Source organism: Brassica napus, chromosome A6, assembly GCF_020379485.1.
Source record: "Brassica napus cultivar Da-Ae chromosome A6, Da-Ae, whole genome shotgun sequence".
NCBI classification, from domain to species: Eukaryota; Viridiplantae; Streptophyta; class Magnoliopsida; order Brassicales; family Brassicaceae; genus Brassica; species Brassica napus.
Genome location: NC_063439.1, coordinates 7941196 through 8006411, shown reverse-complemented (window position 1 = coordinate 8006411; position 65216 = coordinate 7941196). Strand labels below are relative to the sequence as shown.

General features: G+C 35.4%; 12 protein-coding genes across 20 annotated transcripts; 7 read left to right on the top strand and 5 right to left on the bottom strand.

Annotated features, from left to right (window-relative positions):
• The first annotated feature begins 4583 nt into the window (after window positions 1-4583).
• On the top strand, window positions 4584-7663 carry BNAA06G13640D (uncharacterized membrane protein At1g75140). Its single transcript, XM_022687296.2, has one exon. It carries the CDS (start codon window positions 5705-5707, stop codon window positions 7511-7513), a length of 1809 nt encoding a protein of 602 aa, XP_022543017.2. The 5' UTR covers window positions 4584-5704; the 3' UTR covers window positions 7514-7663.
• Window positions 7664-13045: 5382 nt separating this feature from the next.
• Window positions 13046-14959, top strand: LOC106346964 (arabinosyltransferase RRA3). The gene is made up of 2 exons (XM_013786440.3): window positions 13046-13442; window positions 13660-14959. The coding sequence occupies exons 1-2, from the start codon at window positions 13287-13289 to the stop codon at window positions 14773-14775; spliced, it is 1272 nt and encodes a 423-aa protein (XP_013641894.1). The 5' UTR covers window positions 13046-13286; the 3' UTR covers window positions 14776-14959.
• A 66-nt stretch (window positions 14960-15025) lies between these two features.
• On the bottom strand, window positions 15026-16654 carry LOC106346965 (protein BRASSINAZOLE-RESISTANT 2). Of its 2 annotated transcripts, none has more exons than XM_013786441.3 (3): window positions 16569-16654; window positions 16110-16444; window positions 15026-16002 (listed from the first exon to the last, which is right to left on the bottom strand). In XM_013786441.3, the coding sequence occupies exons 2-3, from the start codon at window positions 16368-16370 to the stop codon at window positions 15268-15270; spliced, it is 996 nt and encodes a 331-aa protein (XP_013641895.1). In that variant the 5' UTR covers window positions 16371-16444; window positions 16569-16654; the 3' UTR covers window positions 15026-15267. The 2 variants fall into 2 exon arrangements, with proteins under 2 accessions (XP_013641895.1, XP_048638446.1); XM_048782489.1 differs by having other exon boundaries at window positions 16589-16637.
• Window positions 16655-17630: 976 nt separating this feature from the next.
• On the bottom strand, window positions 17631-19904 carry LOC106346966 (methyltransferase-like protein 2). The gene is made up of 8 exons (XM_013786442.3): window positions 19305-19904; window positions 19100-19227; window positions 18967-19000; window positions 18768-18843; window positions 18476-18653; window positions 18300-18389; window positions 18130-18229; window positions 17631-18012 (listed from the first exon to the last, which is right to left on the bottom strand). Exons 1-8 carry the CDS (start codon window positions 19792-19794, stop codon window positions 17873-17875), a joined length of 1236 nt encoding a protein of 411 aa, XP_013641896.2. The 5' UTR covers window positions 19795-19904; the 3' UTR covers window positions 17631-17872.
• Window positions 19905-21474: 1570 nt separating this feature from the next.
• BNAA06G13440D lies at window positions 21475-24362 on the top strand. 2 transcript variants are annotated; one of them, XM_013786444.3, is made up of 6 exons: window positions 21475-21890; window positions 22990-23116; window positions 23358-23500; window positions 23642-23704; window positions 23797-23865; window positions 23968-24362. In XM_013786444.3, exons 1-6 carry the CDS (start codon window positions 21678-21680, stop codon window positions 24082-24084), a joined length of 732 nt encoding a protein of 243 aa, XP_013641898.2. In that variant the 5' UTR covers window positions 21475-21677; the 3' UTR covers window positions 24085-24362. The 2 variants fall into 2 exon arrangements, with proteins under 2 accessions (XP_013641898.2, XP_013641897.2); XM_013786443.3 differs by having other exon boundaries at window positions 23343-23500.
• A 988-nt stretch (window positions 24363-25350) lies between these two features.
• Window positions 25351-26527, bottom strand: LOC106346968 (pathogenesis-related protein 5). 2 transcript variants are annotated; one of them, XM_013786445.3, is made up of 2 exons: window positions 26390-26527; window positions 25351-26191 (listed from the first exon to the last, which is right to left on the bottom strand). In XM_013786445.3, the coding sequence occupies exons 1-2, from the start codon at window positions 26442-26444 to the stop codon at window positions 25500-25502; spliced, it is 747 nt and encodes a 248-aa protein (XP_013641899.1). In that variant the 5' UTR covers window positions 26445-26527; the 3' UTR covers window positions 25351-25499. The 2 variants fall into 2 exon arrangements, with proteins under 2 accessions (XP_013641899.1, XP_013641900.1); XM_013786446.3 differs by having other exon boundaries at window positions 25351-26185; window positions 26390-26510.
• Window positions 26528-27332: 805 nt separating this feature from the next.
• Window positions 27333-30084, top strand: LOC106373928. Of its 2 annotated transcripts, none has more exons than XM_048782488.1 (5): window positions 27333-27980; window positions 28218-28372; window positions 28460-28522; window positions 28621-28689; window positions 28790-30084. In XM_048782488.1, exons 1-5 carry the CDS (start codon window positions 27977-27979, stop codon window positions 28904-28906), a joined length of 408 nt encoding a protein of 135 aa, XP_048638445.1. In that variant the 5' UTR covers window positions 27333-27976; the 3' UTR covers window positions 28907-30084. The 2 variants fall into 2 exon arrangements, with proteins under 2 accessions (XP_048638445.1, XP_022549986.1); XM_022694265.2 differs by having other exon boundaries at window positions 27337-27980; window positions 28233-28372.
• A 233-nt stretch (window positions 30085-30317) lies between these two features.
• LOC106346969 (pathogenesis-related protein 5-like) lies at window positions 30318-31471 on the bottom strand. Its single transcript, XM_013786448.3, has 2 exons — window positions 31336-31471; window positions 30318-31172 (listed from the first exon to the last, which is right to left on the bottom strand). Exons 1-2 carry the CDS (start codon window positions 31388-31390, stop codon window positions 30487-30489), a joined length of 741 nt encoding a protein of 246 aa, XP_013641902.2. The 5' UTR covers window positions 31391-31471; the 3' UTR covers window positions 30318-30486.
• Window positions 31472-41575: 10104 nt separating this feature from the next.
• LOC106346970 (E3 ubiquitin-protein ligase RNF185) lies at window positions 41576-43232 on the top strand. Its single transcript, XM_013786449.3, has 2 exons — window positions 41576-41749; window positions 42353-43232. The coding sequence occupies exon 2, from the start codon at window positions 42386-42388 to the stop codon at window positions 43067-43069; it is 684 nt and encodes a 227-aa protein (XP_013641903.1). The 5' UTR covers window positions 41576-41749; window positions 42353-42385; the 3' UTR covers window positions 43070-43232.
• A 3907-nt stretch (window positions 43233-47139) lies between these two features.
• Window positions 47140-50237, top strand: LOC106346971 (probable galacturonosyltransferase-like 1). 2 transcript variants are annotated; one of them, XM_048782487.1, is made up of 2 exons: window positions 47140-48344; window positions 49694-50237. In XM_048782487.1, exon 1 carries the CDS (start codon window positions 47260-47262, stop codon window positions 48316-48318), a length of 1059 nt encoding a protein of 352 aa, XP_048638444.1. In that variant the 5' UTR covers window positions 47140-47259; the 3' UTR covers window positions 48319-48344; window positions 49694-50237. The 2 variants fall into 2 exon arrangements, with proteins under 2 accessions (XP_048638444.1, XP_048638443.1); XM_048782486.1 differs by having other exon boundaries at window positions 49688-50237.
• Window positions 50238-53660: 3423 nt separating this feature from the next.
• On the bottom strand, window positions 53661-57000 carry LOC106346972 (protein DA1). 4 transcript variants are annotated; one of them, XM_013786451.3, is made up of 10 exons: window positions 56355-57000; window positions 55910-56135; window positions 55741-55837; window positions 55435-55669; window positions 55224-55344; window positions 55065-55148; window positions 54833-54952; window positions 54537-54749; window positions 54190-54430; window positions 53661-54120 (listed from the first exon to the last, which is right to left on the bottom strand). In XM_013786451.3, the coding sequence occupies exons 2-10, from the start codon at window positions 56078-56080 to the stop codon at window positions 53810-53812; spliced, it is 1593 nt and encodes a 530-aa protein (XP_013641905.2). In that variant the 5' UTR covers window positions 56081-56135; window positions 56355-57000; the 3' UTR covers window positions 53661-53809. The 4 variants fall into 4 exon arrangements, with proteins under 4 accessions (XP_013641905.2, XP_013641907.2, XP_013641906.2 ...); XM_013786453.3 differs by having other exon boundaries at window positions 55435-55660; window positions 56355-56980; XM_013786452.3 differs by having other exon boundaries at window positions 55910-56110; window positions 56355-56976.
• An 811-nt stretch (window positions 57001-57811) lies between these two features.
• LOC106346974 (3-oxoacyl-[acyl-carrier-protein] synthase II, chloroplastic) lies at window positions 57812-62940 on the top strand. The gene is made up of 15 exons (XM_013786454.3): window positions 57812-57857; window positions 58791-59249; window positions 59531-59730; window positions 59819-60022; window positions 60124-60234; window positions 60325-60420; window positions 60509-60554; window positions 60643-60722; window positions 61030-61098; window positions 61287-61371; window positions 61613-61767; window positions 61855-61935; window positions 62074-62133; window positions 62206-62369; window positions 62649-62940. The coding sequence occupies exons 1-14, from the start codon at window positions 57812-57814 to the stop codon at window positions 62320-62322; spliced, it is 1809 nt and encodes a 602-aa protein (XP_013641908.2). The 3' UTR covers window positions 62323-62369; window positions 62649-62940.
• Window positions 62941-65216: the final 2276 nt, after the last annotated feature.

The following is a 65216-nucleotide window of genomic DNA, read 5'->3' as shown; positions in this document are numbered from 1 at the left end:
AATTCTAAGAATTCGCATAAACTACAAAATCTCAAAATAAATCAAAAGCACAAGAATGTTAAACCAAACTCAGCTTTACATATTATATTAGTCAAAGTAAATAAGAATATTGATATATGTATAATTAATTAATTATATTGTTACTTCCTATAATAACTGAATTAACACTCAAGCAGACCAACTATGTTGAGAAACAAAACATTAATATGTAATGTATAAGATAAGAACATTTTTTATCTATTGTTGTTTTTATTTCTAAATGCTATAATAGAGAACAATAAGCTATAGTCAATCCATAGTTTTTACTTTAAAATAGAGATTACTATTTTCCTATAAAATAATATTTTTAATTGTAAATCATAGTTTGTTATTTTCAAATCGTCTTTTAACTTTCAAACTTTAATAATTATAACTAAGACAAATATTTTGGAAAATACATTTTTTATAAAAAAAATAATAGAATCAGATTTTTATTTACATAATGGTCTTTTAAGGAAATTTTAATTTAAACAAAATTATAATTCTTTGAAACTCTTGAAAAATTAAAAGTAAATTTTAAATTTTCATAAATATAAGGTACTTGTTGTAAAAATATACATATATTTTGAAAATATTCTTTTTTGAAAGTTATTCTTGCAACTGGATGATAATTGATCACAATAAATATTTAATAAATACAAAAAAAAAGAAATATTAAATTTTCAACTTAAATAACAAATACAAGTTATTCTTGCAAATTAGTGATAAGAATAAAAATGAAAATATCCCAAAAATCAGGTTAACAAACAGCAATAAATCAAATTTATTGCTATTGTTTATATATTTCTTTTTAATATTTTAATACTAAAATAAATTTAATAATTTTTAAAAATATCCCATGACATATTATGTTTACAAACATTAATTTTTGTATATAAATGAAAAATGATATGTGTATATATAATACTAATTATAAAAATATATATATAAGAAATAAAGATGTAGATAAACACAAAATAAATACATGGAATTATCTTCTTTTTTAAAAACGTTTTCCATTTATTTTTGAGATATTTTTATAATATTAGTTTGTAATCAGTTAAATAATTAATTATATAATTTATTTATTAGATATTAAAACTTTAATTAGTCAAATTAAAATTGTTTAATAACTCAGCCTAAAATCATGGAGAACATGACAAATAAGCAAATTCACTTTTCAAATAATAGTATATATATCGTTTGCATATGGATTTACTATAGCCAATCCAGACGGTGGATAAAGAGGTCTTCGTGTCCAAACAGTCCTCAAAAAGAATTAATGAAACTGAGCGAGCCTGATATTCTATACCGTACTACCGTCTGACTGGAACATCAACTTGATCGGTGTTTTGTTGTAAAATGGCTCTAATGGGGTATTAAGTCAAATAAGTCTCAGTCCATTCATGGTGTGATTCTAGCAGTATCAACGTATGTACAAGTTTTTGTTTGTACAATGCAAAGAATTTTGATATACATACAAAAGTTCATTCCACGTCTCCAATGTTATTTTGGAGATGCTTCACATTGTTAAACATCTCAAACAAAACATAAAGTTCGTCTAAACGACTTATCAAAAAAAAAAAAAGTTCGTCTAAACGCAAGCGTATCAAATAAGATGTGATATAACGAGAAAGAGATGTAATTAAAATAACCAAGGAAAACAGTCCTACTATTTTACCAAAAAAAAAAAAAAAGTCCTACTGATCATCACTGCAATCTCACAATAGAAAACTAAAATCATCAAGAAAGATGGATTGATATATATTGGGTTTGTTTATATACATGTATGTACATATGTGCACTCTAAACTTCATGTGCTTTCTTTTCTTTCGATTTTTTTTTTGGTCTAAAAAAATGTGTTTTGACCTCTTTGCCGGAAACCCAAGCACTGTAAAGGTGTTTTCTTTCGATTTTACTTCTCATATGATTGCCTTTCGTTTGGACCGGTAACTTGTTTGTGATCCATGCACGGCTCTATAAGAAATATGTAGGCAGATATAGAAATTTGTAGAGTCCAACATGTTTGATTATATATGCCCATGTTCGAATATTATTATTATATTACATGCATGCAAGTGGAAACCAACAATAACATATCCATAAAGAATCGTCCATATGTAAAATTTACGCCGGGAATGAGTCCACGAAATATTCGATTGATATCAAGTGTATATCATCGACCATTTTGGTTTTATTACTTTTTTCTGGAATACTTTAGACCATCGTTTTTTGATAATTATATTTCATAGGAACAATATATGCTTTTCACCTATGTTGTGAACAGCCACAAATTAAGTAAGAAGACAATAGAGAAAAAAAAATGCTTTTCACCGATGTTATGAACAGTCACAAATTAAGTAAGAAGACAATAGAGAACAAAACGTATTGAGACAAATACACGTTTAAGGTTTTTTATTATTGTGTGAATTAATAATCTTACAAACCTTTAGACTCATATTTATAACAGGCTTAAAACCCGATTTCTTTTATCCTTTAGGAATACATACTTATCTAGAAAAAAATAAATTTTTCTAAACTTAAAAGGCATACCGTATCCACGAATGCTGGATTTTTACTGGTGCACAGATATTTAAGACATACAGATGCAACAACCTATATAACTTTTACGTCTAATTGACTTCGCCTTGATCATCCAGATTACGCGTACAAATATAATCGTTTGATGATCTGGATCTCGATCAGTGCTGTACAAAAAGTAAAAGCTGCATAATTCGTGATAATATAAACGTATAGCAGGCCTGGCCTATAAAATCTAAAAACCACAAATACAATGTTCTATAAGTTAACTAAACATACCAACGATTTGTGCAAATATCACTAACACTGGAATATATATTATTAATACACTAATTTATAGATTAGCTGTCCCATGTGTTAAGTTGGTAATATAATATGAGTTTCATATACAAGGCTGACTGGTGATTACTATTCTAATAGCTACATTCTTGATTATGTGTCTTTTCTCAGATCATTCATACAAGTCCTACATACCAAAATATTGTAAAAGGAAAATAAAGCAATTTCCTATATATATGGGCGACAGCTTTCGTTTCCCAACATCTCTCATGATGGTACATTCCTTATTGCTAGCTCTGAATAGAAATGAGAATAATACTATAATTTATATTTCAATATAGCTAGTATTCACAGAAATCTCCATATATTCCATGTTTACTACACAAATTCATATGCCACCATGACTTTTATAAATGTTCTTATCTGTATGGTCCCAGTTACACTAGTAGTCAACTAGTGAAAAAAAAGGGTATTGACCCGGTAGAGAAGATTAGGCTTCAAAGCATATTTCATGCTATTTAAGCATTTAGAAAACATATGTAATAAGAAGAGTAGAAAAAAACACACATAGAGGCGACCATCAGTATATTTGTGATATGCGGGTATGTTGATATTAACCAACAACTCTGTTATGTAAACAAGTTTTTTTTTTGGAAGAAGGATATGGGTTAGTTCGAGTTTATTGGGACAAAAAAAAACTATATCCCCGTGTTATGTTAAACACACATATTTAGTAGAATTTGTATACAGATTTTGTTTGAAGTATTTTATATATTCCAGTAATTAGTCTGTATATACAAAAAATAACCATATTTATGATACGGACAGATTTTGGAGAATAAGTCAAGGTGGTCCACGAACGAACAAAAGAATTTTTTTTTTTTGCAAAGAATGTTAATTATCATAAAAGATAGAGATTGTTTCTTACAAAAGAGACTAATCTATACAACAACAACACCCTGGCAAAAAGAAAGTAATAAAACAGGGTAATTGGTAGAGTGAAACAACAAAATGGAGTCCAAAGGAGTCCCTTGAAGATGCAAAAGGCCGAAAGCTATTTAGCAAATAATTAAATCAACTAAAAAGTCATGAGGTTCCTGAATTTCTTCCTGTTTCTCAGAGCGTTGTTGGAGTTGATGACCTGTCTATTGATGTCTTTAAACACAACCGTAGGAGGAGTGATAGATTGGTTGATGACCTGTCTATTGATGTCGCTTGTTTACTCTGTCTGGCAGAAGAAATATAAACTTAGACAAGGATAACAAATCGTTCACATGTCGTCCATCTATCTAGATGAATAAACACAGTTATAAACTGAGAAAATCAAGTGGTTGTGTCTATAATGGATTATCAATCGTCATATTATAATGATATTATTTTGGTAGCTAGACTGTTTGATAGTTATCATAGTGAAAATATCACTTTGAATTGCTTTTGTTCTTCTAAACACTATATATCACATGTGAATATAGACCTCCAACACTTAAACAACGTTCTTCAAAGTTCTAATATTTAATTATGGTTAGCCAACTTGTTATACTTATCAGACCATTCCAGTACCAAATCTTTAAGAACATATTCCAACACCGCCATGCACACAAGTTGAGTCAAACATTTTGTGTCCACTAGATGTTCATGCCGTCAGGCCTATATATATACATAGTAGTAGAGTGTAAACACATCAACAACTTCACAACAAAGGGAAAAACAAATAAAGAGAAACGGTGACATGAAGAATGAGAAGTTGTGTGGTAGCCAAGGATGACTTGCCTGCGTCTTAACACCATATCACAGACTTTATCGATAGTCTCTGAGTTGGTTAGGCTGTAGGCAGTCTCCTCGGCTATTCAGACACTCCTCTTTCTCCTCATTTCACATTTCTCTTTTTCAATGACCGAACACAGAAAGCGTTTTGATACATTCGATTTTGGTTGGTCTTTAAATTGAAAACAAGTTTACGAGATCTCGTATGAGATTGGGTGGAATATTGTCTATGTATGAGCATTGGGACAATGTGTTGTGGAAAGATCGAGGGCTTTGCTTCACTGTGACCAATAAACTTCACGTGGAGAGTCTGTGGATCTTGTCGCCTATCAGCATGTGAGCTTTTCTCTAATTCTATTTCTAAATGTGGCCATGTAAAAGGGTCGGCGGCGAAAAACTTAATGATATCTGTGATATTATTGTTTAGTTCGTGAAGTAAATTGATTTAACCTGAAACAAGCAAAAAAGTTTTAAATCCAAAAACCAATTTATGCGTTTTAGAGTCAATTGAATATGCGTTTTTACATTAATTAATTTATAACTTCTATTTCTGTAAGAGATAACGTCTTACGATGCCTTTTCTCTAATATGGCTATCTATCTATCAATTCACAAGCCAGGCATTCGTTGATATACTTTACGAGTTAGATTTCCGTGAAGGTAGTTTCAATTTTTGATCCAAAAGATAATAATAATTACTGATTTAGTCATATACCTTAAAGACAAAATTAACATATACAACCAACCACAAATTTAACCAATTAAATTTGTGATTGTTGAATGCTGATGATGCCAAAACTCAAAAAAAAAGTCTCAAAAATATCTTAAAAGACATGTATCAGATCTTTTCCGCTTTTCGTAGCTCCAAGCTTCACCGTGACTGAAGACGACCGGATCAAATCTCGGACATAAAAGTCTCCTTCTTTCGGACAATTATTTTTCTTATTAAACAAACCCAAAGCCAAAATCTCAGTTCAAACTCCAACCAGTTCTCCTTCCAGATCCTAAACCACTCATCATCTCCTCCTACAGATCTACATATATGGCGGTTACTCACTGATTCAGACACGCCGAAAAAGGACTTCACTTTTTCATCACTTCCAATGGCAGATCCTCGAAACGGCAAGTCCTTCTTTCTCACCTTCTACTTTATAATCACCCTCACTCTGCTTTTCATCTCGCCGTCGGACGCCAACGAGTCTCCGGCCATCGTTGATTCGACTGAAGACGTTGTTTCCACCGATGTAGCTGCGTCGGTTACCGAACCCACCCGAGAAGATGCTCTACTGCACAAACTCGAGGAACTCGTTAAGAATCTGACGGAGATCGTCTCTAATCTAGACGCGAAGTTATCCGAATCGAAGAACGAGATCTCTAAATCAGATGATGAAGCCTTCGTCGGAGGAGGAAGAGCCAAGGCCTTCTCAGTGACAAAGTACAGTCCTTTCTGGACGGAGAGATTCTCCTTCACATCGGCAGTGAAGCTCGACTCAGACGCCACGTGTATCAACGTGCTGCCGTTTAAAGACTTCGAAGGCTCGAGCAAGTACTTCGCGATCGGGGACTCTAGAGGTAGAGTTTACGTGTTCTTGAGAAACGGCGACGTTTTGATCGAGTTCTTCACCACCGTTGATTCGCCCGTTACAGCTATGGTTTCGTATTTTTCGATGTTTAAGAACTCGAGTTTCGTCGTCACTGGTCACCAAAACGGCGCCGTTTTGTTCCACCGGATCCACGAGGGATCGAGTGGAGAAGACTGGAACTCCAACTCTGTCTCGATGGAACACGTCGGGGCTTTCGACGTGGATGATTCGGCTGATCCTGTGACTCTGTTGGAAGTGCACCACGTGGGTCGTGTTAGGTACATTTTGGCCACGGATCTTAGCGGGAAGCTGACGGTTTTAACCGAGAACCGAACGGTTTACGGTTCGGTTATCCCGACGAGTAGACCGCTAGTGTTCTTGAAGCAGAGGCTGTTGTTCCTCACCGAGTCTGGCGCCGGTTCGTTGGACTTGAGGAGTATGAAGATTAGAGAAACCGAGTGCGAAGGACTAAACCATTCTCTTGCGAGAAGCTACGTTTTCGACGCGACGGAACGGTCCAAAGCTTACGGATTCACATCGGATGGCGAGATCATTCACGTGCTGCTCCATGGAGATATAATGAACTTCAAATGCAGAGTTAGATCCAAGAAGAAGTTTCAAATGGAGGAGCCGGTCGCGTTACAATCGATCAAAGGCTATCTACTCGTGATAAACGAAGAGAAGGTTTTCGCTTTTAATGTATCGACTCAGCATTACGTGAGAACAGCTGGTCCTCGTCTCTTGTTCTCCGCTGGTTTGGAAGAGATCAGATCCTCGTTCTTGAGCCATCGTCAGTCATCTTCAAGAAATGTAGGTGTAAAGGCGAGGCCTTTGATAGCTAGCGACAGAGAGAATCTTCTTGTGATGGGTTTAGGAGACGGGTACTTCGGTGTTTACAAGTCGAAGCTTCCGAGTCTCAAAGGAGAGTTCAACACAATGCTTTGGAGCAGTCCTGTGTTCTTCTTCATACTGTTTCTCTTCGGAGCTTGGCATTTCTTTGCAAAGAAGAAAGAATCTCTCACGGCTTGGGGACCAGATGATCCTTTTACTCCGACGGCTGCGGGACAGAACAGCTCTGCGAAAGAGCCGAGTTTTACTGAGCCTGCTAGGAGAAGCGATGACCTCATGGATCTACGTAGAAGGTACGTTGGTGCGTCGCCGTACCGTAATGACCAGAGTTCGAGAGCTCCGGTGGATGGAGGAGGGTATAGAACAACGGCACAGGATCATAATAACTATCGAGGCGGGTCGGGGCTTGACTCAAGCGGGTTTGGTAATAGAAGAGATAGTTTGTATGGTAACAACAAAGTTATGGACGACGAGAGTTAAAAAGAATCTCTGTGACTTTTTGCATTTGAATTTTGACGTGTAAGAAAGAAAATACACTTTGTAATTCTCAAAGCTTTTTGTTATTCCTTCCTTTGTAATTTTACAGACATTCTCTTCAAAATGTTTGAATAATGTTAAATTCTTTGCAAAGTGATGCACACAACCCAAAATTTCAGCTGAAACCACGTTCTTGATCACTAAGATAGACGTTTGGTAGTAAAGATGCGATTCAAGGCATGACAGCTTACGCTAATCTCAATCACGTTGAGTGTTTGGTCTATCATGTGTGATCGTGCTAGCAAGTGGATTATAGATGTGAGGAGTTATTTAGGCTTTTTTTTCTATCTCTCTCAAATCTTTCTTTAGGTACAAGAGAATTACTAATTTTTAGAATAAAATTGTAAAGAATGGATTTATTCCCCTAGATTTCAAAAAAAGAAAAACACTACCATTTTTTTCTGACTGCGAACACCATGTTTTATTAAGCTGGTTCTGATGGGTTAGGCTGAAGAGCTAACCCTGTAGAAACCATAATGTTTACATGGGAGAATTCAGAAACTTTTGCGCGAGCCCCTTTCGCAAGGAGATCCGCTTTAACATTACAAACTCGAGAGATAAAAGATAGAGAGAAGGACGTAAACAAAGAACAGAGATGAAAGAATTCTTCCCATTCTGAAGCCAAAGATGGCCAATAGTCTTCTTCTTCGAGCAGCTTTACCATTTGCAGGCAGTCCGACTCGAAATGCATAGAAACGTGCCTCATATGGAGAGAATTTCGCATAGCCCAAAGCAGCGCATTCATCTCCGCATGCAGGGGAGTAAGGACTTGTTTTCCCCCAAGAGAACCAGAGATCGTAGACCCATCTTCTAGCTCCATTACAAAACCACCACCAAAAGTAGATTGATTAGTTGCCCAAGATGCATCCACTTGACATCTCAGTTTATGCAACCTATTCATCTCCTCTTGGTCTTCTAACTGTGGTCTCTCCTTCGCCTTTCCTGTCGACATTATTTGTTGAGCCACCAGCCATTCCGCACATTCTTGTGTAGCTTTTTGAAGTATATCCATTGGTGATACCTCAATTCCATTGAATAACTTGTCATTTCTTGCTTTCCACAAGTACCACATAATCCATGGGACTTTAGCTAGTCTCTGTACTGATATACCTCTTGTCGGGGCTCTCGACAGAAGGAAATCAAAATTATCATAGAGTGATGTGCGCGGGAAGTGTCCCGGACCCGTCGGTAGATCTGATAAAGCCCATGTCTGTAGAGCTGGAGGACATTCAAAAAGGAGGTGATTTATTGACTCTTCCTCATCTCCACACCTCGGACATGAACGATCAGTGCCACAGTGTCGGTCGGAGAGCCTGCTGCATACCGCAACACACCCGGTAAGACATTGCCAAAGGAAGTGTTTCATCTTCCTAGGCGCTCTCAAATTCCACACCTTAGTTAATAAGGGATTAATGCTGGGCTCTAGTACCTGCTGCTCTTCACTTTCCTCACATAATTGCGACGCAAGGTCGTATCCCGTCTTAACAGTATATAGCCCAGATTTTGAGTGAACCCAGCAGAACCCATCTGCTTTAAACTGTCGACTTGGCTTTATGCTTTGAATAAGGCGCATATCTTCAGGTTCACAGATGTTCTGAATCATATCTATCTTCCATTCTCCAGTACTATGGTCGATAAGATGATTGACATATAGTTCCGGGTCCCTCCACGCACCATTATCTCTAGTAAGTCTAGGTATTGAAGTCGGGAGCCAGCAATCAAACCACACCCGGGTATTAAAACCTGATCCAATCGTACGTCGCAGGCCTTTCTTCAAAAGATCCCTAGCCGCTAGCATGCTCTTCCATCCATACGATGGAGAGTTCGAGCTTGCTATCTCCATGGGGTTTGTAAACCGATAGTATCTCCCTTTGAGTACATGTGCTAGGAGGGAAGTCGGATGGTGTAGTAAGCGCCAAAGTTGCTTCGCAAGTAATGCGAGATTAAAATTTTTAAGGTCCCTGAAACCTAAACCTCCTTTCTCGACCGGTTTACAAACCTTATCCCAAGCCATCCAGTGTAAACCCCTGTTGTTCTGTTTAGTACTCCACCAGAACTTGGCAATCGCACTTTTTAACTTTTGTAAGATCTCTTGAGGTAATAAGAAGCAGGACATTACATATGTAGGAAGTGCTTGTGCCACCGATTTAATAAGAATCTCCTTCCCTCCTTTTGACAAAAATTTCGCTGTCCAGGAATTGATACGATTATTAAGCCGGTCTCTAATGAAAGCGAACACCTGTCGTTTTGATCCACATATCTTTTCGGGAAGCCCAAGATAAGTTCCCATCCCACCTTCCTTATGAATCCCCACTGCTGCTTTGATCTCTTGTTTAACTTCGGCTGGGACCTTACTTCCAAACAAAATAGAGGATTTGGAGGTATTAAGTTGTTGACCGGACACTATCCCATAGTTCTCGATAATATTCATTAACTCAGCACACTGCTGGACATCTGCTTTGCAGAAAAATAAGCTATCATCTGCAAAAAGGAGGTGTGAGACTGCCGGACTTGCTTGAGCAATCTTCAGACCCGTTATTCTTCCTTCAGCTTCTGCACCTTTGATCTGAGAAATAAGCGCTTCAGTCAGTATTATAAAGAGAAAAGGAGACAGGGGATCGCCCTGTCGAAGTCCTCTCGTGGGTTTAATGCTGCCTTTTGATTCCCCATTTAGCAGGACCTGATAGGAGACAGATGATATACACCATTTAATCCAAGTGGCCCATTGTTCTGCAAATCCCATTTTCAGCATCAGAGCTTCAAGAAAATTTCATTCTACTCGGTCGTAAGCCTTGCTCATATCTGTTTTGATAGCTACAAACTTTGCCTTACAGATTGGGTTCGTTCTCATGGCATGAAAAATTTCCTGAGCTACCAAGATATTATCAGAGATCAGTCTCCTAGCCACAAAGGCCGATTGGGTCTCCGAAATGAGCTTCGGGAGGAACTTCTTTAGACGCCTACACATGATCTTTGAGATGATCTTATAACTTACATTGCATAAGCTTATAGGCCGAAATTCTGTCATATCTTTTGGTCGATCGGTTTTAGGAATGAGACAGATGTTGGTTTGGTTCAGCCGAGTATCAAACGATCCCGAGGCAAAGAAACTCTTGACCGTATGTATTACCTCCTCCGCCACAATGTCTCCGAAGGCTTGGTAAAAGGTGCCCGTCATCCCGTCTGGTCCAGGGGCCTTTTCCGGGTTTATCTCATCAATCGCTTTTCGAATCTCAGTATCCAATACCGGTCGGGTAAGCGATGTGTTAATATCCGGTGTGACCTGCGCGTTAATGTATCGGAGAGCATCCTCGGGATTACCCGGAGAAGACGTGGTGAAAAGGTTTTGGAAATATGTGGTGGCCACACGCTCAACTCCTTCATCGTCCTCTACCCATCCACCTGCCGGGTTCCGTAGTTTAATAATCCGGTTCCTCCCCCGTCTTTGCTTCGTAGATGCATGGAAGAATTTGGTATTATAATCTCCTTCTTTTAACCAAAGGAATCTGCTCTTTTGTTTCCAATAAAGCTCTTCCTCTCTATAGGCTGAGCAGAGATTCCATTTGAGATTTAGAATTTCTTCACTCGATGCACCGTCCTCTGTCTGCGCCGTTTCGAGAAGAGCCTTGATATCCTCGATCTTTTTTGCAGAATTTGTTGGATTTGCCTTCTTCCAGCGAGAAATGGCACGTCGGACATTACTGATTTTAAAATGTAGCTCACTAGCACCTCTACCCGAGGAGGAGATCCCCCAGCCATCTTTAATAGCGTCTTCCAAGCCATCTTTCCCCAACCATCTCTTATCAAACTTGAAACTACGTTGAACCCTGACATCTCGAGATTGGATCCTTGCCAAAACGGGCCGATGGTCTGATCCCCAGAGCTTTAGATACTTCACATTTGTGTGGGAAAAAAGATGATGCCACTCTTCGTTACCGATAGCACGATCCAAGCGGCATTGAACCTTGCCAGATCGTCGGAAACCCACCCAAGACATCGGGTTCCCTTTATATGGGAACTCAATCATACCACAGTTGGCAATCATTGTTCTGAATGGTAAAAATGAGGATTCCTGTCGTTTTCGTCCGCCTTTCTTCTCATCATTACCCGTAATTTCATTGAAGTCCCCGATCATGAACCAAGCTCCTGTTCGTACTAGACTTTTGCGTGTAAGACGTTCCCATACATATTCTCGGCACTCAATGACCGGATCACCATAAACAAACGTCAGAAAGGTTTTGCGCCCTTCAATTGACGCTTCAATGTCAATCATGCGCTTATCCGAATAGAGAATTTTAACATTAAAAGAATCTAAATAAAAAAGAGCTAGTCCACCGCTTCTACCCTCCGGTTCCACGGTGAACAATTTATTATAACCAAAAGAAGTCTGAAAATCTTGCATAAAAGAAAAAGAGTTTTTTGTTTCTGATAGAAAAAGAAAAGAAGGTGCAAAAAAACGGTGCAGCTCTCGTAAGTGTTGCTTTGTCAAGTAGGCGCCTGCCCCTTGACAATTCCAAGAAATGATGTTCATATCTTCTTACTGGGTGGTTTCTGGGACACCACCGAACCTGAAAGAGATATAATTTTCTTACTAACAGTAGAAGGAAACACCTCATGACGAGGGAGTTTTTGAGTACTAGGCTTAGGAGCCATACCCGATCCTTTTGTTTTCTTGGGGGAGGATCGTCCCCTGTGTGCTACTAGCTTCTTGGATGCACGTGCCCCCTTAACTTCCGAGGTATGAGCAAACTTCTTCTTCAGAAGACCCTTACAGACATTCTCTTCAAAATGTTTGAATAATGTTAAATTCTTTGCAAAGTGATGCACACAACCCAAAATTTCAGCTGAAACCACGTTCTTGATCACTAAGATAGACGTTTGGTAGTAAAGATGCGATTCAAGGCATGACAGCTTACGCTAATCTCAATCACGTTGAGTGTTTGGTCTATCATGTGTGATCGTGCTAGCAAGTGGATTATAGATGTGAGGAGTTATTTAGGCTTTTTTTTTTCTATCTCTCTCAAATCTTTCTTTAGGTACAAGAGAATTACTAATTTTTAGAATAGAATTGTAAAGAATGGATTTATTCCCCTAGATTTCAAAAAAAAAAAAACACTACCATTTAAATGGAATAAAAAGACAAATCTCATTCTAATGATTCATATAGAATAAAATGAAATAGTCATAAAACATTTATGATTACAAAGCTCATAAATAAAATGCAATAAGATGGAATGAAATTCTTTTTTTTCTTTATAATTCTATGACTTTCTTTATTCCATTCATTTGCATCCTGTTTTTTTTTTTAATTTCATTCATTCATAATATTCATAAAATTAATTACCACTTACAGGTTTTATATTTTGCTTATGTTGACCGTCAGATGTATCAAGTCATCTCATCGAACGGTCCAGCCTTCATTTGAAACTTGAGAAATAAATCTACACCGTGAAGTAGAGGAACACTACTTAGCAGCCTCTGATTCATCGTCGTCGTCGTTGTCTACGCAGAACAGGCCAATCAAGCTCTCTCTTCTTCTCTCAACAACTTCAAACCCCACCGAAAGAAAACAACCACATTTTCTAGGGCTTTGTCTGAAAAATTCTCTGATCCAGCTGCACACTGTTCCAAACTTTTCTCGTTTGGGTAAATCAGAGAAGGAGTCACGTCATTCAGTTTAGCTTCTGCGTCTCCGGATCAGAGAAAGTCAACGGCCATGGCTGGTCGTAGAGACAGAACCCAACAGCTCCGTGGATCTCGAATCGCGATCGCCATCCTCATCGGTATCATCATCGGCTGCGTTTGCGCCGTTCTGTTCCCCAACGGCTTCTTCAACTCGAGCTCGTCTCTTACAGTTAATGAACGCGTCCAGGTACTCGATCTTGCGCCCTAAAACGTATAGAACAAGTTACATAGATTGATTTGACCTGAATTGAGAATCCCCTGCGCTAGTCTCACCCATTATAGGTCTTAAGTTGCAATGTGTTGTGTAATAAAAATGAAAACTTTTCTCTTGATGTTGTGTTTGTTAGAGATTAGTTTGAGGTTGTAGTTGACTTGGTGAAAGTTCATTACTTTCTTTGTTTCAGGTTGGATCATCTTCTTGTGAATCCCCCGCACGGATCAAGATGCTGAAATCAGACTTCGCATCTCTCTCTGAGAAGAACGCTGAGCTGAAGAAACAGATCAGGGAGCTAACGGAGAAGCTGCGTTTAGCTGAGCAAGGATCAGACAATGCAAGAAAACAAGTTCTGTCTTTAGGACCACAGATCAAGGCTGGTCCTTTCGGAACAGTCAAGAGTTTGAGAACTAATCCAACCATCCTCCCCGATGAATCCGTAAACCCGAGACTAGCTAAGATTCTAGAGGACATCGCTGTCGACAAAGAGGTGATCGTGGCTCTCGCAAACTCTAACGTCAAAGCAATGCTAGAGGTTCAGATCGCTAGCGTGAAGAGATTGGGTATCACTAACTACCTTGTCGTTGCGTTGGACGATTACATTGAGAACTTCTGTAAATCAAACGATGTTGCTTATTACAAGAGGGATCCGGACAAGGACGTGGACACGGTCGGGAAAACCGGAGGTAACCACGCTGTCTCTGGACTTAAGTTCCGTGTGTTGAGAGAGTTCTTGCAGCTCGGGTACGGCGTTCTCCTCTCGGATGTGGACATTGTCTTCTTGCAGAACCCGTTTAGGCATCTGTACAGAGACTCTGACGTTGAGTCGATGAGCGATGGGCATAGCAACATGACGGCTTACGGATTCAACGATGTGTTTGATGAGCCAGCCATGGGATGGGCTCGGTATGCTCACACCATGAGGATATGGGTTTTCAATTCCGGGTTTTTCTATCTAAGACCAACGGTTCCATCCATCGAGCTGCTGGATCGTGTAGCGGATAGGCTCTCCAAGGCTAAACTATGGGACCAAGCGGTTTTTAATGAGGAGTTGTTTTATCCTTCGCATCCTGACTACATTGGGCTCCATGCTTCGAAGAGAGTCATGGATATGTATGAGTTTATGAACAGTAAGGTGCTTTTCAAGACTGTTAGGAAGGATCAGGAACTGAAGAAGAAGGTGAAGCCGGTGATTGTTCATGTGAATTACCATCCAGATAAGCTTAATAGAATGCAAGCTGTCGTTGAGTTCTATGTAAACGGTAAGCAAGACGCACTTGATAGCTTCCCTGATGGTTCTGAATGATTCATTCACCTGAAAAAGCAGGGGTAGGCTCAAAAGTTTCACAGTTTCTTGACGTTTCGTGATTCTAATTTTACTTTTCCTTTATAGTTTTCATGTTTAATGCTTCATGTCATCTGCCTTCTTTTTTTGTATTATGAATTTTGTGTAACTTATGACTAAAATCTCAAGTCTTTTTTCTTTACAACTCTGTTCTTTTTACATGATGAATCCTTTTTCTTCCACATTATTCTCTCTGTTTCATCCTTAGCTATGTCTCAAATTCAAGCCAAATCATATTAAAATATTTGTAATGTCTTACAAGACTCTAAAAGGAATGATACATAATAGAAACATAACATCTTACACAGTCTATCTACAAAATAATGCAATGTGAAACAAACTCTTACTGGTACTATGAATATCGATTCTAGTACAAGAACCAGAACCAAGAACTGAACAACACACTAACACTCCAACATGCCACAACAGGTCCTTTTGTTCTTCATATATCAACTAACGACCTTTGGTGTTTCCAAGTGTGAGCTCCAGATCCTCCATAGCCACATCATGGATCCTCTCCCCTTCCCACGGCGTAACTTGCCTGTTCTCAAATTTAAACTCCGAGCTTTGACCAATCTCTTGGATTCCCGCAGTGTTTGGAGATAGCCGCTGAGGCACTGGTGGTTTCACTAGGTTGAAAGTAGGAGAAGCCGGCACTGCAGACGACACCCCATGGAAAGGCTGTTGCTGTTGTGAGAACTTCTGAAAGCTTATCCAATGACCAGAATCAACAGTTGAGGCGTCAGACTCATCACATTCAGGTATAGTAGCCGGAGCATTGAACTGGCGATGATGAGTGGGACTCGCAGGCGCAGATACCGCGTAGAACGGGTAGTTAAAAGAAGACATTGACTGTTTAGCAGCAATGGCCATGGACTGTTTGGTAAAAGACTCCCAAGTAGGTAACGGCTTGGGGTGCTTAGAGGTTGGTGAAGAGACAGGTGGAGTGACGGGAGCACTGTTTGAGATTCTGAGAGGAGGAAGCGACGAAGGGATCCCCCCGTTCCTGAGGAAAGGGAAGATGGTGGAGATGTTGTCGCCACGAGAAGGGCTAGGGAATGAAGACGACGATGGACTGACTTGGTAAGAAAGGATGGGACTCTCGAAAGGACTTTGGTTATAAGAAGAGGAGTAAGGAGTGGCTCGAGAGGATGATCCAGCCATATCACCAGGAAGAGGCTTATGTCCCTGACGGTCAAAGAAAATTTAACCAATGAAGAGATCTAAATATAGTAACTAGATCCATTTTTAGAAACTTTCAGACATATATATAAGGTCAGATCTAATAGGTATACCTTGCGATAAGTGGTTCCGTCTTCTTCAACCACCCAACCAGCTTCGGAACAAAGAGCCTTGAGGACTTCGTTGTTGTCGCAGTGCTTTGGGAGATTGTAGTTACCTTGAGCTCGAAGACCGTTATAGATCTTCGCAGCTACGGCTCTTCTCCTCCTCTCCCTCCTCCTGTTGTTCTCCCTCTCTCTCCACGACGGCTTCCTCCTCGTCGCCAACGCTGCTGCTGCTGCTGCTGACGTCGACGTCGCACCGTCAGACGTCATCTTCTTCTCTCAACCACCTTCGGAAAGAGTGAGAGGAGTTAGTGCTCACGAGGAAGCCGCTTTTTCTCTCTTCGCTGGAATGATGCAAAGAATCTTTCCCATTATTAAATAAATTAAAAAAAGCAAAAAACTGGATGATTGTGTTTTGACGTAAATTGGCCACGTGTCTATCTAGTTTTTGACGAATGGTGAAATTACCTGTGGCGTACGTAACTTACGGTGTGGTTTTGCGCAGTGAATCAGTTGAAGCAGTACGTTTATGTGTGTTTCTCTCGATCTGTGTAAAATGACCAGATTATAAAGAGAAGAGAGGAGAGACATGTGGGGTCCGGTTAATTGAAATGGGTCCCTTGATAGTATGACCGTGGAACACCCCACCTGATTGGTTTCTGGGACATGTTATTAGAAAACAAATTAATTTAAGCCTCATAATATTTAGTGATTTTTTATTATAATTAGAAATTAATTGTCACTATAGAGCCTATAGTGTGAAACAAAAACAAAAGAAATGCTCACTTTTGTCCTGATTAGTGCTGTATGTAAATATTATCATGTGCTATCTAATGATTGCTATCTTTTTCTTTTTACTTTGTTTGCTTTCTCACAAAATTTTATAAATTTTAATTGATAATATTGTGAAAACAAAATATGCAAATTGGATTCTGTTAGATGATTAAGCTGCCTGCCATCTTTAGACTAAACCCTTATGTAGTTATGGAGTATATTTATAAAATTTGGAAAGCTACTACCTCCATATATATAGTTCCACATTTGCTTATCATAAGCTAATCTCTGATTTTGTACAAACGTATTTACCATATCATAAGCTAATGTCAGGTTTAATATTTGATTTACAAAGACAAACTTGAAACCGTTTATGGTTGGATTATATATATCGTTGATATTTGTAAGCATATTATTTGATTGCTGTGACAATCAACTATACTTGGAATTATTGTTGTGGACCTTCCATTCATTGGTCTTGATTTTCTTTAATTTTCATGTTTTTTAAAAAACTGTATAGTTCATTGAACATAATAGGAAAATGGGATAGTGGATTTGCCCCACACATTGACCCATCAAAGCAGATATGATCTTCCAACGAGTAGACATTTATTGAATTCATTTACACGCTTTTGCTTTTAGTTATTCATGGTGTATATTTTAAAAAGAATTGAAATTCGAATAAATTGTGATATTAATACAGTATGTGATCTTACTCTACTGATGATATCTTATTTTTCTCTGAAACATCTGCCATGACAGGAGAAAAAAATTAGCTTTACTAAATTGATGGTACAATGATGTCAAAAGAAAAATGATGGTACAGTTCTGACTCTTTCAGACAATAATCTAACTGTAGCTCTTTCAGGCTTCGTCTTTATTTTAACGGTCGGCAAGACCTTCTAGCGCTAGCCGAAGGTCTCCTCACTGTATCCCCACAATGAAAATTGGCCCAAGCCAGGCTTCTTCTGGTTAAAAAATGTTTGTTAATGCACCCATTAATCTTTCAAGAAGTATCTCGAGTCCTGGAAGTGAAGCGGTTCGTTTCCCCAAGAGGTCCATCCAGATGCCATTTCCCTAGCAAATAGCTCAAGACACCGAGCTGGTTGAGACCCGGGAACATGTTTCTTTAGTATCTCTACACAAAAGTCCAAGTGAAAAGGAGAATCAGGGAACTTGTACAGCTAATATTTAATAAACTGCATTAAGCTCTTGAATTTGATGAAGATTGTAAAACAAAGATGTAGAAATATACCTCCAATTGGGGGTTTCCTCGAAAAATCTCCAGGGATGCTTATGATTATTTTGTTCTTATCCAAGAGTTCAAAATCTGACCTGTGTTTTGATTCTGCAAGCTGTAACATAGAAACAGAAGCTCAGTTTGCAGATTATCCAAGTAACAAAGACAATAATTGACTAACTTACCTCGGTAAAGCGGTAGCCTAGTATTAGATATTCATAAGGTTTATGATGGACCAGGTCCAGATCGCAAATCATTGTACCGTCTGGTTTCACCTATAACATTTTTACATAGACAACGTGAGAAAAGTTCAAATCATGTACCCAAACTCAGAAATCAAGAGGTGCAAGTTGGGATCAACCTTTAACCAATACATAGTAGCTGCGTACTTAACTCCCCACGCAGGGAATAGCTCTTTCTCAACAAAGTTAAGTAATTTCTCTCTATTGGTCACCCATAAAGCCACGAGAGCTCCTTCAGCATGAGTAAGCTGTTTGACTGGGAGGGATAAGAAGTATCTGTTTGGTAAAGTCGGATACCTAAAACAAGACCCAAAAAAAACATGTCCCATAAACTCTCATTCAAATGCAATAAACAATCTATTCCTCAAGTCGATATTAACATATTATATTACAGAGGCAGGAAGAACAAACTTTGACTTCTGATGAGCGCTTGCATTCTCCCAGGGCGGATCAATAACTATAAGATTGAAGCCTTCTTCATATTTAGCTGCACATATAACGTCAATAAGATAAATACATAACTAGGCTCAAAGTCGCCTACTGATATGGTCATGACTGATCGTTCTACAAGGGACTTTACTCTAAAGCAGCAATAAATCACAATAGTTACCAGGAACAAGGTTTCGGAGGTGCAGTAAATCAGACTTCAAGGCAACATGAAAACACGAGAAGAACCATATCACACATCAGCTTAGTCAAATAAAAATTCAATCTTTAGAGAGCAATCATAAATTAGCACAAACCATGTAGAAGCAGCTCTTTCTAGGCATTATATATCTCCTGTTGGAAAACTCAGCATCAATGTCTTCTTCTGTCTCGTTCACTACTAGATTATTGAACACCTTAAACACTCTCTCTTCACTGCACTTCTCTATTGAGCAGCAACCAATTAAGACCACATTATCAAATTCATTGTTTTTCAGATAAAGATATAGAGGAAGACAAAACCTTTGTTATCGTCACAACTCAGTGTTATCTCGTACAGAGGAGCTTGCCACACTCCTCCAAGCTCAACAAAAGAGACTTCATCCTCACAACACTTGGTCCTCAACAAACCACCATCATCATCACTACTTAGACCCTTTATTAAACTCAGCAACTCGGTTTCCTCTAAAAGCGATTCATACGCTTCGGATATAAACAGACTCGCCTCCTGATGGCGGAGATTAGAAGCTTGCTCTGCTGCGCTAGGAAGGTGAAAGATAGGGTCTTTCTGCTTATTCCGTTTACGCTTTCTCGTATTAGTAAGTTCGTTTGGTTGTTGTGGATTGAGATGCTTTGAGTTGAAGCAACGAGAGTAGTAACCACAAGGTGAAACCCTAAATCGAGTGTATGAACGGTTGATTATACGAACTGGGTCTAAGAAGAACCATTTAGAATCTTCGGATTCGTGGATACCTGAATCAAGGAAGCGAGCTAGCCGATCAGGTTTCGCCATTAACGGCTGTTTAACTCCCTTCTGCTTCAAACAAAACCCTCCAAGAACGATACTTTTATGAACTTTTCTTATAAGCCCCTTGAGTTTTTACAACTGGTCATAATTAACCCTAGGCTTTTGAATGTTTAAATTTAATCCTTAAAAAGATTACCGGTGAACTAACAGATTGCCGGTTTATTTATAGCTTTTTATGTTTTAAAGTATATTAAGAATTTGATTTTTTGATGGGAGGGAAGGAGGGAGGGAGATGGTAAGCATTAAAAGCTGTGAATAATTGAAGCAGGGGTTTGGTGAGGGGTCGCTTTGATAGTTTCCCCAAATATGGGGACGGTTTGTTTTATTTGTGGGGGTGGCCTTTGTAAACTGTGACTATGACAATCAGTGACCCCGTAAAAGTTATGGACAAATAATTGATTTAAAGCTGTGTAATTTTACATAGTAAAAAGTAAAAAAACCATTTCTCTTTTTAAATTAGTAATAAATTAATTCATACAAACAAAAACATAGCTTGATGGCTGCTGATTTGGTTTAAGGACCTTTCGTAACATCACTATCAACAGGTTTTCAATTAATCTTCCATAATCAAACTAAATAAAACAATTATAAGAAAAAAGTAAAGAAATTATTTTCTGCAAAATTCAGTCAACAAATAATTACATTTGTTACTTAATTGCTTTAAAAGTTTTAAAATTATTAGATATTAGTGTTTTTCCTCAGCAATGTTAATGTTTAAAAATTATTAGATATTAATATTGTTATGATTTGTTGTATTACTTGGTTTGAGATTTTCTAATTATAATATTAAATTTCGTTTTTATATCCATACAGTAATAATTCAAGGGGAGTGCAAAGAGTGCATATGCACAAAGTCCCACATTTTTAGCCAAAATTTCTTTATTATTCCTAAAATTTTTAGTTTTTACATATTAAAGGTTTGATTTTAAAATTTATGTCACTATTTAAAAAAAAATTAAAATGGCATAGGACCAATCTATTTTTTGAAACATGTATCCGTTGTATTATTTTTCTTAACAACACCATGATATTTAAAGAGTCGTATTGATTTGTAATTTTACAAACCATTCTACTTCTTGAAATCAAACAGAGTTATCATTTAATAAAGGTTTTTAGTCATTAAATGAGTTTATAATTATTGTAGACTGTTTATTTTGATGCATGTGTTCCATTAATTTCACTGATATTATATTCTAAACCAGCAATTGTTTCCTTGGATTCTTTTATTTTTTCTGATTACAGAACATAGTTTTACAACAACCAAAAAAAAACATTAAAAAAGAAAAAAATTCTACCAAAGAGAGAACCATTATACTAAAAGAGAAAACTTATTAGATAAGGACAGAGGCAAACTAAATTTCAAACAAAGGAAAAAAGTGACATGAAGAAGGATACAAGCGTAATTTACAGCGAAATGGGTCCCATTCATGCCTGTCTTTATTAAACACCAGTCAACCATTCAGGTCAATCGCGTGTCTAAAATTACGAAAAGTAACCTTCGGTTAAAAAAATCCAAAGAAATTTTTTGAAAAACCGGTTCTGTTTCTGCATAACGCATATAGTGTCAGTACAATGCTTACGTGGCGAGTTTTAATTGGTCAACGTGTTCGGAGCCGGTCGCTATCATCACCCTCTCTCTCTCTCTTCTCTTTCCCTCGCTTCCTCCTCTTTACTCTGTTTCTCTCTCTCTCTCTGCTTCTTCTTGTGGAACAACCCTAATAATTTTTTATACATTTTCAATATCTCCTTGGAGATCATCTAACTTTCACTCTCTGGCAATGCATGATCTTCGATCTTGTAGCAGTGTGGAGAGCTGAAATTCAGAATCTTTGTTTTCCCCTGAGACTTAATCTAATTAGACAAGAAGAATGCTGGAGACTGTGGATAGCTCGGGAGTCGTTAATGGAGGATTTCGTCAAGTAAAGAGCTTTTGCGGAGACAGCAGCAGCGAAGAGGAGTTAACTGTTCTGCCACGTCATACGAAAGTGGTGGTGACCGGAAACAACCGAACCAAATCGGTGCTTGTTGGTCTTCAAGGTGTTGTCAAAAAAGCTGTCGGTCTTGGTGGTTGGCATTGGCTGGTTAGTGAACCAAAGTTTCAATCTTTAGATTTTTTTTAGTAAGTGAAAAACGTTTCGATCCAATCTGGGTTTACTCTAGATTTATCAAATTTGAATTCAATCTATTGAATCTGTAAAGTTTTCGAATTTGGGTTTTTTCTTTTTCTTGAATTTCTGGATATGATTTAGTTTCTGGGAAATGTCTTTACTTAAATGATATATCATCATCAATGAGCTTCGATTTATTAGTTTACAGATTCATTAAGTAGTTGTAATGTTTCTCCTCGATTGAGCTTCTTTGCATGCATGTTGGCATTTAAGTTTACCATTATTGTTTTACTGGCTTTCTTACAACTGTTCAACCTTGCTTTTGGTGTTCTTTAGTTGTTAGGTTATTCATGAAGCCTACATTGATTTTTTCTTTTTTAATTTTGGTTTTTTCTGATTAAAACTTTGTTTGCATCTATTTGATGTTTCTTGCTGAGATTCAGGCTCAATCTCAGGAATCATCTGTAGGAGATAATGGGATTTTGAGTTAGGCAGAAAATAAAGACAACTTTATATTTTTCGCCCCTGTTGAACAAAAAAACATCATATCAAATGTGCACTTGTTATCTAATTCTCCATCATGTTTCTCCACCCTATGGATTCAAGCTGGCCTTTTGAAATTTAAGACTAATAAGAGTCTTTTTTTAATGATAATCATTTGTTTTTGGCTTTTTTTTTTGTTTAGTTGAGTCATTTTCTGTCGACTTTTCTTTTATCAAAATCTTTTTCTTCTGGTTGGTTTAGTATATAGTTTAATATTATAAATTGCGCTGCCAAGATCCTTTTTGTTTATAGTGTCTCTGTGTATGTGGACCAAAAAGGAGTTAACTTCACCATATTCTGGCTTTCAACTTTAAAGAGTAATCTGAATATTATATACGATTTTCTCTCAGTACTAGTTTTCTAGTTATGCGATATCACATTCCCACCAGTTCCCATGGAAAAATATGATAAAGTTTCTTTCAATGATAGGGGAATATATCATATCTACTCTTCTTCTTCTGGAGTTTATTTAAATGAATCTGTCAGTACTTGTTTATAGAGTAAAATATTTAATCCCAATCATTTTTAGGTACTGACAAATGGAATAGAAGTAAAGTTGCAGAGGAATGCACTAAGTGTCCTTGAAGCTCCTACTGGAAATGAAGTAGACGATGATCTTGATTTCGAAAATACACTGAGGAATGGTTCTGATATGAGTAAGTTTGATTCCTTGCCTTTCTTCAAGATTCTGATTTTCAAAATTTCCAGCAAAAAAGAAAAGGAATGAGTTTTATTTAAGGATTCTGTCAATTGTAAAAATACTTTGATAAGAGTTTTCTTAACTTTGTTTAGTCTGAGTTACTAAGAGGCATATTGTTCTTTGGACATACATAACATGTAACCTTTTTAAACTGATATTCTCAGCCTTGTTTCTTTGACAAGTTGTTTCTTTTCCAGCATCCGAGGACACTCTGAAGCCTCATAAGTCGAAGCTAAGAAGGCAGAGATCATCACGGTCATCTCTCAAGACCCTGAGCAGGTCTTTATCATCTGAGTCACAATCCAAAAGCTCTGCTTTTACTCCCCCTCAGAACATGATGGTATGCATTCAAAATCTTTGAGGTTTATTCCATTTGCTATTGAACATTATGCGACTGATCTTGTACTAATGTGATGTTTAAAAAAATGTTTTCAAAAAAAAAAAAATCTTGTACTAATGCGAGATTAAATGATTTCTGCAGAAGGTTGATCTAAGCAAACTGGAAATGCCTGCATTGCTGAAATATTGGCAACATTTCAACCTCGTAAGTTAGATTTTAAGAACTAAGAGAAAACCTTCTCTTTGCTCATCATTCTAGAAGTCTATGTCCTTTGCTCATGAATAAACTCCTTGTAGGTGGATGCAATTCCAAATCCATCAAAGGAGCAACTAATTGACATTGTTCAGAGACACTTTATGTCTCAGGTACATGCCTATATCCTTCTCAGACTTCACTTGATTCGTCTCATGTGTTATTATAATTTTGGTTCTGATAAAACAATTTAAATATGTTATGATATTTTTCAGCAAATGGATGAGCTTCAAGTTATTATGGGGTTTGTCCAAGCAGCAAAGAGAATGAAGAGAGCGTGCAAGTTGCAATCCAAAGAAGCCAGAAACACCGATCTTAACTGCATCAGCTAAAAGAAACAAGCCCTGACTTTTATAACAGTTCCTGTAAGTACAGTGATGCCAAACTTGTTTAACCATTTGTGGCTTGCTGCAGCTAGTCTTAGTTCGTTCTGGAGATGTTTGGCTAAGGAGTAGAATGTTGTTTCTTCTTGCTTCTGTTGTTTAGCCGTGTAAAAAAAAAAACAAATTACCCTGAAACCAAGAAGCATGACTCTCTAAAGCTCCCAATTTAAATTACTATATGTTCTGATACTTGGTTTGTTAGATTGTAAATATGTTTTTATATGACTTCTCTCACTCTTTCTTTTGTTTCAAAACGATTGGTATAGATTGAAACATAACTAATTGATAGCCCTGTTGCGAGTAGAAGAAGACATACAACGAAACTTCCTCTTCATCTCTCTCCATGCACTCATCTTCGTCCTTTTCTTTGCGCAATAAACAATATATTCAAGATTTTCTACTCTCTTTTCTTGCTGCAATCACATCTCTTACTCTCGAGACTTAACTTCATACTCTTACTCTCGCCTTCTTATATAAATGCAAGAACTCTCACGGCGGTCTCTTTTTCTGCCTCCCGGGTCCCGGCCCTTTCTTCTTCGCTTGACTACTAGTCCTTTGCTGGAGAATAAACGTATACGAACAAGAATCGCTGTTCATATACGACGATGATGACGATAAGGGTAAGTTAGCCTGGTGAGGAATGTGGATGCATTGCATGGTGAATTACTTTTATAGAACGCATGTGCCTCTGGATTAAAAAAAAAACAAGATACTAAAAGATTTGTATTCCACCACTAACAATGTACCAAACAATTAATTATTAGAATAAGATAAATCATATATGAAAAAATAATATTTTCTTCGAGCTTTTCTATTCCTAGGTTCTTAACTTTGGTATCTCACACTAAACAAAAACAAAATTATATTTAAATGAATAGAGTTCTCAATGTTAATTATCTAGAAGAATATTATTTTGGGATGCATATATCAGCATTTGAAAATCTTATTAATTTAGAAATACAGTGTTTTGTTTCTGTTGTAAATTGTGAAATATCCAAAACTAATGAACCTTTGCAATTAGGTTGCTCTTAGGAGAAAAAAATACACATCACGTTATTAACCAGTTAAGATTTCTGTTGTATCTGCGTTAATTGAGTGAGTAGAATCATTCATTGTTAAAAATACTATGAATATCAAACATATCGCTATATATGTTGGTAGTTCTCTAGTATAGTACTCTGCCATCTCATAAAACTAACTAATCATCATACGATATTTTTTCATAAATTTCATTCTGTAGGTTTATTATTTCTTATAATATCAGCCTGCGGAATTTATCACATCCCGCAAAAGCGTTTATTGCATTCAGCGATTACACGGTACATAATACTAGTTGCTAATAATGATAATGGTAATGGATGTATCTATGCTTTGGGACAGAAAACGATGGAGTAATTAGCATTGGTGCAAGTAAAAAGGCTCGTATTACGGTCGTCGTAAGCGTAGCTATACGCTCTAGGGCAAGCTGCTTTAAATATCTTCGACAATTCCGTCGGCGGGCAAGTCTCCGGTTTATCGAACGCACCGGTGCAACAATACTCAGGCTTTTTAAATGCCTCGCATGCGCTCCTACACGCCACAACGTTCGCTCCGTCCATAACGCGTTGGTCGTTCGGACAGCTCCCGTTCAGGTCCGAATCGCATCCACCGTTTTGGCAATCGCCTGAGCCGTCACGCGTTGTGAGTGCCATCTGGATGTTGTAACCATCGACCAGGCTTACGTCGTAGTTGTCCTGCCCGCCACCAGTGCCGATTGTGAATTCGGCGAGTGTGACCGGTGGAACTCCTCCTGCGCCTGCGCATTTTAGTTTGTTGCCGCAGTCTCCGGTGAGGCAACTTCCCGCGCCGGAGCCATCGAAGTTGCAGCCCGTTCGCCCCCATATTCGGCCAGACCATCCCGCAGGTGCGGTTACATCGACGGAAGCTCCTGGGGCTAATTCAAATCCCCCGTCGTTGAGTTGTACACCGTTGTCTCCGGTGAGGATTCCCGGCCAGACGGGGAAACTGCAGCTGTTCACGACGGTGAAGACGGTGCCGGATACGACGGTAACTGTGCCTTGCATAGTACACAATCAAAGTTACTTATATAGTTTTATTAGATTGTATTATATATCCTTTGAAATACTTGTACTATATCCTTTTCTATGCATGAAACAAGTACGTATTGTGAAAACTTATGCGGAACGCTGATAAGAACCATAATGATTTACTAGAAGATTAGAGCAAAGTGTACGTATCATGTGTGTACGTATACCTGTAGCTATGATGAAGGAGAAGAAGAGAAGGTGTAAACCAGAGAAACGCGCCATTTTTTTAAATTCTCAAGTATTAATCGAATGTGTAATGATGAATGTAGTAGTAAGTTCATGGCACGGATCCCTCTATTTATAGTAATCTTCTCAAGTGTGCAACCGAATGAATTCTATCATTTCTTCAAACAATATTTGACCAAGTTACAGACAGAACTAAATTCCACAAGTAGTTCTTTCACAGGCATAATAAAAAAATAAATGCAAAAAACGATATATAGACGACTTTGTAAGTAAAACAGGGGTTGGGGAGACTTGACAAAAACATACCATGTGATCTGATCTAGTTTGTAACATATGGTTGAATATTCTTTCTTTATTTGCTAAACTGGTTGAATATTCTTTTGTAATGGTTATTTCCTTGGTAGAGCCAAATTTAATTAAAGGCATCTAAGACAACAAATTTATATATCATTTTTCTAAAGATTCATCTGATACATAAGCTTGTATATGTGATTCATTAATTTGTCCTTTAGTTTTAGCATGTTCCGTCAGAAATTTTTGAATTATAATTTTCTTGCTGCCAGTCTAAGTCGTGTGTCCTTTTGCTAACTGATGTTGGGTATATGCGAGAAAAGCTAGTAGATATGGCAATTGCCAATTGGTGCTTACTTTTCTACTATCATTATGATCGCGTATTTATTCGAACGTCGAAAACATACGACACATGTTGAATTTTCTTGTACGAGTTTATTTCGTTTTCAGTTTGTCATTTTACGTTTTTTTAGTTTCCACGTACGTCAAAATGCTAGTATTGATTACGTTCTAAAAAAAATAAAGTGTTATATATGTACTGAATTATCAGTAAAAATCTTTAGTTTTATAAAAAATATGTGGACAACCTAGAAAAAAAAAAAATCTACAAGCAACACACTTCGTCACACTATTCAAATGAATCCGAGATTTAAAACAAAATGTTAGCCCAGCAGCATTTTTACCAATGGAACTTGTCCAACATAGAGTTGAAACCTTTTAAACGGGATCTATTCAAAGGCGGCAAAAACGAAACTTGTGTCCGACTAATTCGAAGACAAAGAGCCCGAGGACTGTTATGATTGATTATAGGCCCGTAGCTGTGTGTTCCTCGCAAGATCATCGCAACTTCATCAGTTTGCCTTTGTAGCAGGAGGTCAATCTCTGACAGTGTATTGATTTCTTATCAAATTTTCCATTATTTGTGTACTTCATCAGCAAAGAGACACTGTTCAATGGCCGTTAAAACGGATATGAACAGGGTGTACAATAGACTAGAGTGGAGTTTCTTTAGGAACGTTGTGTCCCAGCTTGGGTTCCACCCAACGTGGACACGGGAACATGTCATATCTGCTCTTCTTCTTCTGGAGTTTATTTAAATGAATCTGTCAGTACTTGTTTATGGAGTAATATTATTTAATCCCAATCATTTTTAGGTGTTGACAAATGGAATAGAAGTAAAGTTGCAGAGGAATGCATTCAGTGTCCTTGAAGCTCCTACTGGAAATGAAGTAGACGATGATCTTGATTTCGAAAATACACTGAGGAATGGTTCTGATATGAGTAAGTTTGATTCCTTGCCTTTCTTCAAGATTCTGCTTTTCAAAATTTCCACCAAAAAAGAAAAGGAATGAATTTTATTTAAGGATTCTGTCAATTGTATAAATACTTTGATAAGAGTTTTCTTAACTTTATTTAGTATCCAGTGAGTTACTAAGAGGCATATTGTTCTTTGGACACACATAAAAGCTGTCTGTAACCTTTTTAAACTGATATTCTCAGCCTTGTTTCTATGACAAGTTGTTTCTTTTCCAGCATCCGAGGACACACTGAAGCCTCATAAGTCGAAGCTAAGAGGGCAGAGATCATCACGGTCATTTCACAAGACCCTGAGCAGGTCTCTATCATCTGACTCACAATCAAAAAGCTCTGCTTTTACTCTCCCTCAAAACATGGTAAGCATTCAATTTTTATTATAAATTTTATTCCATTTGGTATTGAATATAAGGCGACTGATCTTGTACTAATATGCTTTCACGCAGAAGGTTGATCTTAGCAAACTGGAAATGCCTGCTTTACTCAAATATTGGCAACATTTCAACCTCGTAAAAAAGAAGAAAGCCTTCACTTTATCCAATCTGGAACTCTACTTTTGTATGTGCTTGCTCCTGTGTCCTTTTGCTCATGAATAAACTCCTTGTAGGTGGATGCAATTCCAAATCCATCAAAGGAGCAACTAATTGACATTGTTCAGAGACACTTTATGTCTCAGGTACATGCCTATATCCTTCTCAGACTTCACTTGATTCGTCTCATGTGTTATTATAATATTGGTTCTGATAAAACAATTTAAATATGTATGATACTTTCAGCAAATGGATGAGCCTCAAGTTATTATGGGGTTTGTTCAAGCTGCAAAGAGAATGAAGAGAGCCTGCAAGTTGCAATCCAAAGAAGCCAGAAACACCGATCTTAACTGCATCAGCTAAAAGAAACAAGCCCTGACTTTAATAATAGATCCTCTAAGTAAAGTGATGCCAACTTGAGTAACCATTTGTGGCTTGCTGCAGCAAGTTTTAGCTCGTTCCGGAGATATTTGGCTAAGGAGTAGAATGTTGTTTCTTCTTGCTTCTGTTGTTTAACCATGTAATTACCCCCAATCAAACAAAAAAAGACCCTGAAATCAAGAAACATGACTCTCTAAAGCTTCCAATTGAATTTACTATCTGTTCTGATTTTAGTATGTTACAATGTAAATATGTTTTATGTGACCTTTCTCTCAGTCCTTTTTTTTTTGTTTTAAATTGAGTAGTAACATTATTTTATAGATTGAAACATAATTTATTGATGGGCCTGTTGCGAGTAAAACAAAACATACAACCAAACTTCCTCTTCATCTCTCTCCATGCACTCATCTACGTCCTTCTCTTTGCGCAATAAACACATATTCAAGATTTTCAATCTCTCTTTTGTTGCTGCAATCAGATTTGATATAACTTCATACTCTTACTCTCGCCTTCTTATATAATAAACCCTCGCGGGAGAATCTGCCTCCCTTTTCTTTTTCGCCTGACTAGTTCTTTTTTTTTTTTATAACCGAGTATCCTGGATCCACCGTGGTGGTCCGGATTAGAGACCGAAGCGAGCATGGACCCGAAGGTCACCAGGTGGTTCACCGCGTAACGGTCTTCGGTCTCGGATGCTGCAGCCCATATGTAAATTCCGCAGTGGCCAAGGTTCGAACCCAGGACGGGCACTCCAGCTGGAGCTCCTATACCACTAGACCAAAGCAACTTGGTTGCCTGACTAGTCCTTTAGTGGAGTATAAACGTATAAGAACAGGAATCGCTGCTTATAGTTATAGATGCATATCATGGTGAATTACTTTTATAGAACGCATGTGCGCTTGGATAAAGATACCAAGAAAATTGAATATCACCATGCAACATGTATTTAGTAGCGTAACTATGCATCAACGATCAAACAATTAATAACTACTTCCCCAGTTCCTAAATATAAGATATTTTAGTTGAAACAAATAGACTATATGATTGGTTACATAGTTTTTGATAAATTTAAAATTATCTAGAAATATTAGAACCTCATACATATTATTGAAACATCAATTTTTTTTTAAACATCTTATATTTAGGAACATACGGAATATAATAACATAAGAAACCCGATTGTATTTGGAATTTTAATAGGCTTTTCTTGTTGTTATGTACAAGGAAAATATATACCATATTATTAATTAATATAATTATGATTTATTAAGATATTTTGCGTTTATTGGTGAGTAAAATACTAAAATCATTCAAGTTCTAAATATTAGACATGTTTATGTTGGTAAGTATGAACTTATGCTGTCATTCCACAGAAAAATAGCTAATCACACGATTTTTTTCATAAATTTTATTCTGTATCTTTATTATTAACTATAATGTCAGCCTGCGGAATTTATCTCATTCCGCAAAAGCTCTTATTACATCCAGCGACTCCACTGTAATTTTACTCGATGATAATGATAATTATGGTGTGATAAATGATAATGTATGCATGTATGTATCTATGATCTGGGACAGAAAACGACGGAGTAATTAGCGTTGGTGCAAGTAAAAGTGCTCGAAGCGTCGTCGTATGCGTAGCTGTAGGCTTTAGGGCAAGCTGCTTTGAATATCCTCGAGTAATCCGTCGGCGGACAAGTCTCCGGCTTATCGAACGCACCGGTGCAACAATATTCCGGTTTGTTAAACGCCGCGCAAGCGCTCTTACATGCCACAACGTTTCCTCCGTCCATAACGCGTAGTTCGTTCGGACAGCTCCCGTTCAGGTCCGAAACGCATCCAACGTTTTGGCAATCGCCTGATCCGTCTCGCGTCGTGATTCCCATCTGGACGTTGTAGCCGTCGACGAGGCTGACGTCGTAGAAGTCCTGTCCGCCGCCGTTGCCGATTGTGAACTCGGCGAGTGTGACCGGTGGAACTCCTCCTGCGCCCGCGCATTTTAGTTTGTTACCGCAGTCTCCGGTGAGGCATCTTCCGGCGCCTGAGCCATCGAAGTTGCAGCCTGTTCGGCCCCATATGCGGCCGGACCATCCCGCGGGTGCGGTTAAGTCGACGGAAGCTCCAGGGGTTAAGAGAAACCCGCCGTCGTTGAGTTGTGCGCCGTTTCCAGTGAGGACGCCTGGCCAGACGTTGAAACTGCAGCTGTTCACGATGGTAAAGACGGTGCCGGAGACAACGGATAGTGTCCCTTGCAAAATAAGCAATCGAAGTTAGTTAGATTAAATTAGATTTTATCATTTTTCTGCATGAAATAAAATGTCGTTGTGAAAACTATTGTGGAGATCTAATAAGAACAATGATTTATTGGAATAGTTAGAAGAGAACAAAATGTATGTATTTGTGGTGTATACCTGTAGCGATGATGAAGGAGAAGAAAAGAAGGTGTGAACCAGAGAAATTCGCCATTTTTAATCTCTCAAGTATTAATCGAATGTGTATGTTATGATGAACGAAAGTTAATGGCACGGATCCCTCTATTTATAGTAAACCTTCAAGTGTGCTACCGACTGAATTTTATCATTTTCAAAATAATATTTTTATAAAATTCATAAGGGGTGACGTGAATATTGGTTGTAACTGGTTTTTCCTATAAAGAATATACAGAATACAAATTGATTATTCCAATGTTTTTGTTGTTTTATAAAATAGTTTAATTTTATAATAGTTGTGCAGTTTATTTCAATATATATTTGTTCAAATAGCATTTTCATTTTTATATTTATAGTAAAATAGATCAATGCTATGTCTTTCTGTAAATATTGATGAAACAATAAAAGGTATATTTTCAGAAAAAAGAAAGAAAGGTGGATTGAAATAGTTTTGTCTGTCAATTCCACATTATCATTCATTTTTGTAGGTTTAGAATCTGAAACAAAAAGATTTGTTCTTTACATATAATCTATTTTCGTTAAATTTTAAAATGAAATATGTGAAATAATTTTAAATGTTTTTATTGTAATTAGTAAATAATTATGGAATTCTATATAATAATAAATAATTTTATTGCATATAATAGCGTTTCAGTTGTAATATAAAATTACCAGATCTTAGAACGCTATAAAATTAAGAGATCTGGGTCTATTTGAATTAAGATTTAAATGAATCAAGTTTATTATAAATTTTGGGTCAAACTGAATAATGTGTATATTCATAATAAGAGTATTACGAAGTAATACAACTATTTAATACGGTTACAACTAGTTACTTTCGCCATACATAAACGAGAGATAAAAAAAATAGAATTCAAACCAAATTAAAAATATGAAAAGTTAAAAGAAAATATAAAAGATATGGATATACCAAAAATCAAACTACATAAAACCGGCTAGCACATATTATATTCAATTTTACTTATTTTTGTTTTTGTAGTTGGTTACTTTGCATTTAATTTAATTTTAAATATATATTTTTAAACTAGAAACACACTAGCTAACTTTAAAATTTTATCATGGTTATTAAACTAGCGACTATCTTTAAAAGTTATATCAGATTATATATATATATATATTTATATATATATATAATTTAACTCTAGTTAACATTGAGAGGTTTATGTTTTAAAAAGATAATATATATAACACTGAATATTATTAATATATATATATGGTCTAGTAATCCTAATTTTATTTTGTACAAACAAATGCATCAAATTGTAAGATGCAAAAAAGTTGAAATAAATACCTCATAGTTAAATTGTTTGGCCAATGTACATACAGAGTTAAAATCACAATTAACGGACATAATCAAAAATAAATTGAGAAGACGATATAGACGACTTTTGTAACTCAAGTTAGGGAGACTTGACAAAGACATACGAGTATACAAATTTTTTTGTCTGTAAGCAGGGGCGGAACTAGCAAATATAACACATCATACTAAAAGACGTTTTTAACTAAAGATTAATAGCCATAGGGGTTCAAGATTAAACCATTTGACTTCCTGGATTTTCAGTAACATAAATAGAAAAATATATAACTTTTGTATGTGGCATTTTCCCCATCTATCACCTAGGTCCTAGGTACGCCCCGGTCTGTAGTTTGAATAGTCTTTTTGTTATGGTGTATTTGTTTGTTAGAGCCAATTTTCATATCATTTTGTTTGCTAGAGCCAATTTTCATATCATTTTTTTCGAAAGATTCTAAGTGACAATATAAATTATTTTCCATGTTAAGCTGTGCATGAGAAACGTAAATATGTATATACGATTCATCTGTCCTTTAGTTTTAGTATTTTCAATAACAAACTTTTGAACTATGATTTTCTTGGTTCCGGTCTAATCGGTGTGTCTTTTCCTAACTGATGTTTTGGGATATGCGAGGTGAACGGAAAACTGGTAGATATGGCAACTTTCAATTGGTGATTACTTTTCTACTATCTTGATCATGTATTAATTCAAAGATCCAAAACACACGACACAAACTTGAATTTTCTTGTACGAGTTTATTTCGCTTTCTGTTTTTGTCATTTTACGTTTTTTATTTTCCACGTACGTCAAAATACTAGTATTCATTACGTATTCCAATTAAAAAAAAAATCTGTACTGAATTATCAATAAAAATCTTAAATTTTTGGGGATTTGCACTAGATAGCAAAAATATAGGAGATAATTAGGTAGATGGATAAGATACTGTATATTTTTAGGTAATACCAAGACAGTCCTTATTTCTACAGGAAAAGCAAAGTACAGTATCTGTTACACGTGAGACGTGATTACTTAAAACAGACGGTTGCACACAAAAAGTGTCAATAATGCAAAGAATTAAGACTTTCTTTCTCTTTTATGCAAAAAAACCAAAGGGATCTGTAATAATATTATTCCCCGAATCGGTCTCAATTCTCAGTTCCTCCAAATAACCTACGGGAGTAGATGAGTACGAGTACGGCAAGTAGCATCGGTCTCATCCTAAAATCATGTGGATTCCGAGTCACCGCCATTAAAATTGGTCTCTTTTCTCTCCTTATTACAACAACCTTTATCGTTTCTTTCATGTGTGTAATAACGAACATGTGTTCTGTTTCTTATGTTTTCTTCAAGCAAAGTTTGTTTCTTTTCTTTCATTTTTGCTTTTGATTTTTTTTCTCCCAATGAAAAAAAAAGTTTCAGATTCAATTCCTGGTTCCTCCAAACAACCTAGGGAGTAGGTGACTACGAAAATCGTAAGATAAGAGAAAAAATATTGGCAAATCTCAGCCATTACTCATCTCCACCGGGTTCACCTAACGAAGTCCCTGTAAGTCGACAAAAATAATATTCAGACAATTATACTCGAATCCGGTTTCTATACTTTGTACATGGTTTTTATGTATATACTCAAATCCGGTTTCTATTAGTTGTACCCGGTTTTTATGTATAGGCAACGACGGTTTCTCCTCTTCGAAAATATCTTATCCTCACCGAAAATATCTTCTCCTCTTCTCTTCACTTCTCCTCTCTAAAAATATCTTACAACTCTTCTCTCACCAATTTGGAAAAATATAACCGATTTTGTACACTTATTTACTTTTTCAATAGGTTCAAAAATAAAACTAATAAATAGTCATAACTGCCGGTTGCAGGTTACTTGTAAAATATATCAAAACTCTTCTCTCTTTAATTTTTATAGATACATCCGGTTGCAATAACTAATATCATAGTTGTAAAAGAATGTAGCCGGTTTCGCTAAGTGTATTGCGTTTTGAATACAAATTTAATTATTTGCGAGCAACCCGGGTAGCAGGTAACGAGCAAGGTGTGGATAAAGGAGATAATTGGCAACTCATGAAAAATTGTCATGGTTCGCCAATTATTAAAAAGTTTGCATAGATCTGCAATTACCATGCTGAATTTTGATTTCTAGCTAAATAGACCTAAATTTTATAGGGAAATTGTTTTTTTAGACCAAAAAAATGATAATTATGTTTCATTAGGCTAATTCATATTTTGTACCACTTTTGCTTCTAATGTCTTTTAGTATTTTTGAAAATAAATCAAATAATAGTTTTACAAACTAATTTTTCTTGGAAAATAGTAATTACTGATGAAATATCCATATAAACTTAGTGAGATTTTTTTTAATTTTAAAAATGTTTAAATCATAATTTCAAATTATGTTCTACATAAAATAGAATTGGCATTCTACGAAGTAGAAAATGAAATTCATTTTTTTCATTGAATCTACTATGTTTAGAATACATGATCTACATAAATAATAGTACTCTAAAAATATTTATAATACACATTCCGCGCTTAACCTATTGCTCTAAAATCTGTAGAAATTGGAATATACAGATAACTATAAATATAAAACATGTAGAAATCAAAATCTACACATTACTATAAATCTAACAACTTTTAAAAAACTAGTTCTACAGATTTACTGTAAATCTAAAACCTGTAGAAATCAAAATCTACACATTAATACTCCCTATGTTTCCGAAAGAAATTGTTTCTAGAGTATTCACACATATTAAGGAAACAATTATTTTTTTACAATTGAATTTATTATTTATTTTACTATACATTTTCTAATAAATATCAACCAATAGTATTCAACCAATTCAAATATTTTCAATAAATGTTTCTTAAAAATATACAACTTTTCAACATTAACTACTAAAAATGCCTTAAAATTTTAGAAATTCTATCATTTTGAAACAAAAAATAAATCTAGAAAATCCTACTTTTATGAGCAGAGGGAGTATAAATCTAAAAACCCGTAGAAACAGAGTTCTACCGATTTACTACATTCTACGGATAATAATAATCAGTTCCAAAAAATATGGGAAGAAAATATTTGAAAATATTCAGTTTCCATATATGAAAAATATGATTTTTTCAGAAAAAAATGAAAAAAAAAATCATTTTGAAAATATTCAGTTTTCATATATGAAAAAATGATTTTTCAGAAAAAATAAAAATAAAAATAAAAAATCGTTTTGAAAAGATTCAGTTTTCATATATGAAAAAATGATTTTTCAGAAAAAAATGAAAATAAAAAATTCGTGGGACATAAAGTGTAGGTTTATGTTTTTTTTTATTTGAGGATTTTTAATTTTTTTACTTTAATTACTTAAATTATTTATTATATTTTAATATTTAACAAATGTTTTGTTAATTGTAATTTCGAATTTATATTGAAATTAAGGGGTATTATTGTTATTTTAAAAATAATTAGCCTAATAGAATATTAAATATATTAGATTAGTCTAATGGAACATAGTTACGATATTTTTGGCCTAAAAAACAGTTTTCCCAATTTTATGTAAATGTGTGGACAACTTTTTCTAGTAGAATTCTCTTGTACAAGAAGTCTCTCTTTCATTAAATGAATTGACTTGTCTTTAAAAGAAAATCTTGTTTTGCATTTTTCCCTGGCAATTTTCCTATTTATTTATTTATGAATAATAAGAAAGAAATACACTAATATATGGGCTTGTAATACGTGATAGGTTACATGATTCTGACATTATATTTGAACTTACATAATACTGTACTACTTAACCATTCAAGGTAAAGTGTGGAAGAAAAAAGACCATTGAAGGTAAAGCAAGATTTAATAGTTGAAAAGATAATTTTGTTTTTCTTACCCTTTTAATTACCTTCTCTACAAAATCTATATATATAAAGAAACTAGGTGACCGGCCCGCACCCTGTGTAGGCACAAAAACATAACCGGCCCGTACCATGTGTTCCCTCTCGGCCCGTACCTCACGAAAGGGAACACAGTAACGTCAGTATGAAGAGACAGATATTGTATGTATGTATAATTGCAACGTTACAAAATATTTTGTGTGTTTACGAAGATTCTTTCATTAAAAAAATGGAATAAATAGTGTATAGTTTTAGAAGTAACAGATTTTATATTATCATTAATTAGAATTGTATTGTATATGTGTTGTAATTCTTTATTTTAGGTGAATAATATTATTTTTCCATAAATAATAAACAAACATTTATGTAGACATATTAAAAGAAAATATAATAGAAATCGAAATATTATCCATAAATAATATAAATTATGAAGTACACGATAAAGAAAGCAAATTCAGTTAGAAACCTACAAAAAATTATATCTACCAAGCTCTTCTGCCTGCATGCAGATGAAACAAACATCAATAACTTAAACAATTCTTCCATATTTGGAAAACAATATATATATATAACAATGACAAATTAAATGGTAGAGTATGTAAACACCTGTTTTCTACCAGCGTGAGTTAGAACACCGCCGTATTTAAGAATCATAAGGGCCTCTACGGGTCTTTCTTCTTCGCCTTCACCATTCCACTTCAGCGGCTTCAGTTGAACCTTCCTGTATATCCCTGAGAAATTTTCTTCCTGCGCCATTCCAAAAGATTCTCTGCTGTGAGAAAATGACCTCATGAATTAAATAAAAAATGCATAATGCTAACTTACTTATAAAATAGTATATTCAACAAAAAAATGATAGAAGATAGTATTACTAACAATACAATTCTAATACTTTCCCCGGACTATATTCAACAAAAAAAGAGAAAGTATTAAAGAACCTCTTCAAGAACTGCTTTAACTTGGCGAAGCTTCTCAGCATGTTCAAGGTCTTCTGGATCACTATCACTCTCACGACCTGGTTTACATATAAAAAAAGGAAGACCATATTGTCGTTACCAGTATTCAACACATGAAAAAAATAGACCAGACATGCTTTTTGGAGACAAGACATAAAGAGTTGAGTTCAGGGTTCTAAAGATGAGGAGCCTTTGCGTCTAAACACATTTTTCTTAGCACACAAGCAAGATCGTCTTAATACCTTAATAGTATGAGAGGAGAGATTTGTGAATATTACTTTAAAGAATGAAAAGAGAATGTTTGTATTTTAAAATTTTGGGTGTCTCCTATATATATACAGTCGATTTATTTCTCATATTAATGACGCACAATAAATAATGAAATCGTTTAAAGAAAGATATTAAATGTGTATTGTCAAAAAATGATTTGCATATGATATGATTTTAACTTGCGCAAGTAATCCATATTAAAAAGGTAAGTTATTAAAAACAAACAACCTAATTAAAAACATTAAAATATTTTGTAAGCAATATAATAAATATGATATCAACATGCGCAAGTTTACCGTTGAATAATAAAGAAAGTTTTTAATATTTGTCTTAATTCTAAATCTTGCCCAAGGGTAAACTAAATCGATAAAATTTAATGATTTCAACTTGCGCAAGTAATCCATATTGTGAATAAGTGATTTGCATATTTAATGATTTCAACTTGCGCAAGTAATCCATATTAGAAATGTAAGTTATTAAAAACAAATTTTGTCAATAAGTTATTTGCATATTTAATGATTTCAACTTGCGCAAGTAATTCATATTAGAAAGCTAAGTTATTAAAAACAAACAACCTAATTAGTAGGGGTGTGCACTTTACCCGATATCCAAAGTGGCACCCGAACCCGATTCGAAAAACCGAACTGAAATCCGAATCGAAGTAGCAAAATACCCGAACGGGTATTGAATAAGGAGAGATTGGATACCCGAACCCGAACGGATAATACCCGAACCCGAATGGGTATCCGAAGATAACCGAACATATGTATAATTAACCTTATATTTCTAGTTTACATCTCTCATTTTATATAAAATATTTATATTGATACTACACATACTTTAAGTTCATATGATATACATACAATTACGGAAAAAAATGTTTTGTTACTCACTTAAAATGCATGTCAAGTTTTTTTATTTCAAAAATTAACAAAAAGTTACATCCAAAATTAAAAAAAAATAACTAAATTAATATCTTTTTAGTTTTAAAATGTTATGTCCAAATCTATAAACCATTCAATCTATTAAAAATAAAAAATTAGTTAACTGAAAGTTATATTTTTAAATATAAGAAACTTGAGAAATGAAAATTTTAATTTTTTTTTTCAAAATCTAAATATCTGAACCCGATCTGAAATAACCGAATCCGAACTAAAAATACCCAAACCCGATCCGAAGTACAGAAATACCCAAACGGGTTCTACATCTCTATACCGAAATATCCGAAAATCTAAAATACCCGACCCGAACCCGAACGGGTACCCAAGACTAAACTAAATCGATAATTATTATTCCCTAGCTATATATGGGCTTAACGAAATCGAGAATAGTTTTGGGCTTGTCTACATAAGCTATTGATTAAAATAAATGAAAAATAAAATTCAAAAAATCGACCAATAGAATTATAACAATTTTTCTGAGAAGCTCTATATTAATGCCATGTCAGCAGAAATCACTAAAGTGACTTCTCTTTTAATGTGTAGGGGGATGTTCGCCTCTCTCCCGTGAAGCCACGTCATCAGTTCGTGCGTTCTGGGAGTGACACGTGTCCCATTTTATATTTAGGGCCAAAATAAATGAATGCAGTTAAGAGTAATCGAATCCATCACCTCTAGCACTGGTAATTTCTCTTAGAACCACTAGGCTAAAGTCACTTTTTATAAATATGTGGCCGCGAAAATACTTATTATCGTGTCAGCTGGAAGCCCATACTTCTTCTGCTTGTGGCCAGGACCGACACTGAACTGACGTCAAGATGAAGATCGTGAAGTTAAAAACTTTGCTCCAAACAGTTTTGCAATGTTTCCAACCTTTATAACTTGATGTATATAATATATATCAAAATACATTTGTTGTACACGCTTTTATTAGTTTTGCTTTTAAAAGAAGGTATTTACAGTTATAAATGTTTTATGCCAGTGAAGTAATAGTTGAAAAATCTCTATACATATGTCATTTTAAAATAACACCCAACTTATATATATAGTCAATACATATGTCCATGTTATATTCTAAACTAAATATTTTCTCTTTTAAAAATATAGAAAACAATTTTTTTAGTCTACAAGCAAATGTTGTAGAGCAAGTATGCATTATACAAAATAATATATATTTAAAATCCATACACAAAAGCATAAAAGTTGTTATAGACATCTTTCTGACACATGCACACTCCAGTATGAATAATAATTAAAAAAAATAGTATTGTCATCAAACTTTATCACAAATCCACATTTGTATATCTATAATTATGAGCTGGACAATTAGTTAATTTGATACAATTCAAAAGCAAGAATAATCGAAAAACAACTATACCACCGTATACTAATAAGTAAGACATAACAGATAATCAAATTCTTGAATCTTAAAACAAATTTCAACTAGAACATTTAGTGAATATCATATTAACTAATATCCCTCCCGTAGGGCGGGCCGACCCTAGTTATGGAGTATATATATACTGTATACTGTTTTAACTACATTAAATTCGTTCCAAGACGGGTAGGAAGAATTTTAGCATGCTACAGACTATCCCATAAATTCCCCGGATACACATATGAATGCCTAGGAAACTTGCAAAAAGTGTAGGCAAAATAATTTATGATCATTGATTGATTAGTGCCGTGTTTATTACGTAACCCTTAAATAAACTTTCCGAAATTCTAGAAGACCTCTCACTGCTGAGTCTCGGTATTAAATTAGTTAGTACTACTAGTTGCTTACCTATTTCATAACCTTTCATTAGTCAAAAAAAAAAAAAAATTACGTATACTCGCTCATTCATAGGATCTTATTTCTAAGTAATTGTAAAAATACTTCCTTCACCGACCAAATCAGAAAATTTATCACCTCTTGTTTCTAAATAATGCAACACACTTTTTTCACAATTCAAACGAAACCCCGTTTTAAAAAAAATTAGTCCATCAGGCACTTTTACCAATGGAACTTGTCCAACATAGAGCTGAAGCTTTTCTAAGGATTAGTTCTGGATACATTTTCAACGAAAGAAGGGCAGCGTGGTTAAGCTTCAAATCATAGATTGCATCTCCACACAAAAAGGTCATAAGAAGAGAGTTTTGTCTAAGCAGAAATAAAAAGAGTTTTTACAAAAAAAAAAAAAAAAAAAAAAAAAAAGAGTTTTGTAGTACTTCTTCTATGGATTTGATGTTAGCCAGTACAATCTTTACCTATAGGTTCTAGGTTCCGTGAGAATAAAAAGTTTCATGTGGGAGATTCTCTGGTTTTCGAATAGGATCACATTCTCACCGACGTCACTCAAGGGCAATTGTCAAGAGATGGCCAATAAAGGATCCTTATATGAGTAAAATAAACTCATTCTCATTAATTCAACTACAATGTACAATGATAGTATTTATACTCTATACAGACTCGTGTACTCCTATACCACTCCATTTACATGTATACAATCGATATAAGCTGTAGAATACATAGTATAGGATAATACCTTATAAGGTCGAACCAGAGTAATGATCACTGATCAGAAATTTTGCACTTGAAGTTCAGGATAGTAAAAAGTCAAAACCAACGCGGTTAAAAATTGAATTTAAAAAGCCTTTAAGCCGCCTCGTGCGACGGTAATAATACACTAACTGGTAGATACATGACCTCAGAAATAACTTTTAACTAGATCGTTTATAGACCTACCTAGCCAACGATCAACAAGACATAGTTGACTTCAAATAACCACTAGTTCAAAGTCACGTGTACACATGTGTTCACGTGTATCTGGGGACCACTACGACACGCCAATTAAGTAAAAATTAAAAAGACAACAAAATAGATTAAAAAACAGGTCAGTTAAATAATTGTCAAAAGATTTTTCCATGGTTGGTATGGTCCCCTCCCTGTCTCCGGCCAATCTTAGCCCTTAAGCGAACTTTGCTCCTCGCGGGATTGCGATCAGTCTTCGATCCCTTCATCGCCGTGATCGAACTCTTTAATCAATCGGTACGTATATATATATATATATATATTCTGATCATTACTTCGTTTCAAATTGTTCCAGTTCTCGTTTTTTTTTTTTTTTTTTTTTTGTAAAAGGGCTTTCAAGCAGTTCTGGTTTTGTTCATGTCTTAGTTCTTGAATTTCTTGTTTATGCTTAGTGATTTGCTTGGTTTGGTTTGATTCCGGTATTAGTTTGGTTATTATAATCGCCGGAATATAAAACCGGAGGTTTTAGTGGTTTAAAAGAGAGATCTGGAGGTTTATTGAATCCTTATGAAGCTTTAACGATCCAGCAATTAATTGTTTACTGAATCCATGAGAATTGTGTTTTTATTTTGGGCAAGTCATTTTAGTGATTTAAATTGATGTTACAAAATCAATATACATAACTTTCGAAAAACAAATCATTAGGTTAGTGTAAAAATAATATATATATATATATTGATCAAAGTAAATTTGAGTTATTCAGTAACAAAAAATGAAATCGTATACAATCTTTCTCTGATGCGAATTGTTGATTAGTTAAATAAAGTAGTAGTCTTTTATTAAATTATCTATGTTTGTTTTAACTTAACTCAAATTATTATGAGATTAATGTTATTGTAGGAGTTAGAGAATCAGAGATTTGTCCGGTGAATCATGTCTGATGTACCTTCTTGTTCTAGCGGCAACAATACAAACAGCGATGATTCGAGTAACTTTGAATGTAACATCTGCTTTGACTTGGCTCAAGACCCCATTGTGACTCTCTGTGGTCACTTGTTCTGTTGGCCTTGCCTATACAAATGGCTCCATCTCCACTCAACCTCAAGTGAATGTCCCGTTTGCAAAGCAGTGATCCAAGAAGACAGGTTGGTTCCTCTGTACGGTAGAGGCAAATCATCTACCGATCCTAGGTCCAAGTCCATTCCTGGAATCCAAGTGCCGAACCGTCCATCGGGACAGAGACCCGAAACAGCGCAACCACCTGAGCCTAATCATGGTTTTGGTCATCACGGTTTTGGAGGGTTCATGGGAGGTTTTGCAGCTCCGGTGGCGAGTGCTCGGTTCGGGAACGTTACGTTGCCTGCAGCGTTTGGAGGTTTGATACCTTCGTTGTTCAACCTCCATTTCCATGGGTTCCCTGATGCAGCCATGTATGGAGCTGCTGCTGCTGCTTCTGGTAGTTTCCCTCACGGGTTTTCGAACCCTTTCCATGGAGGACACTCGCATATGCATAGTTATCAACGGTACACGGGGCGACAAGGACAACAAGACTATCACTTGAAGGCATTGCTTTGCTTTGTTTTTATGGTCGTTGTGTTTTCCCTCATCTTAAGCTAGTGAGGAAAATCGATTAGACAGCTTTGCTTTCAGTTGTTTATTTGAGATCGGATTATATAAAACCCGGGAAAATTGTGCTATGATTTGATTTGTAATCTTGTGCTTAGCAAAATTGTTCATATGTTAATAATACCTGCTGGCTTCTCTTGCTGGTGTTTATATTCTTATAATGTTAAAATCGGATCATAATTTACCGTTATGTCATGGTGCTGGCTTATATTGAATTATTGGTCGGCTTTTTTTGGCAAACACGTTCTTGGAGCCTCGTATTGTATTGAAAGATCTTGAATTTGAGGCTATAGTATGAATCTAGTGATAGTTCAATCTACATTATTGTCTGCACATTGTCTTCTTGTTGGTCAAGAGATTGTCTTCCAGTTTGCTTTGTCTTCTTCCCATTGTTGGCTACGTTCTTACAGCAAGTAGATATTCTCTAGTGTTAGCTTTGGAAGACAAGACACAAGATGCTCCTTATTACTTGGTAGTAGCTAGCTACCAGAAGAACTGGGCGGTAGAAAGGTTTTAACTTGTTCTACTATGATTTGTTCTCATAATTATTTGCTTACATCGTCACTATATTTATTAACATTTTAACACTTGTAAACATATGAATTTTATCTAGATATTTGAGGAAATATACCCATAGTTCTATCCAGATTTTAGTTTTTCTTCCTAAAAAATAGTACATGAGTTTATATATGTGATCATTTAACTTGTTTCTTGCGGTATTAGATGTGCACCATGCAATCATATATATATATATATATATATATATATATATATATATATATATATAATCTTTTTGAGTACTATGTTAATATTATGTCAAGCTTTATCTATCAAACACATGCATGCGCCGTTGTAAATTTTGCTTACGTAAAACAAGTATGGGACCGAATGGATACACATACAGATATTCAATTCACATGAAGTTAATGCATCCAAGTTTTTTAAGTATTAGGAAGTGGGATATGTACCGATCTAACAATTCAGAAGAAGACTGAAGTTATGGCTTATGGACTCTTGGAAGCGCATGTATACATATCCTATAATGTTATTGGAAATCTACATTTGATGTTATATTTTCAATTTTTTGTCAGAGTTCATACACATACAAAACCAAAAGCTACACTATATTTGTCGCCAGTCATATACTATAGAGTTTTATTCTATCTTCAAAAATTCAGATACATATGTATATTGCATAGATACATGAACATATATTAACTAAAAGCCTTCTATTCATGCACTCATGACACATCACACATGCTTATTTATTATTACGATCGTCTCTATGTTTAATGTGTCATATATGACGCCACCCATATGCCTTCATTTGATGACATACCCTGAAGATTTAATAGAGAGAGAACTCATATGTAATTTAACCTAAGACGACAAATATTACTAACTTGATAATATTATAGTTACTTTACGTTTGTTGTTATTTTCATTTATATTTTATCAAATATTTACGTTTGTTTATACATGTTATTTTTTAGCATCACACCATGGTGTTTATTATCCATAGAAACACATAGTTGAAGCAAAATTCGAGTTTAACGTTTAAAACATTGAGTAAAGAATATTGAATAAGAAAAAAGGAATATTGAATGAGAGTAATCATAGATTTTGAGTATCATGATTTGGATCTGCAGAGTAAAAATTAGCTAAGTGTGTCGCTATATGTCATTCATATTATGACATAATGATGAAATGAAATTAGTTTTGCTTGAAAACTATATGAAAGTAGACAGAAGAATGAAACCTCGCATTCATCGCACCCAATTCCCTTAGGAAATAAGTGAAGCGATTTTCAAGAGAAAACGATGGCCCAACAGATCAATTTTGGCATCTTAATTCTTTTTTTTTTTTTTTTTTTTTGATAATCCAGGGATTTCCCCACTTACGTGGGTCATTCCCCTGGGCCCGGTTAGGCAGCGGTCCACTTCACCCGGGAGGGCTTTACCTGGGCTGGGGACAAGGCCCAACACCCAGTACCGCATTTGATGACAGAATGGGTAGTTCGCCTCCGCTTGGCGTCGAACCCGTGAGCATGACAATTGGCCCACAAGGTCCTTACCAAGTGAGCTACCACATCCCGTCATCTTAATTCTTTTTGTTTCTCGTATTTAAAATTTACATTAGTTTCTAAATTTAACTCAATGAAACTATATCTGAAAACCATTGTGCATGTAAATTACCAAGTAAATGCAACGTTTTAACAGGTGGACTAAGGAGGAGTGGTTGTAGGGCTGAGATTTTACACAATGAATTTTATCTTTTATGGTGTATTGCAGTGAGGTGTCTAAATAGCGAATGTTTACACTTTTCTGGTTGACAGCGTGTGTTTGCAATATGAACGTATTCATTTCAAATAAAATGATCTTAAAAAGTGCAAAAATGAATCAGAAAAAAGACATGTCTAAATCTAAAGACTGAAGAGAACCCCAAAGAAGAACTCGCGATTTACATAATTACATTTGGTTGGTGGTGATGACAGAAAAGTCGTGCCACTAGAATTTGAGATATTATTCCACTTCACGTCTGGCCCACGCCTCTTTCTTTTCTGCATTTATTATTCCTATGATCATGGTTATAGCTAGTGTTATTACAATGGAAAATTATGAAATTTATATCGTATTTTTTTATAAAACTTGATGAAATTTATGGTCTCAAATTCTATTCAACATAATTACTACCAATACTGAATAACGAGCTTACATATGTGCTTAAAACTAAGGACTAAAATTTCCTTCTTGATATTTGTTTCTTTTCTAATCATGAGTATCAATTAGTTATAAAATAATATTAATTCTTACAATTAAGATTCTATAACAAAACTTCCCCGGACGATGTTATCTAATAGTAAAACCCTTTTTAGCTAAAGTTTATTTGTAATGAGATTTAATTTTTATCACATGATAGCTAGTAACAATAATCGTTTATTCTAAAATCTTAGTTCAGGCTGACAATAATTAGAAAAATTGGAAGGAAAAAAACAAGAGAAACCCACTCAAAAGGCTCTCTCTGACCATGTGCCCATCCTTTTATGAGCCAAAAATGTAAATAAAATAAAAGGTTAAGGAAATAAAGAAGAATAAGAAAATTTCAAATTTCAATCATTGAAATATAAGACTACCTACAACCAATAAGCAAAAAAAAAAGAAGCGTGGAAGCAATATTGTAAAATGCATACCAGCGTTACTATGTACTTTTAAAACTTTGATCCAATTTCTTTTTATATATATATATTATTTTATTTTATTTTCACCTACGAATTTCATAGTCATCGAAAGTGACAAAGGACCATAATAGAAACTTCAAAGAAAAACTAACAAAACCTATAACAAATACGAATTAGATTGACGTTGAAGTTTTAGGCTAAACATAACATCTCAACCATAAAAATTACTGACCAAGTCATGTATGTATATTATTTTTAGATTTTTTTATTGTTAAATTATTCTCAAACACATAAATTTCATCACGTTTTCATAGTCCCCATATTCTTGTGCATTTTGAATCGTATAGCAAGTACTAGTACCAGCCACACATTTTTTTATATAAATCATCGAGACATGTATCCGCAAAATTCGAATTCCAAAAGACTATTTGTTTGTATTGCATGCAGACAAACATATGTATATTACGTGTGTGAATTTGATTTTTATAAGTACATATCAATGTCATATATTTCCATGTCTTTCTTTGCATTGTGTAGGAAACAACATAAAACAAAATTACAAAGACTACTGGAACCTTACTACTAAACAACTTAATCACCAATTAATATAACATCAGCCTATAATGTGGATCTACAATGATTTTCGGTTAACATGTGGAAGTAATAGATTCCCACATTTCTTTAATTAAAATAATATAAGAAAACATTAAAAATCCCAAGTTCTAAAACTCAGTAAATGGTATTTGACCAGAAAATAATTTTTCACTGACACAATATTACTGGTTTCAGGAGCTATTATCATTTAAGTTGCTAATCATGTTCATGAAAGAAGTAATATAAAATTATGAAAAGGGCTTGGAATCTAATCAATATATAGAAACCTAAAATCTAAGCAAAACCCTTTTTATATCTCTCTCAGACACACACACATGATCAAAGTCTGAGAGACAGCTCTTCTCAGTTGAGAGAAGCCTTCCAATACCGTGAGAGTCTGAGAAAAAACATGTCCCAACATCTTCTTCTCATTCTCCTCTCGCTTCTCTTCATTGTTTTTGTTAATCCCATTTCCGCCTCTCAAATTATCCAAAAATTCAAAGAAGCCCCACAGTTTTACAATTCTGCTGATTGCCCCATAATCGATCCCGGAGATGATGACGATGACGTGTCGGCGAAGCCAATATTCTGCTCTCGTCGAGCTGTCCACGTGGCCATGACACTCGACGCCGCCTACATTCGCGGCTCAGTCGCCGCCGTCCTCTCCGTCCTCCAACACTCCTCTTGCCCGGAAAACATCGTTTTCCACTTCGTAGCCTCCGCTTCCGCCGACGCGTCGTCTCTACGCTCCACCGTCTCCGCCTCTTTCCCTTACCTCGAGTTCAAAGTCTACGTCTTCAACGTCTCCTCCGTCTCCCGTCTGATCTCCTCCTCCATCCGCTCCGCCTTAGACTGTCCCTTGAACTACGCCCGGAGCTACCTCGCCGATCTCCTCCCGCCGTGCGTCCGCCGCGTCGTGTACCTAGACTCCGATCTAATCCTCGTCGACGACATCGCCAAACTCGCCGCCACAGATCTCGGCCGAGACACCGTCCTCGCCGCGCCGGAGTACTGCAACGCAAACTTCACCTCCTACTTCACCTCAGCCTTCTGGTCAAACCCGACTCTCTCCTTAACGTTCGCCGATCGCAAGGCGTGCTACTTCAACACCGGAGTGATGGTGATCGATCTCTCGCGGTGGCGGGAAGGTGAGTACACCGCACGCATCGAGGATTGGATGGCGATGCAAAAGCGAATGAGAATTTACGAGCTTGGTTCGTTACCGCCGTTTTTGCTGGTTTTCGCCGGTTTGATTAAACCGGTTAATCATCGGTGGAACCAGCACGGTTTGGGAGGAGATAACTTCAGGGGACTGTGCCGAGACTTGCATCCTGGTCCGGTGAGTCTGTTGCATTGGAGTGGGAAAGGTAAGCCATGGGCTAGACTCGACGCTGGTCGGCCTTGTCCGTTAGACGCGCTTTGGTCTCCGTACGATCTACTTCAAACGCCGTTTGCTTTGGATTCTTGACCAAGTTCGGTTTACTTATTTTACCGGTACATACATACATACATTAAAAATAGGGCAATTGTCAATAATAGCACATTTTGAAGTTTATGTCTCAAAAATAGCACTAGAAGGAGAAAGTCACAAAAATGACATTCATTAAAGGGTAAAATATCCCTAATACCCTTGGTTTAAAATTAAATAAATAAACAAAAATAAATAAAAATAAATAAAATAAAAATAAAAAAAAATAAAAAAATAAAAAAAAAAATTTATAGTTTCAGATTATATGTTTTCAGATTCGAAATTTTTATAATTTTTTTTTTGAAATTTTTTTTTTGAATTTTTTTTTTTCAAATTTTCTTTTTATAATTTAAAAATACTTTTTGAAACTGTTTTTAAAATTTTTATTTTTTATTTTAGTATTTATTTTTTATAAAATTTTAAACCCTAATTCCAAAACCCCACCCCCTTAACTCTAAACCCTAAGGTTTGGATTAATTAACCCAAGGGGTATAAGTGTATATTTACCTCTTTAATGAAACCTATTTTTGTGACTTTGAGCCTTGAGTGCTACTTTGGGAACAAAAACTTGGTTTGGTGCTATCCTAGTCTTTTTCTCTTAAAAATATATACGTGATTTTTGTTTTTCCATGTAAATCTATTCATAAATTGTGACAAACAAAAAGCGTTTTGCATTTGTTCGTTGTTTTGATCGGAGTATATAGATATTAACAACAAAACGGAGGCGGTTGTTTAGAGGCGGCAAAACGCTGTGTTTGCGTTTGATATTCAAATGAGGGCAAATATAGTATGGAACAAATGAAGTCTTTTTAAACGATTGCGTTTCGAAATTCATGACCAACAAATAATTTTTTTAGGGCAAGTAGATTAGTGGTTTTTATTAGTGTTATCGAAACATGATAGTCGACATATTTGTTGATAAAAAGAAGCATTTTTACATTTTTTCCATTGTCATTTTCCCAATTGGAGATGACTGAATAATTATTGAGAGTTTATTAGATGCAAAAGGATGCGTTTGCATATGTGATATGGGGAATATAAGAGTAAATGGAACAAAAGGTATTCGAGAGACAGAATTTGCAGTTATTCCAACTATAAGAATCTATTATCCCTTATATATTAAAAGAGGAGCATTGGAATTAATGCTTTCACACCAAGTAGGACACGTGTCTATTAGACAGAGACTCTCACAAATTAATTTCCTTATTTGATTTTACTATTACCGGATTTTTTTAAATAGTTTCCTTAATCTAAAAAATTAAATAACTAACTCATGAATTGGAGTTCTCACATAAAGCTTATGCTACGGATATGTCTCTTCTTTATTCTTACTCACCATATACTTCAACCGCACTGTTTTTAATGAAAGGTTCAGAGTTCTATGTATCCCCCGACTCAGGAAACGACGACCCAGTTACTCCAAGGCTCGGAATGTTTATACACGTCGTGGTTCAAGACGAGTCCCTCTGTATCATTAGTTTGTGAAACATGACCATTCATCTCAAAAAAGAACTCATCCTGAATACTTTGAAGAAGAGCACAATCTGTATCATATTTCAACGAGACATGACTGTTTATCTCAAAGATTTACTCAGCTTGAACACTTTCGAGACCATAGACGGTCGTGCTCTGTCCGTGCACATCGCTGGGGGGGGGTTGCATCACGATCCAGTACGTCACCAACATTATAATCCACGGGGTTCATGTACATTATTACTAAAAGCCAGGTTGGAATGCTAAGGTGTGAAGCTCCCCACTGCATTACGGTTCTTGAACGTGTATAGAATGTATGAACTATAAAGAGTATCATTATTCTGGCTAACGTTGTTCTTCAACGTGACTTCTTCTTCTCACATATCTTTGTTCTTCAATGTGTCAATCTATGCTCATGCTTGAGAAATAAAGAGTATATAGGCGTATATATAATCCCAAGAAGAGTGATCGAAATTGAAGATGACGACGTCCCAAGAAGAGAAGCTGAGTTCTCTGTTACTCAAGAGGACATAACGGAGAAGATGAAGACGTCTTTTACTTTTCTCTTATACGGGAGACATGACCATTCATCTCAATGAAGAACTCATCCTCAACACTTTGAAGAAGAGCACAATTTGTATCATATTTCAACGAGACATGACTGTTTATGCTAAGTTGCGAAGCTCCCCACTGCATTACGGTTCTTGAACGTGTATGGAATGTATGAACTATAAAAAGTATCATTATTATGTCTAACATTGGTCTTGAACGTGACTTCTGAGTTCTCACATATCTTTGGTCTTCAATGTGTCCATCTATGCACATGCTTGAGATATGAAGAAGATTGATCGAAAGAGAAGATGACGATGTCGCAAGAAGATAAACTGAGTTATTTGTTACTCAAGAGGACAGAACGGAGAAGATGAAGACGTCTTTTGCTTTTCTCTTATACGGGATTTGTGGCACTATAATATATTGAACGTACCATTAGTTTGTGAAGCCAGAACTCCAAAGCATTATAACAACGTTACGTGAGAACTCTGTATAAGAGAGAGTTTAACAGAACGTAATATTGTAACTACGTTATTTGGGTTTACTGAACCCAACCGGTCGGTTCCAAGATTAATGAGTATTGAAATCTCGCGCGGTATAACCAATTCTTCGGTTGCTCTCCAAGGCCAGAATATATGAGAATCAACCAAGATAATCAGTTTATGGCAATATAATTAAATCTTTTCGTGCTGGCCAATGCAAAATATATGATAATCAATTTGCTCTTAACGTGGAAACTAAGTTACAAGCCTTAGGGTTTTACTCTTATATAAGACTCACGTCCCCTACGAATTGTACTCATCTCAATCACACAAAAACATAACTACTCTTCCCTCATTCTATGGTTGATGTTGGGGAGTTGCAACAACTTGAAGAACTAGGACCTGGCGAGATATTTTCTTATCAGAATACCAGGATGGAGTTCACTTTGGTTAACACAGAGTTTGAACTTCTGACTTTACTCATATATTTTTTTAGAAACAGATCTTAGTTTTCATATATATCAATATGCTAACTCACCAAATGAATTACAGGTTAAAACACTTAAAGTGTGTTGCCTATGGAAGGAAGCAATGACTTTGAATGAATACAACCTTAACTAACGTGCTCCAGTGAATGTTTGTGTTTTGAGGTCATGGAGAATTCATTGGGGAGAAGGTTAGCTATCTAATATTGCATATTTTGCAGATTAAAATATCTTATATATTTTATACTTCTTATTTAGGTGGTTTCAAATATATCACTAACCTAGAAAGTTCTTCTCAAGTTTTATTTGATCAGGACATAGCAGAAATACAAAACTTCAAATCGAAGTAAGTATCTTCTAAATTAATACTTGCATGTGTTTCTTGGTTGGCGATAAGAAAATATAGTGTGCCCTAATTTTTATCTTCTTCTGTTTCTATGGTCACAAAATTCCTATGCCAGCAAATTAAAGTTAATGTTGGAGTGTCTGTTAAATTGAAGATTATTTTCGTTTTATTATTCTATTTACATTTATATTTTTGTTTTGGCTTTCAACAGCTTACTTAAGAACTATTATGATACGATTTTATAATTATGCATCTTAATAATAAATAAGCTTTTTAGTTATAAGAGAGTTCTTATATTGTTTAAATATGCTTTTACCATTCGTGAAATTTTACTCCGTTGTTATAAAGTCCTACTTTATCAATCATATATTGCAAATACATACTCTATTTTTGATGTCAAATATTAAATCACCGAGTGAATTCATTCCGCGCAGGGCGCGGGTTATCACCTAGTTGTAATAGGAAGAAGGTACATGATGTTCCATGGACCGATTCTATGTGTAGATATTTCATAGGTTGAGGGGCACATGTGTTGCCTAATTTTCGAAGTTCTATTAACCGTCTTCAAAACAAACGCACGTGTATTAAGTTTGCAATTCCATTTCTCATACGAAAATACAAAATCATACAAAACCAAAAGAAGAATAAGAAGAAAATATGAAGAAAGAAAAATGAAAACCAAACCATAGTAAAAGCTCCTTTCCAATTCCACGTATATTCATACGAGATTATTTATGCATGGATAGTGAATAGTAATAGAAATAACAACTAAATATTTGACGCAAGAAAACAGATTACTACAAGTAATTCGTAACCCCGGACGTGCTCGTTTTAATGAAGTAACGAGGGGCTATAATGCAGATCCATAATGTTAAAAATCAAACGGTTTAGTAGATTAAATAAAGTTTTATAATTGGCTTACTTTATAAGAAATAATTGGAAACAGAGTGTCGGTGGTATGTGCGAGAGCAAAGGAAAAAGCACGAGCAAAGTCCCATCATACATTAAAGTTTGACCTTTGAGCCTATACTTTCATCATTTTTGTTTCTTACAAAATAAAAAATAAATAAAATAACCGTACATTTCGTATTATTATTATAAAGAGGTTTTTACATCAAAAGTATACCGAGTGGGAAGTTATTTGACTCGTAAGTCTATAATATCGAGTTGAATGACTTCTGAGTTTTTATTACAAGCAACACGTGATAATAGTATTGACAATGGACCCACCTGTGTCTCAAACAGTACCATTTAAAATCATATCACACCAGACCGGGATAAGATATCCGGTTTGGTAGATAAGAAACACAAATCGAAGGTAGGTTTGTGGTTTGTTTCACATCAAGGAAAGAAAATACAAAAGAGGTAGTCCAACACTTTTAATCACAGTAGCTTGAGTTGATCTGAAGCAACTTAATTCTTAACCAATCACATTTATTACATTTGTTAAACATCAAAACATTACAATATCGTATCTGACCAAGAATCTGATATAGAGAGCTTACTCGTTTGATCTGTTGATCATCATATCTTATTAATAAGCCCAGTGACTCACACATCCAATCGTTTGGCCATTATCTAACTCCGACAATTAAAAGTAACAACTGTCAAGTGTCAGTTCTTTAGCTTTATTACAGCCAAAAGACTTGTGCGATGAAACAGTTTCATATCCAAAGACATGTAACCAAGCTTGTTGCAACCATCTTGTCTTTTAAATGCATGGCTTCAGCCAAATGACCACCTTTGGCCATTATTTTTATAGGTAAAAATAGCATTGGGAGTTATGCACTTATGCCTTTTATATGGAAGCTTACGTAAAAGCCTCTGAGCATGATCTAGATTCCTTGATTTGCACAAGCCTCAAAGCCGAAACAAACTGGTTGCAATCTTGTAAGTATGATAATCCGGTTACAAGCTCCAGTCTTTCAACAAGAGAAACTTTTAAATTAGTACTCAGTAATTTAGTTTTCGGTTTGGTTATGTATTTGGTTTGATACGGTTCGATTTAGATTGGGCCATCTTTGAATCTGATAATAGAGATACAAAAGAATCATGGAATGATTACAACTATATAATTCAATCACATAAGAATTATGATGATCCTATAAATAAAAAAGGGTACCACAGTCGAAAAGCAAAAGACTTTTGAGTTCTTAAACCGGGAATCTACCGGTCATCTGTATATGCTCAAGTGTTTTTGGCAAACCATACTTGTTAACCGCTAACCTCCCAGCCCTGAACCCGTCTCCATAAACCGGAGAAGCATCAGACTCGATTTGGTGCTTGAAAAACTCACCAAGCTTCCTCTCGTACTGCGATCTTGGTCCCTTCTTCACTCCTCTAGAAGATGAAGATGACGCAACATTGCTGTTTCTTGAACCAGCAGCTAACTCTGCTTCCAACCACTTATGAGCCATCACTTGACATATTCCTTCTTCAACGTCTTGGCTCAGCGTCCGGAATCCTTTTCAAGACCACAATAGAGATTCAACAATGTGAAAAAAAAAGAGAAGCAGTGAACTAAGAAACTCACCCTTGAGCCGCATCCACGCGTGCATCATCTCATGAGCTAGAATCGAACCGGTGAGTAGCCTAGGGAGCCCAAACAAGATGAGAATGGCAGTAACCTCGCATTGACGTGTCAACTTGTAAGGCTCTGTAATCATATTCCCAGCCCAGTTTCCTGTGCCATGCTTCGATCTCTTTCTTACAGTGCTAACAGTTTGCTCTTCTGAAAGGCAGAGTCCTCTTGTCTCTGGCATGTGATAGTGACCCTAAGAAGAGAAGAACACAACCAAAAGTTAAAACACTTCGGATAAAACAAAAAAAAAAGTGATATATTCAAATAAATTACTTGACAACTGTATGTTGTTTACTCACATTCTTTTCACCTTCTCTGGCTTCGTTGAGTGCTTGCCTCTCAACTAAAAGAAGTGGAACGTCCTGCTCAACCTTCATGAAAAGACCTTCGTAGAATTCTTGTATCTGCAGATACAGAGGTTGGCATTGAAAAGTGTCCATCACCGCTGAGTCCAGACATTCAAGGCAAAGTTTCCGTCCATCGTTAAGTTCAACATATCCTGTATTGCGTGGCTGCACATAAACGAAAGTTGGCAAATTAGTATTGACTTTGAGCAGATGTTTGTTGTGGGACACTTAGGGGAGAAAAACTCAACCTCCATTCTTTCGCAACTGCAACATCTTGGGGTAGCATCGTGTTCGTGAGAAGGGCAATACTTCTGGACCCAAAAAGGATGTGCCCTATATTCAATAAGACCAGCATGGTTTGTTGGAATCTGTCACAACAAATTTGCATTCGAAACAAGAAAATCAACGGAAGATAAGTGCAATATCCGAAGGAAACAAGGCATATATAGGCACTTTAAAAAAGGCTAAAGATTTACATACAAAGAGGCTGCAGACATCACATTTTGGATGGTATCTCTCCCTATAACAAGCTTTGTGAAAAGGGTAGTTCCCAGACGTTGAGAACTATAAAGGAAAACATGTTATGCGTTAATTTTGAAGGTTATCTACAATCAAAAGAATAAGAAAGCTTGACTTCACCTCGTACTCAGAGATGGGATGCCTACAGCCATAACATCGAAAACATTCTGGATGCCATAGTGCATTCAAGCAATTCAGATATCTTCCATGTCCAATCTCCATATTGCAGCCAGCACAAATCCTAGGTAGTGACACGTTGTTGGTGAGTTACTTAACTGGAAAGAAACTTAACAAACAGGCTACAGATGATTGATTGAGTATCAAAGTGAACCTGAAATCCATTGGGAAAGCAGTAGGTCTTGGATAATAAATATCTCCATTGGCATATACATTTCCACCTCCATGCATATGTCCATTCCCGTAAACGTCTCCAGCCCCATATGCATTCCCAATATCATAACTACTTCCATGCTTCTGACGCGGTGTATTCCCAACTACCATGCTCTCTTGTATGGCTCTAGCAAGTTGCTCATCTTCATCCACCATTGCGTACTTCCCTGCGTTGGCTATTCTTTTAAATGTAACAAACCGAGTTTCATAATTCATATTTCTAGTTTGGCAAGGAAAAAGGACTCACCAGCGCATGTATTATTAGTCTGTCCTTGACTGTTTTCTATAAGAGACAATGCGATTGCACGATCTATGTCTTCGTTTTCCTGGCCGGATGTATCCTCCTAGTAAAGGGAAACAACAAAATGTTGAAGCAATAGTACAAACCAGAGATATGTAAAGAGAGTTATAGTAACCTCAGAGGTAGATGGTTCCTGAGTATGAGTTTCATCAGGATCAGGATCAGGATCAGTATCAGCACTAGGCTCATCATGTGGATAACTCTGGTAATAGCCATTGTGGTCATGGTCATTCCCAAGCCGGAACCTTTGGGTAGAGCCTTTGAAGATCTTGTTAAACCAACCCATAGTAACCTCTCTTCTTCCTAATAACTCTATCTGCTCATAGTTCAATGTAGGATCTCTGATTCAGCAAATAAAAACTTTAATTTAATTCAAACTCCAAACATCAAAAAAGACACATTAAAAAACAGCCTTTTTTGAAACTACAAACAAATGATTAAAAACCTGAAACCAAATTAGGGCAACGAGTTCGCGCAATCTCCAGACAAATTACCAATTAAGCATGGAACTATAAAGTAATTTGAGCTATAGATTAGTCTTAAAAAAAAAGAAGTCTTACCTTGAGAAAATCCTGGAAGAGATGAAGATCTCAGTATGCTTGCTTCTACGAAACCCCCAAAAAGAATCTAAAAACACGATTACTTCTCCGCTATTTGAGGATACAAGAAACGATCGAATCACGAAACCGCAGACAACAAGGGGAATCTTAAAAAGACACCCTTCAAAACTTTGGAGGAGAATCTAAGAATCTTTACAGAATAGGATAGAGAAAGGAGTAAAGGAAAAGAAAAGGAATTTCTTTTTTTCTTAAAAAGAAAAACAAGAAGGTAAATAATAACTTTGACAAAATCAATGTCTTCTACTCAAAAGGAATCAACCCAGAATGCGCTTCATTACTAGGCTCTTTCAAAAAAAAGTCAAATCTTTTTTTTTTTGTTCAAACGCATAAACCCAAAATAATTATAAAAAAAACGATTTTTTTCTTGATGAGGATCACGAAAGAGGGAGGAGGAGGAGTAAGGGATCGTTGATCGAAGAGCTTTGGATACGAGATTACAGAGGATTAATTATCTTCTAAGTCTTCGGAAGTTTGGTCGTCGAGCTTCTTTCTCTTTCTCCCCCTCTGGAACAAAACGTTTTCGCGACGCTGGGGAGTTTAGAGAAACAATATGCGATTTTTTTTAAAAAAAGTCAAATTCTTATTTTTCACATTTCTATTCATACATCTAAGATACTTAAGTATTGTTTAATAATAATAATAAGCGTGACATAACCCAATTTGTTTTTCTCGATTATAGAAATCAAAATCTTGTCTATCTGGAGTTTTTGAGGTTTTGTTCTCAAATTTGTTAATTTTCCAGTGGTAATTCAGCAGAAAGTTTAGGAAAAGAAAATAAAAAAGTATATTTACTAATAATGAATTAATGATGTGGACGAACTCTGAAAAAGCTTGATTTGTATATTACTACCAGCAAAAGAACTTTTTATTCCATTTTGATCAAAAAAAAAAAAAAGAACTTTTTATTCCAAAAAAGAAAACTTTAACTCGAAAGGAAATTATTACTGGGGTAAAGAAAACGGGAAAAGGAAAGTTTTTAAATTTCTTCAAAAAGTAAAGTTCAATCATGTCATATTGCGTTAGTCTGGTCTACTATATACACACACGTCATAAGACGCTACGTGGGATTATACATTTTACATGAACGTATAAAATACTTGTGGAAATGAAGATACAAGAAACATTTTTGTTAATTAATAAAGCAACTCGTGTTATCCAATATATATACGTGTCGATAGACAGGTGATTAGATATACCTGAAGTCACCATTTCATTTCTTTATACAGTCGCGGAAGTTACGGCGACCGTAACTGGAACTTTTAGTCGGCTTTTAGAGGCCCATAGCATTACAAGCCCAGACTCTTAGAAGATTAAGAATTTGGGATTAGAAGAAGCGTGATTGCTGACCCATCTGCAGAAGATGGATGATTCAAAATATCATACCAATCTGATGAGTGATGCCGTCGAAGTTCCGAATAACCCACTTTCTATGCCGACCATATGGTGCATGCCTCTAAGAGCAGTCAAAAAGATGTAGTACTTTATTGGGTTTTATTTAGTTCTATATAGTCGGCAAATAGACATAATACAAAGCCAGCCAAATCCAAAGCAGCTGAGTAGCATACTTAGCTAATATCCCACTATCAGATCCGACTAAGTAACTTTAAGTTGGAGTAAAAGAAATACGTTATAGTTCTCTTATTCATTTGTATATATTTCATTGAGCAATTTTCTCAAATAATCGCTTTTAAGTTTTTGTCACAAAAATAGTTCAAAAAAAGAAAATGATCAAAATAAATATTTTTAATTTTGAATTTTTATTTTTTACTTTTTAAAAATTTGAAACTCTATCCTCAAAATTTCATATTTTAATTTAAACCCTAAATGTAGATTAGTTAAACACCCTAAGACAAAAATACATATTTTGGTTAATTTTACCATGTTGCCAAAAAATAAAAAGAAAAGTTATTTTTACCATTTAATAAAACTTATTTTGATTATTTTTTTATTGAGGATTATTTTCGTGGTAAAAATTTTAAAAAACAATCTTAGAAAATTTATCTATTTTTTTATCACGAGAATTCTTTTTAGAACTGCATGAACATCCCAAAATAAAAACCATTCGCTTGTCCTATCACTGGACAACACTTGAACGAATAAAGTATTGACTTTAATAATTTTTGTTAAGACTTTAGCGTTGAATAAAATATTGACTTTAGTGTCGCTTCTTCCTTCGATAACACCGAGGTGGTTATACAAAAAAATTTTTATCCCAAGACAAAATTCATTATAATTTCTGAAAAACATTTACGACTAAAATATACACGACTCATATTATCTTATGAAAATGCTGCAGAATTTTTAGAATAAATTGGTCTTATAATAAGTCAGTCATTTCCTAATAATTTCCCGTCATTAATTAAATAAATAAATGAGATAAAAAATTTATTCTGGTCGTTAATATTTTGGGGAAATATAATAAAATATTATTCTCCTCTGTCGCGCTCTGCAGGTGTTCAGAGAAACGACTTGGCGTCTCCCTCCGGCAAAAACTCACGCGTCCAAACACTCAAGTGAGAGAGAGAGAGAGATCAGATAATCTTTCTCGTTTTCTCCACCTTCATCCGAGTATGACGATGGGTGGTGCGTCTTTATGCGATTCGCTAGTGGCTGCTTGCATGTCCTCCGCCTCGCACTCAAGCGTAGAGCGACTGACTCAATTCGACACTAGGAGTAGTAGCATCTGGCCTCGCCGGAGTAGACTGGTTAACAACTGCTCGCTCCATGGATCCCAGGCGAGTTCCCGTAACAACAATGCCTCGTCTTCCCTCTTCGAATCGAATAACACTTTCTTGAATCCAAAGCAGAGGAGATTCAATCGAGCATCAACCTCTGGTACTATACCTAATTTTCCATCTAGTTGACCAACTTAGGCTTAGAATGGTGACTATCATCCCGCCCCTCCGCAGTTAATAGGAACAAAAATCTCTACATATACTATATATTTATACATATTTATAACTGTTAAAACCGCACTGCAGTTGAACCGTTTCCTGCACCGCTCAAACCGCAGCCACCATTCGGAGCCTTAGTGTTAATACTGCGAGTACTTTGCTTGTTAGTATGCCATTGAGATTCAGTTTGAAGTAAAACTATTATTTATATTGGGTTAACAGGGCAAGTCACTACACTAGAGATGGAGAAGGAAGCAATGGCTAACAAGAAACCTTCTTTAGAGCCACGCCGAGTTGTTGTCACTGGCATGGGAGTTGAAACGCCACTAGGTCACGACCCACATACTTTTTATGACAACTTGCTACAAGGCAAAAGTGGTATAAGCCATATAGAGAACTTCGACTGTTCTGCATTTCCCACTGTAAGCTCTATTATCAGGAGAGCCTATTGCAAGTTGTTCTTGTCTTTGGCAGTTTTCCTTCTGACTCTCTATATGTTTCTTTGCCAAGAGAATCGCTGGGGAGATTAAATCTTTTTCGACCGAAGGATTGGTTGCTCCTAAACTTTCCAAAAGGATGGACAAGTTTATGCTTTACCTTCTAACAGCCGGCAAGAAGGCGTTGGAGGATGGTGGGGTGACTGAGGATGTGATGGCAGAGTTCGACAAATCAAGATGTGGTGTTTTGATTGGCTCAGCAATGGGAGGCATGAAGGTATACTACTTTCATTTCTCTGTTTGCTTTGAAGCATAATCACAAGATTTAAAACAATTTGTTTCTAATTGTTGCTTTTGCCACTGTATATGTGGATACAGGTCTTTTACGATGCACTTGAAGCTTTGAAAATCTCTTACAGGAAGATGAATCCTTTTTGTGTACCTTTTGCCACCACAAACATGGGTTCCGCTATGCTTGCCTTGGATCTGGTCTGACCAACTTTTGGATATTGTATGTCGTAATACCAATCAATGGCTTCTCCTGTAAGTTCTGACTTTTCTTCGTTATGGTAACATTAGGGATGGATGGGTCCAAACTACTCTATTTCAACCGCATGTGCCACGGGAAACTTCTGTATTCTCAATGCGGCAAACCACATTACCAGAGGTGAAGCTGTAAGTATCTTCCATCCACTGGGAATACTGTTAATGGTGAAACTACTTTTGTTTGACACTTGGCTGTTCTTTTCCCTAAAACTTATAGGATGTAATGCTCTGTGGTGGCTCTGACTCAGTTATTATTCCAATAGGTGCATACTCTTGCCTTTATATTACATGCATCCCTTTCTTACCGATCTTTTGTGCCAGTAAAATCTCATCTCATGTGTACCGATGCAGGGTTGGGAGGCTTTGTTGCCTGCCGGGCTCTTTCAGAAAATAATGATGATCCCACCAAAGCTTCTCGTCCTTGGGATAGTGTAATTTTCCACCAATTTCTTGCTGTCTTCTTTTTATTTCATGTCTCTTATTGTTCCTTTTATTTCTTGATTACTAAAAACGGTGGATTTTCAAATATATGGGAAGTGAAACCTAGGGCCCATACCACATGGCGATTCATCACCTCCCTGAGATCTCCCATTAAAACATTGGGAAAACCATTGGTTTTAACTCTCTTTGTCTTCGCAATGTAAAGAGTTTTTTTGTACAGATGAATGTCCAGTGCATCTAACTCGTGTAGGATAATATTGAAAGATCTTATTAAACTTGATTTTGGTTGGTAAACAGAACCGAGATGGTTTTGTTATGGGAGAGGGAGCCGGAGTTCTACTTTTAGAAGAACTTGAGCATGCCAAGGTTTGTCACTCCTTTATATTGTGTATACAGAAACGGAGGCTCTTGTTTTGCCTTTTGCTCCATAGTACTTGGCCACCTCTTTTTCTTCAAAGTTTAGTTACCTCTTCTTCAAAGTTTTGTTACCTTTTTTTCTTGTCACAAATGAATTTTTTTCCTTGAAGTTTAAATTGTATACTCTGCTTTTGAAGAAAAGAGGAGCAACTATATACGCAGAGTTCCTTGGGGGTAGTTTCACATGTGATGCATACCATATAACCGAACCACGTCCTGATGGTAATATCTTCTACCCCCCAGTTATCTTAATTCTCTGATGCTCTGAGTTTTTTTTTCCGTTGGCTGTTTTTACTTTCCTTTTTTTTTGTCAACGCCTGTTTTTACTTTCCTATAAAGTTAAAGCAGTACCTGTGAAGAGCATTGTTTGGTTGCTCGAGAGCATATTTCTAGCCTTTACTTTCCAATGGTTTCTTATTCATTCAACCTTTTTTTTATTAAAGTAGATATCTAATATCCGCAGGTGCTGGTGTCATTCTTGCTATCGAGAAAGCGGTAGCTCATGCCGGGATTTCTAAGGAAGACATCAATTACGTGAATGCTCATGCTACCTCTACACCAGCTGGAGACCTTAAGGAGTACCACGCTCTTTCTCACTGTTTTGGCCAAAATCCTGAGGTAAAACTGTTGTTATTTAGACCTCATTTCCTGTCTTGTAGATATACTAATGTCTGTATTTTCTTACATGCTCTGAAAATTTGGCAGCTAAGAGTAAACTCAACAAAATCTATGATTGGACACTTGCTGGGAGCTTCTGGGGCCGTGGAGGCTGTTGCAACCGTTCAGGTTAATGACACTTTTAAGTCTATGGACATCACTATATCTACATGAAAGGAACTGGTTAAAAAAATCAATTGTCTTTGGATGGGGAAAAAAGTTGAGGTGAGAGGACAAAACAATAATGTTATGTCACTTTCTCTACAGGCAATAAAGACAGGATGGGTTCATCCAAATATCAACCTCGAGAATCCAGACAAAGCAGTGGTATGAGTGATAAATTGTAGTTTGACATCTCTGAATGATTATCACAACTTCAATTACGAAATGATGGATCAGGATACAAAGCTTCTGGTGGGTCTTAAGAAGGAGAGACTGGATATCAAAGCAGCCTTGTCAAACTCTTTCGGCTTTGGTGGCCAGAACTCTAGCATCATTTTCGCTCCTTACAAATGAAAGGCGAATAGTCCAATGCTGTGTACTCTTGTGTAACTTGCTGTAAGGTACATCTTAATTTCTTTTCTCCTTTAATGCTATCTTGGCCCCATCGTTTATGCAATCTCAGATTTTTTTGGGACAGTTGGCTCCTTACGTAACATATATTTTTATAAGATAAATATCCTTGACTATTTGCTCGACAACCAGGAACTGAACCTACTAGACTTTTCTTACACCATGATAGGGACTGGTTTAGTTCCTGTGATTTTACGTTTTTTTGTACCATCATCAATCTCTTTGTGTGATAACTATTTGACAGAGTGTTTGGCCATGTTTTGATGCAGTGTGTACAAGAACTTCCCATGTTTTGATGCAATATGTACGAGAACTTCCCATGCTTTTGGTAGTTCCATGATTCAGGATTCGATTAACTTGCACAAAGAGTTTAAGCAACGTTGAAAAGAGAAAAAAAAAAGTGATGAGGTAGCTGAGGATTTGTCAGGAACAACAATACTTCATTTTTCACTTTGGTTAGGTAGACTGAAATATTTGAGCCAACATTTCTTGTATTTTTATTCTTTGAAAGCTTTAACCAAAGAAGATTCAACATGCATCCAAGGGAAAAAATTGATATGATGCCCCTCTAGTTAAGTTTCTTTAGGCCCATTACCATTTGGACCAATAACACTACCAAAAACATGGAAATTTCTTCTTAATATCTTTAGGCCCATTATACTAATATTCCTAAATTTAGTCAATCTTTGAATGTAAATCAATTATACATTTAAAGAAACAAAAGTTGGTAATTAAGCATTCTTCTAAATTTGTATCATTTGAGTGGAATAAAAATTAGTGAAAGCATTTTTCTAAACTTGTATCATATGGGTTGAAAGGTATGGAAAAATCATTAAACTCATTTCTCCATTAAAATTGAATGAATAAACTTTTTTTTTGGTCAAATGAATGAACAATTTAGGTAAAAGTGTACAACTTATTCATCTACTATTTTGCATGAGAATTGGAGGAATGAATCTATTTCTCTATCCTCTTTAATTTTTCCACTCAAAAATGTTCCACTCGCATTCATTCCATCAATTCTATTAGTGGCTATCATCTATATTCTTTCATTTTCGTTTTAGCAGAGTATATTGAATTGTCTTTTTACAATTTTAATTTGAATGATGAAACTTTAAAAATACAGTTAAAAGCCTTTTTTTCAAAAAAAAAAACTTTAAAAATGCATAATTTTGCCAATATTTATTATTCTAAATATGCATCCTTTTGAATATTGTAAAAGAAAATGTTGTTTTATCCATTCTTCTAAGTCTAATATAACTAAAATTCTAAAATTTTATTTATCTATCAACAACTAGAATTAACTAATGGATATTCTAAAATTTTAGAATATTCCCAATTCTCATTAACTCTAAATCATATTGGATGTTTATCATAATGTTCATAACTTTTAAACCTTTTTTCACAAAAATACTTTTTAAAAGATTGTGAAAGAATCATACTCCGCATTTAATAAAATTTGAATCTAAATCACAAAGAAACCAATTTGATTAAATATTGTCCATACCTCTCAATTAATAATACTAGAGCTTTTCACCGCGCTACGCGCGGTTTATATATTTTAAATTATGGAATTTTTTTTTTAAAAAAAACTCTTATATAAGATATATTTGAAAACTATTCCTTAGATTTTTTTTAGTTGAAAAATCATGTTTATACTTATGTAAATTAACTAAACTATAAAGTTTGAATATTATTGATGACCAAAAAGAATATTTAAAGTATTGATGATAAAAAAATAAATACTTAAATTATAATAATATTTAAATATTTAAATTATAAGTAAACAAAAATCAAAATTTTATGTATTTTCTTTTTCTAAAAGTACTATTATTATATACCCAAAATCTTACTAATAGATATTTTACTTGAAAAGATAAAAACATAAAGCATTTATGTTTTAAGGGCTTTTCCTTGTTCTTTATTTTCTCGTATCTACAATATCCTCTAGTTTTTTTCTGGTTATTTATTTTTAATTAAACAAAATGAAACACTAATTTCAGATTTCATAAATTCATAATATTTAAACTAACCCAATCAAAATAATCAGTTTGAGAAGCTACCAAAAAACAACAAAAAGTTGCATCATAGAAAAAAACTCAAAGCGAGACTCTTCATAATCTAAATTAGAGTGCAACATAAATTAATTATAAGTTATGATTTAAGATAGAAGGCTTGATAAATATTATGCTAAGTATGAGGGTATTAATAATGCTTGCACTGTGTGCCAGTTCTCTGTTTATATAAATTTACGGGAAATGAAAACTATTAACCCCACACGAATTTTGTGAATAAGTGATTGTCTGATAATGAGCAAGGAATATCCGTCTTTCTGCTAAACATGATGTATTGAACTCATAATTCATTAGATACTTTTTATGAATGTCATTGTCAACTAAGTATTGTAAGTAAATTGTTACCGGTTATTCGATCATTTGCTAACTTACTTTATTAAAAAGATGGACTTCAAAACATTTTATAATATATACATATATATATATATATATATATATATATTGTCATTTGAAGTGATTAACATGTATCTATCTTAAATATATGTTTATCTCAAAATATAATTAACTTAAATTGAAATTTAGTTCTAGTTTGTTAGTTTGAGATCAACTGAGGATATTGTTTTCATATAATAAGTGTAGTTTTGAAAAAAAACTATTTTTCTATATAAAATCATAAATATAGTATTTAAAAAAAAACCTCTTTACTATTAGGTGAATTGTTTTGTTCGATTTTGTATTTTGATAAGTATTTGTTGGTTAAATAATTTTCATTACTTTTTTCTTTATTTTTTTCCAATAAACTTGGAGTAACCTTGTTCATTA

Bases quoted from the DNA above. Each gene is read 5' to 3' on its own strand.
- BNAA06G13640D (XM_022687296.2), top strand. From the start codon at position 5,705: ATGGCAGATCCTCGAAACGGCAAGTCCTTCTTTCTCACCTTCTACTTT.
- LOC106346964 (XM_013786440.3), top strand. From the start codon at position 13,287: ATGGCTGGTCGTAGAGACAGAACCCAACAGCTCCGTGGATCTCGAATC. The intron at 13,443-13,659 runs GTACTCGATCTT...TCTTTGTTTCAG, and splicing joins CAGTTAATGAACGCGTCCAG to GTTGGATCATCTTCTTGTGA.
- LOC106346965 (XM_013786441.3), bottom strand. From the start codon at position 16,370: ATGACGTCTGACGGTGCGACGTCGACGTCAGCAGCAGCAGCAGCAGCG. The intron at 16,003-16,109 runs GTATACCTATTA...TTTGACCGTCAG, and splicing joins ACGGAACCACTTATCGCAAG to GGACATAAGCCTCTTCCTGG.
- LOC106346966 (XM_013786442.3), bottom strand. From the start codon at position 19,794: ATGGCGAAACCTGATCGGCTAGCTCGCTTCCTTGATTCAGGTATCCAC. The intron at 19,228-19,304 runs GTTTTGTCTTCC...GCTGCTCAATAG, and splicing joins GAGTTGTGACGATAACAAAG to AGAAGTGCAGTGAAGAGAGA. The intron at 19,001-19,099 runs GTTTGTGCTAAT...GTTGCCTTGAAG, and splicing joins GAAAGAGCTGCTTCTACATG to TCTGATTTACTGCACCTCCG.
- BNAA06G13440D (XM_013786443.3), top strand. From the start codon at position 21,678: ATGCTGGAGACTGTGGATAGCTCGGGAGTCGTTAATGGAGGATTTCGT. The intron at 23,501-23,641 runs GTATGCATTCAA...TGATTTCTGCAG, and splicing joins CTCCCCCTCAGAACATGATG to AAGGTTGATCTAAGCAAACT. The intron at 23,866-23,967 runs GTACATGCCTAT...GATATTTTTCAG, and splicing joins AGAGACACTTTATGTCTCAG to CAAATGGATGAGCTTCAAGT.
- LOC106346968 (XM_013786445.3), bottom strand. From the start codon at position 26,444: ATGGCGCGTTTCTCTGGTTTACACCTTCTCTTCTTCTCCTTCATCATA. The intron at 26,192-26,389 runs GTATACGTACAC...GTACTATGCAAG, and splicing joins CTCCTTCATCATAGCTACAG to GCACAGTTACCGTCGTATCC.
- LOC106373928 (XM_048782488.1), top strand. The intron at 28,373-28,459 runs GTAAGCATTCAA...GCTTTCACGCAG, and splicing joins TTACTCTCCCTCAAAACATG to AAGGTTGATCTTAGCAAACT. The intron at 28,690-28,789 runs GTACATGCCTAT...TGATACTTTCAG, and splicing joins AGAGACACTTTATGTCTCAG to CAAATGGATGAGCCTCAAGT.
- LOC106346969 (XM_013786448.3), bottom strand. From the start codon at position 31,390: ATGGCGAATTTCTCTGGTTCACACCTTCTTTTCTTCTCCTTCATCATC. The intron at 31,173-31,335 runs GTATACACCACA...TTATTTTGCAAG, and splicing joins CTCCTTCATCATCGCTACAG to GGACACTATCCGTTGTCTCC.
- LOC106346970 (XM_013786449.3), top strand. From the start codon at position 42,386: ATGTCTGATGTACCTTCTTGTTCTAGCGGCAACAATACAAACAGCGAT.
- LOC106346971 (XM_048782487.1), top strand. From the start codon at position 47,260: ATGTCCCAACATCTTCTTCTCATTCTCCTCTCGCTTCTCTTCATTGTT.
- LOC106346972 (XM_013786451.3), bottom strand. From the start codon at position 56,080: ATGGGTTGGTTTAACAAGATCTTCAAAGGCTCTACCCAAAGGTTCCGG. The intron at 55,670-55,740 runs GTGAGTCCTTTT...TTAAAAGAATAG, and splicing joins GACTAATAATACATGCGCTG to CCAACGCAGGGAAGTACGCA. The intron at 54,431-54,536 runs GTGAGTAAACAA...TTCTCTTCTTAG, and splicing joins CCAGAGAAGGTGAAAAGAAT to GGTCACTATCACATGCCAGA.
- LOC106346974 (XM_013786454.3), top strand. From the start codon at position 57,812: ATGCCGTCGAAGTTCCGAATAACCCACTTTCTATGCCGACCATATG. The intron at 57,858-58,790 runs GTGCATGCCTCT...TAAATAAATGAG, and splicing joins CTTTCTATGCCGACCATATG to ATAAAAAATTTATTCTGGTC. The intron at 60,555-60,642 runs GTGCATACTCTT...GTACCGATGCAG, and splicing joins CTCAGTTATTATTCCAATAG to GGTTGGGAGGCTTTGTTGCC.